The following is a 72089-nucleotide window of genomic DNA, read 5'->3' on the forward strand; positions in this document are numbered from 1 at the left end:
AAGTTCCCGCAGGGCTCCCTAGGCTGCGGTTAGCAGCCTGCCGCCTGGCGCGCGGGGCACCCTGAAGCAGAGCGCCCCTCGTGCCGGGCAGACATCTGCAGTGTGGGGAGCCTTGTGGGAACTCCCGCAGGGCTCCCCGCGCTGTGGATAGCAGCCTGCCGCACAGCGCACAGGGCGCCCTGAAGCAGAGCACCCCTCGCGCCGGGCAGACATCAGCCAGCCCCACAAGCTCGGGGGACAGCGGGGAGGCACAGCGCCGCCATCCTGCTGTTCCTCGACCTGGTTTTTTGGGGGAAATAAAGGGGGAAAAATTCCTTTATTTCCCCCCCAAAAAACTAGGTGCGTCCTATGGGGTGGAGCGTCCTATGGGACAAAAAATACGGTATAATTGGATACCTAAGCTCCTGAACTGCTCATAAATAGCTTATGGTCCCTTCAAGTTCACTTTCAATTGGATGTTTCAAATATGGACCTTACAACCCACCTATCTTATTCAAGTGTCCTCCTGAATCACCCTTAAGCTGGTTCTTCTCTGTCTTTTAACTGGCAAGCACTACCTAAGCCAGCAGTTATAATGGTGCAAATATAAGACCCTACCTAACAGCATTCTCTGAAATTTGTTTATTGAATTTATTGAATTTTTGTACCACCCTGTACCTGGGTGTCTCGGGGCGGTTCACAAAACTTATTGGATAGTTCATTGCTGAAGAGCAGAAAAGAGACAGAATCTCTGTACAAAAATGGAGGACTAAGAAACTATATTTTCAGAGAGGCTACACCATAATCGATGGCATGAATACATTCAGAGAGATTAAAAGTTCACACTCTCCCACCCCACTTTTGGTAAAGGTCATTCATCTCAGAGACCAATGGTGACTTTGTCCCATGCTCAGCCCTGAACCCAGATTGTTTCTAGATCGTGTTTTCATCCAAGAACACTTGCAACTGCCCCAGCAGAATAGTAAGTTACTAGGGTGTATTCCATTTATATAACACAGAGATACAAAAACAGACAAAGACATTAACATGCTCACTTTACATTTGATCTTGGAAGTTCCTGATCGCAACATGCTGGCTGAAAATGGTCTGCGATGCCCAGCCTGCTTCTCCAAAGGAGAAAGTGACAAAGTGAAAAAGTGTAAAAGTGAGAAGACCGTCAACTGCCTTGAGAATGAGACCCAATGTGTTGATTTTAAAGGAGCTTTTGCTAAAGGTAACATTGCTATTCAGTCAGGGGGAAAGGCCTAGATATGGGCTGGGTCACGCAGACTTTGTCCTGATCTCTTCTCTCCCTTCCTTCCTCTCTCTCTTTTTCCATTGCACATTGTTGGAAAAGTGATAGGGATCATATCTCTTACTGGCTGCACTCTGCACTCTTCCTTAGTGTTTTGCCTGCCCGGACTTTGCCTTTTAACTTTCATAATGCACTTGCTTGTCTAGAAGCAGGATTCAGATCGGGATGTTTATATTAAATACTCTTCTGAACCAAAGAGGAAAATGCATTCATTGCTCCACCCCAGTTGCATCTGGATCTTTCCACCACTGGGATGCAGTGCAGGACAAAATGTGTGCCTCTTTCTCAAAAAACGTATTTCCTTAAATTCTGTGACAATGAGCAGTATCTGGCTAACTCAGACCATTAGTGCAAGGATTTATAGTTGTGCAACAGAATTTCCACACTCTTCTGCCTGTAGGTGCTCTGTATCCTCTTAAAAGCTGCTCTAAAGATTTAGCTGTCATAATTTAACTAAATTTGTAAAACGATACCGTATTTTTTGCCCTATAGGACACACTTTTCCCCCTCCAAAAATGAAGGGGAAATGTGTGTGCATCCTATAGGGTGAATGCAGGCTTTCGCTGAAGCCTGGAGAGTGAGAGGGGTCGCTGTGCACCGCCGGGCTCCCATGGCTTGCGGAGAGCTGCCTGCACCCCGAAGCCCGGGCGCGCTAAGCAGTCGTGCCCGGGCTTCAGGTAGCTCTGCGCAAGCCGCGGGAGCCCTCTCAGGCTTGTGCAGAGCTGCCTGCACCCTGAAGCCCGGGCGCGCTGAGCAGTCACGCCCGGGCTTCAGGTAGCTCTCTGCATGCCGTGGGAGAGCTCCTACGGCTTGCGGAGAGCAGCTTGTTCTGGGGGCTGGGGTCGGGGGAAGCTTGGGCTTCCCCCGCCCCAGCCCCATGCCTGGGGGGGAAATAAAAATTCTTTTCTTTATGCCCCCCAAAAAACTAGGTGCGCCCTATGGGACGAAAAATACGGTAAATTGCTTTATATGCATTATAATACTGTGGTACCAGACAGCGATGTGACGTCCTATCTTTCTGTATTGGGATTTCACAACACATTGAACCGAATCATTTAACTGTATCACTGTATTCATGTGCCTGGATCCAGCCTTACATGCACCACCCCCCCCACCCCTTTCAACAACGTTTTTGAGAAACAATACTCTTTGGAGAGTATTGCTGAATCATTTGCTCCAAGTTCTTCAGGTCGGGCATTGTTTTCTTTATCGGAGAAGACTGAGGCAAAGAAGGCATTGAGGAGTTCGGCCCTTTCTGTATCCCCTGTTTGCATTTCACCATCTTCTCCTCTGAGTGACCCCACTGTTTCTTTGTTCTTCCTTTTGCTACGAACATACCCATAAAAGCCTTTTTTGTTGCTTTTAACCTCTCTAGCAAGCCTGAGTTCATTCTGTGCTTTAGCTTTTCTGACTTTGTGTCTACACGTGCTGGCTATTTGTTTGAATTCCTCTTTGGTGGTTTCCCCCCCTTTTCCATTTTTTGTACACATCCTTTTTTAATCTTAACTCAGTTAAAATTCTTTAGATAGCCACCCTGGCTTCTTTAGGCACCATCCATGTTTCCGTCTCATTGGTATTGCCTGAAGTTGTGCTTTTACTATTTCCCTCTTCACAAACTCCCAGCCATCATGAACTCCCTTTCCTTTTAGTATTACTGTCCATGGGATCTCACCCAGCACTTCCCTAAGTTTTATGAAGTCGGCTTTCTTAAAGTCAAGAAATTGAGTCCTAGTATGCTTGGCTGCTCCTTTCCGCTGTATAGTAAACTTCAGAAGAGCATCTTTCTATCTTTCTATCCTATCTTTCTGCATTGGGATTTCACAACACATTGAACCGAATCATTTAACTGTATCACTGTATTCATGTGCCTGCATCCAGCCTTACATGCACCCCCCACCCCTTTCAACAGCATTTTTGAGGAACAATACTCTTTGGAGAGGAACCAATTTTACCACACCCTTCCTTCCTGAAAAGAAGAGGGGATTGGAAATGAATAGGGGAGGGGTATATGGGCTGATTTGCCCCAGGAAGAGGCAGAGTCCAGGCCATTTGAGCTGCCTCTGCCCTACACCCCCCCATCCTTTGCCTGCCCTTTGCTAGTTTCACATTTGAGAGCTGATTAAGAATTCGGATAGGAGTTCCTGATTGGTTTTTGGGACCCCCTTTTCTCCCACTTCATGTTAGATGTGTTTAACATGAAAATAGATATGGCAAAATAAAAGGAGGATTTTCTGAATGGCTAGGTCACAGTTTTTGACAGTGCGGGAGCCTCAGTTGGCATCCAACCATCCTGAGAGACAATGGAGTGCAACTCCAGCTTCTTATGTGGCTGGATCACCTTGTTGACTTGTGTGGCCACAGCATGTGCCTTTTTAACAGGCCCAGGAGATACTGGGATTGAATTCCTGTCATTTTAATGCAAATCACCAGACCACAAGAATTTGATTTTGTTAACATGGTTAATTAGGGCAGTTTTCAGAACCTCTAATTTCATTATATTTTATAAATATAACCTGTTTATTAATAAACTTCATGTCTTGAGATTCCTTTGGGTGCCAATTTTGATTATATCTGAGTATTTTTTTTACCTGAATTCCTAATGCTGAAAATTTTGTACATTCATGTTATGATGAAATTATATTTTTCAGATTTCTTAAATATACCCTTTTTAAAACTAACGTGTTAAAATTCTCATTCACCATCACAGGCACCATCTCCTAATCCCTGGGAAAAGGACTAATAGTCAACACTTCTTTTTGTTTTCCAGATTTCTTCTTTGTCACCTTTTTCACATTCAAAGGTTGTGCAACAACAAAATTTTGTGCCGTCCGGAAAACTGAAGGAATTCCTATTGGAGCTGGGAGATTTCTTATTTCGGTTTACAAAGAAAGGTGTTATAATGCTTCACGAATCTCACACCAGCCTGAACAGGAAGGGTAAATCAGACAGTGTAGACCTCCTCCTTGTGTATTCTAAAATCCATGGCAATGAGGGGGTATTGGAGGCCTAGTGGTGAAATCCAGGACTCACGATCTCTGTTTTGTTCTTTCTTGCTTTTGGTGGAGATAAAGGGAAACAAGAGCAGAGAAAAAGGGGTCAGAATGTAGGGATTGTGGATTCTAATAGTCAAGCCTTCATTATGATCATTATAATGCAAAATAAATGGTTATTGAAAATAAAATGTCAGATGCTAGTGGTGGTTGCTCGTGAGTAACCAGGCAGGACTCCGGCCTGTCTTTATCAGGTTTTATTGTGCAAACTATTTACAGTGCAGATCTACAAAGTTCATGTCCGTCTTAGTCACTTGCACAATCTGAGAGTGGCCCCTTCTGGCTTCTCCACAAACATAAGAACTTCGGCACCCGAAGCCTCCTCCCCCCACACTTGCATTTCACCCCTCTGCGCAAGTTTGGGCGACGGAAGTGGCGTGTGTCCCTCCTGACAAGCCTGGCGAGGTGAGGCACTGGGGCTCTCAGCAGCATCCTCAAGCCCTTTCCTCGCTTTGCTGGCCCCTTCCCTCTCTTCTCCACTGGAGGTGTGACTCTCCCCCCCCCCCCCGCTGGAAGAGGAACTGCTCTTCAGAAGTTTCAGAGGTTCTCTGTATCCCAACAGCTCCCCTGCCTCCCTCCCCTGTTCCAATAGCAGTCCCCTGACATCCACTCCCTCTCACCCCCCCCCATTGGTGGGGTCCAGAGCTGCTTCCCACTCACTGGCATTGGCAGGAAGGGGGGGACCAATGAAGGAATTGTTCTCCTCCTCTGTGGAGTCAAAAAATGCTCCCCCACCCCTGACAATCCTTGCCTGGGTGGGAGGTCCCAGGAAATTTCCTCCTCATCAGAGACCTCGGCAACTTCGTCCCCTATTCCCTCCCCCTCCCCTGGCGGTGGGAATCCCTCAAAGTCACCCTCATCCACTGTGGGCCCAAACACTTCCCCCAAAAACAATGTCGGGGGTTTGGGCTTGTGCCAGAAGAGAGCATGGAACTCCTCTATGAGATACTCCTCAGTCACGCGCCCCACCAGAATCCATGTGTTTTCTGAACTGGGAATCCCCTCCCAGGCAAATAGGTACTCTAGTTGATGTCCGTTCCACCTGGAGTCAAGTATCTCCGTCACTTCATTACAGAGTTCCCTTTCTTCTACACTAGGTGGGGTGGGGCCCCCCTGTTCCCTCCCCCAGAAACTGTGCCCCTCCCTGTAAGGCAACAGAGACCTGTGAAACACCGCATGTATCCTCATGTTATCCGGCAACTTCAGCCTGAAAGCTAATGGGTTGACCTGCTGTGTCACCTCAAAGGGGCCCACCCTCCTAGGCTGCAGTTTCTTGCAACCCCCCCCCCCAGAGGCAGCCCCTGAGATGACAACCACACCTTGTCCCCCACTTGGATAACCTCCCCCGGTCTCCTATGTTTGTCCACCGCCTTCTTGTACGCCTCCTTGGCTCTTTCCAGAGTCATCTTGAGCTGTTGGTGTATGGCCTCCACCTCTTCTGTGAATTGTTCTGTGGCTGGTACACTCAATTCCTCCTCCTCACACTCTGGAAAGGCCCTGGGATGACATCCGTAATTGCCAGGAAAGGGACTCATCGTTGTGGTCATGTGTTCAGCATTATTGTATGCAAACTCTGCCTGCACTAGCTTCTCCACCCTATCATTCTGCCGCTGATTTACGTAGCAGCACAAGTACTGCTGCAAAATGGCATTTGCCCTCTCCGCCTGTCCATTTGTCTGCGGGTGCCTGGCTGTGGAAAAGCTCACCTCTACCTGCAACAAACTCATGATCACCAGAAACGCAAGGTGAGCTGTCTTCCATGGTCAGAAATCACCCTAGAAGGGACCCATGCAGCCAAAAGATGTGATTCAGGAACAATTTGGCAGTTTCCTCAGCTGACACAGCATGAGAGCATGTCACAAAGTGGCACATCTTGGTCAGTAGGTCCACCACCACCAGGACTGCCATCTTACTTCGGGCAGGTCCGTCATGAAATCTATGGACACCATCTCCCATGGTCTCCCCGGCGTTGATAATGGTTCCAGCAGCCCAGCCGGTGCCGCCCTTTCCCTCTTTCCTCTCTGACACATGTCACACCCTCAGACATATTCCCACACAGCCTCCCTTACCTTGGGCCACCAGAAATCCCACTTAACTGACAACATGGTATTGTGTTGCCCAAAGTGCCCAGCTGTAGGGTTGTCATGGAACTGCTCAAGGACTCTGACCCTCAAGGGCTCTCCCGGTACATACAGTGTCCCTTTGTAGAACAGCCCCCCTTTCTCCTCAAAGCCCCCCAGACCCTCCTTGAGCTCCCTAAATTTCCTTTGAGCAAAATCATCCTCTCTGGTGAGTCTAAGCAGTCCTGCCTCCCCTGCCAGTGTTCCCCCACAGGCCCATTTGTCCTCCTGGAACATTTGTCTGGCCACTGGGGGCCCTTCATCTTCCATGTACTCAGGTTTCCTGGAAAACGCATCTGCCCTCACATTCTGCTCTCCAGGAACGTATTGGATCTTAAAGTCAAAATGGGCAAAAAACACCGCCCATCGGATCTGCCTCTGACACAGCACACGTGCAGTGTGCCAATATTCCAAGTTCTTGTGGTCTGTCCACATCTGGATCTGCTGCTGCACCCCAAACAGAAACTCCTGCTGTGTGACATCCCCCTGAATTTCGCTGGTAAACATTGCATCCATCGCCTCATAAAATTTCCACATGTCCTGGAGGGCATGGTTTCCCACCGCTATCAGGGGTCTCACCCATTCCCAGGCTGCACTTTCTAAGTGGGAAACTACGAATGCCACCCTCTCCTCATCATTGGAAAATTCCTTCTTTTGTAAGTCCAGGGCGTATTTAATCTCAGTGCTAAAGGCAAGTTACTCTTGAGGGTTCCTGCCAAATTTGCTCACCAGTGCGGCATCTTTCGCCCCACCGGAGTTGCCATGATTTGCTGCTCCTGCAATCTGCGCTCCTCCAGCCTCGCTGCGAGGTCAGCAATGTGCACTTCCAGCTCCACGTTCCTCTGCACCGGAGCCGGTACGTTCCGTGCCGCATCTTCCTCAGCGCCTCTGCCTGCAGCTCTTTGCTCCTCCGGCCTCCCTTTATTCTCTTGACTCATCATGCCGCTCTTCACTGCTACACGCGAGCAACCGCAAAGACTCCTGGATTGCTGTCAGATGCTAATGGTGGTTGCTTGTGAGTAATCAGGCAGGACTCCAACCTGTCTTTTACAGGTTTTATTGTGCAAACTATTTACAGTGCAGATCTACAAAGTTCATGTCTGTCTTAGTCACTTGCAGATTCCGGGAATGCCCCCTTCCGGCTTCTCCCCCAACGTAAGAACTTCGGCACCTGAAGCCTCCTCCTCCCCTCCTTGCGTTTCACCCCTCTGCACAAGTTGGGCGATGGAAGTGGCATGTGTCCCTCCTAGCCTGCCTGGCGAGTTGAGGTGCTGGGGCTCTCAGCAGCATCCTCAAGCCCTTTCCTCTCTTGGCTGGCCCCTTCCCTCTCTTCTCCACTGGAGGTGTGGCTTTCCCCACCGCTGGAAGAGGAACTGCTCTTCAGAAGTTTTGGAGGTTCTCTGTATCCCTACGCCCCCCCCTGCCTCCCTCCCCTGTTCTGATGGCAGTCCCCTGACATCAAATGCTGGTTCTCAGATCTGTTTCTTTTGGATAAAAATGCAATTTTTAAAATCATTATTGTAATCAGACAATTTGTTAGATAAGAGGTTTCTCCTCTGAAGAATTTAACTTAAGGCATTTTTTTCTGCCAGAGTTCATGTGGGTTCTCATGTGGGTGCCATTGCAATTCTAAGAGAACAAGGAAAGAGAACATGATGATCTCCAACAGCTCCTTTTCTAGAAAAACCACTGATGGGCAAAAGATGTGGAACATAATATATAGATGATAGATTGGGAATGATAATGAAAAATGATATAAAATTTATGGCACTTAAGGAGAATTATATGAAAATGATGTACAGATGGTATTTAACTCCAGTCAAACTATCAAAAATGTACAAAACAAAAGAAAATAAGTGTTGGAAGTGTAAAAAAAGCAGGGGGTACGTTTTACCACATGTGGTGGCAATGTAAGGTTTTGGGAAATGATCTATAATGAATTCTTAAAAAGTTTAAAATAACATTTGTTTAAAAACCGCAAGCTTTCTTAATAGGTATAACTGGAATTGATACACCGAAAGAATACAAAAATCTGTTAGGTATACAACAACAGCCGCATGGAAATTGATGGCCCAACAATAGAAAGAAGAACAAGTCGCAACCAAAAAAGATTGGCAACTTATTTTCTTTTCTTTTCTTTTCTTTTTTATTGATACACCAAGAAAAAAGAAAAAAACCACAAATCTCAAATTACACATGGGAATAACCATAGATACACAATTTTCTTAACAAACAATAAAACATAAATTGGTCTTAACACTAAAGACCCAACCTCCTGTCTATTCGATATTTCGATTTCATATTACTTATTGCCAATACACACTTTTATAATAATTATGCTGGAATGGCTAAGTTAGCCAGAAAACTAAGAAATCAAGAAGAATATATATATAAAACGCACCACTTGTAATATTAAGGACAATGTTGAAAATTGGGAATAATTAAGGATAAGGAAATTATAGACATGTACAACATAAGATAATACAAAAGAACCAGGGGAGTGAATGGAGGGAAGTCAAAGGATCTGAGTTATCCCAAAATAAGGTGTGATTGATTATGCAGAGTGAGATTTTCCTGCCCCCCCACTCTATTTTATTCAAGTTACCAGTGCTGACAACTTCCAAAAGGAGAAGCTTTGCAAGCTCAAAGATGGTGCAAATGTATTTATTCTGTTACAAATTCAGCTTTTGAGGAGATCCCCATATTTGTGTACCATAAGAGATTTGTGGACTAACTTCTTTTAAACTGCTTTTTAGTTGTATTTGTTATATTTTAAAATTCTTTTTAACTGTTTTTATGTGGGGGTTTTTCTGCCATTGTGATTGGATAACCGGGTTGCTGGGGAAATTGTATGTTGCAAATTGGGTGGGTGGGACAATAGTCTTTAAATATTGGTGCACTCTGGTTTCTCTTTGCAGAGTGCATCGGATCACCCGCCCGCCCGCCCGCCCTCTTTTCCGGTTGACCTTGCTTTGCCTGTCACGGGGTCGTCTGCCTTGGCGCAGGGGCCTAGTAGGAATTTTGCCATTTGGTGATTGGCTGTGCCATTTGGTTTTTGCCTACTACTCAACAATTCGTCATAACTTGTAAGGTTGTGGTTAGGCATTGGTGATAAAATGCTGGTGGTGGAGGGGCCAGGATAGGCTATGCCTGCCCCTCCTATTGCGCTGAAGGTAATTCTGTTAAAGGAATCCTGGGGTTTGCCACAATTTCATCCAATCCCTGTCATGGGATCAGTGCCGTCCAATCCCTGTCATGGGACCAGGGCTGGCAAGCTTTTGGGGAGCTGCTGGGGTGAGCGGCGTGGGTCCGACGCTTAGCTCAAATGACCCCCAATTTGACTTTCCCTTCTACTGGCTACCGATCGGACCTCGGGATGTCAGTTCTGTCCCAGGCAGAAACGGACGCCTCGGACAGAGCGGTGGGGGCGGTCCTATTACAGCGAGACCCGCAAGGGGACTGGAGGCCGTGCACATTCTACTCCAGGAAACTTAGCAAGTCGGAACAGAACTACACCATCTGGGACAGGGAGTTGCTGGCCATTCATGCAGCCTTCAAGGCGTGGCGGCACTTCCTCATCGGAGCCAGACACACAGTGCAGGTCCGCACAGACCATAAGAACCTGGAGTACTGGTGCACGGCGCGGTTCCTGAACCAGAGACACATCTGCTGGGTGGAGTTCTTTGCGGATTTCGACTTCAGGATAGAATACATCCCGGGGGACAACAACGTCATGGCGGATGCACTATCCAGGAAGCCGCAGTATCTTGAGGAAGCGGCACCGGTGGCGGCCAAACACATTTTCGCACCGAAAGCGTGGGCGTGCGTTTCAGCCACCGTGGACCTGGACGCGGTTCATCGCGCGCTGCAGACGGATTCGTTCGCACAAGCCAAGATGGAGGAGGTGCAAAGAGGTACAGCGAAGGACGACGAGTTCCAGATACGCGACGGACTGCTCATCCGCAAAGGGGCTCTCTACATGCCGGGAGACGACCTCCGTGTGAAAGTCCTGCAGCAGTTACACGACGCGCCCAGCGCTGGGCACTTCGGCAAAGACAAGACAGCGGAATTAGTAGCCAGAGACTTTTGGTGGCCCAAGATGAGAGGAGAAGTCGAGGATTACGTCGCGCGGTGTGACACATGCCAAAGGGCCAAACCAGTACACAGGGCGCCGGCGGGACTGCTGGAACCGCTACCAACGCCACTTGAACCGTGGGAGAAAGTAGCCCTGGACTTTGTCACAGATCTGCCTAGCTCAAGAGGCAAAACAGCGGTACTTGTGGTCGTAGACCTGTTCACCAAGATGGCGCACTTCATTCCTTGCGCGAAGGTGGCTACAGCGGAACAGACCACCAAGCTGTTCATAGACCACGTGTTCAGAGTTCACGGCTTACCGAGGTCCATCCTGTCCGACCGCGGTCGCCAATTCGTCTCGAGCTTCAGGCAGAAGCTGCTGGGCATCCTGAACGTCAAGATCAACTTAGCGTCGGCCCGACACCCGCAGACCAACGGACAAGCAGAGAGGGTCAACGCCATCATGGAGCAGTAACTGCGATGCTACGCGAACCAACAACCCTCGACCTGGGTGGACTGCCTACCGCTGGCCGAGTTTGCCTACAACAACACGAAGCACACGTTGACAGGGGTGACGCCGTTCTTCGCCAACAATGGGCGGCATCCCAGAACCTTCCCGGGATTAGAGACGAAGGGGGAGGGGGAGCCACAGGGAGCAGAGCACTTGGCAGCCGAGTTGCAGGAAGTCCACGAGCAACTCCGAAGGAACTTGGAACTAGCAAAACACGCCTACAAAATGCAGGCAGACAGGCACAGGAGAGTCGGGGAAGACATCCAGGTGGGGGACTGGGTCTGCTTAGCAGCTCAGGCAGTGCCGGCCAGAACGTTAGCTAAGAAGAAGCTTAGACACAAGCAGTTAGGGCCTTACCAGGTCGAGGCACAAATCAATCCAGTGGCTTTCCGGTTGACACTCCCGGAGGGCTCCAGAATGCACCCGGTCTTTCATAGGTCAGTGCTCACACCCTACAAGGAACCCCACAGGTTTCAGGCACCAAGGGACGCACCAGACCCACTGAGCAAATCACCAACAGGGGAGGGGTCACCGAGGGCGACGCCACTCAACGAGGTCACAGAGATTTTAGACTCGAGATGGGGGGAAGAGGGCGTTGAAGATCTCCTCGCTGAGGAAGGTACCCCAGCCAGCGCCAACAGGTGGGTACCGGACTATGCCTTGGAGGAGCGCTACCTCAAAGACGAGTTCCATGCACTCTTCCCACACAGACCTATGCCGGTAGATTTTTTCGACGACTGGCTGTTCACACCCACACTTTCCGCCAGCACGTTCCAGGGGTTCTCATTAGCTGAGGAAACAGCGCCAGAATCGAGCTCCCCAAAGGGATCACTCTCGAGGTTTGGCACAGACCGCTCTTATTGGTGGGAAGATCAACCAGAGGTGGGGCGGAGCAGGGGACTCTTTCACGCAACCTCGCCCAAGGAGACAGGGGGAGGGAAGGACATGGACGTGTTGGGGGAGGATCCTGGGTTCGAGCACAGCTCCAGAGAGATGGAAGCAGAGGAGATCGACGTCGACGAGCCGATTACGGGCTGGCCGGATCCAGCTGGATGGCTGCATGCCAGGGGGACAGAACGGTATCCCGCGCCCACCCCCACAGTACTGGAGCACCCGAAACCCACTCCCGAAGAGGGGGAGGGGGAAGGGGGGGCTTCGAGGGGGGGATGGATGTCAGGGGCTCAGGAGCTGAGCCACAGGGGAGAGAGGAAATGGAGAGCGAAGGGGAGGAATCTGAGGGTAGCGGAGGAGAGAATGACAGTGACCCGAGAGATTCCATAAGCCTCTCCAGTGAATCAGAAGATTCCCAGAAGGGGGCGCCGACGGCCAGGGAAAGGGGGGTCCCAGGGGGGACGCACCAGAAGCAAGGGGCCAGCGGAGACTCCCAAAGTAGTAGCTGGAGTTCAGGACCAGTTTCCCCACCAGAGCGTAGTGGGGGGGAAGAGTCCCTTGGGTCAGAGCCAGCGTCCGCTCCAGCAGGGAAGGAAGAGGGGTCAGGGCTGGCCACGCCCCTGTCGGAGAGTGAGGGAATGGAGGGGAAGTCAGACCCAGTTAGCATCCCCGGAGGGGAAAGTAGCAACAGGAGCAGTGTTACGGTCAGGAGGAAGGTGTCAGGCTGGGCGCGCGCGCCAAGTTCAAATGTACAGCTAACGACCCGGAGTGGGAACCAGGTCCTAAAGCCCGCCGGAGGGAGGGGGAAGAATCAGGAGACTCAGCGTCAGAAGAGTCTAGGATGGGCAAGACCCCAGCGGACAGGCGGACCCAGAGGAGGAAAGAGCAAAGGAAGAGGTGGAGCAAGGCTAGAGTCTTAAACTGGTGTATGGGGGGAGGAGACTCAGACGCAGCTTCGGCGGTCTAGAGTTTGAGACGTAGAGCTGCGCGCCGCGGATGTAAAAGCGAAGCTGAGCTTAAATAAAGACTGTTTCATATAACAACGATCTGGCGTGCATAACGGACAACACTACTTTGTGACCCACAAAGAGGATGTGGTAACTATCAATGCATGTGTATCCCTTTATAGATCATATTTTCCGCTGGGATATGCAACAACAGATATTCAGAGGCTTACTAGTTCTCATACTGGAGGGAAAATAGCTATCATAGCTATATTAAAAACAAAATACCGTACTGATAAGTTACAAAACTGACAGTGTAAACTTGAAGGACCCCATGGATACAAGCAGGTTCCAGGTTCACCTGATTTCTGGGAAGAGCATGTGTGTGACATACTAATTGTTTATTACTTTGTGCCTCGTTAGGATTAGTTTGTTTCCAGCTCAGCTTTAACATAAAGCCTGAGGGAGGAACACATTTATTAAAAGTACCTGCTTACTGAGAGTGTAAATGTGGTTGAACTGGAAGAGGCACCTGGCTGACTCCCACAGAGTTGCATCCAATATGAAAAAAGAGATTTGTGTTACAATATAAAAATATAGGATGTACTCCCTATTTTCATAATTTCCTGCTCCTCACTGGACCAGTCCTTCCCAATTGGAATCCTTAGTCACCCTTCCTTGGCCCATGAATTCCTCCAAGTCAACTTCTTCCAGCGGTCAACTGTTGGTTCATTCCTCATTGGCTTCTAATCACTCAGGAATTATGAGGGTCTTCTTGAGTATATGCTTCTTCCTTGAAGAGTTGGTTTCGACTACTGCTTAGGCTAAACAATGCAGAGGTGTGGGAGCAGTGCAATGCTTGGGTAAGCCCCTTCTTCCGATCTGAAAGAATTAGCAAAAGGAGGTGCTTCTGGCAGGAGGTGTGAGGACTCTGACAGGATCCTGGAGTCAAACGGCCTTTCCCACAAAGCCTTTAAAGCACTAACTAGGCTTTGGAAAGCAGCCCTCCTGTCTCTTTCCCAATGCTGCTGCCACCCCAGGAGGTACTTCTGTGGCCCTTCTCTGCTGGCAGGGAGAAATCAGGACACCCTGGAATCAAGGCACAACCCAGGACAGCTTAAGGAATTCCGTAGCCATTCCGGCCAAATCAGGACTGCTGAGGCGTATGCATTTAAATCAGCTTTAAAATAAATTTGCCTCCAAGGTGAATGGACTCTTGAAGTATAAGGAGAATATGCGAACATTTACAAAGCAAAATGGTCAGAGCTGGAGGCCCATAGGATTGGCATAAACGTCCACTGCCTTTTGAATATGACTTTTTGTATGTTGTGTTTTAAAAAGGCTAAGGTACCTGGACATACAAACATTGTTAGGCCCAGCAAGTCTCTTTCACCACCTGTTCTAAATCTTTTATCATTTCACTTATTTGAGAGATGTTTCATCTTGTATTGAGCTTAGATGATATAACCATGCATTCAAAAACTGTCAAATCTCTGTTTGCCTGCAGTTTTACATTAAAAACAAAACTTTGATGCTTTATATCAGGAAATGCCATACTTCCCCATTCCAAACTATTGATTTGAAGGATACACATTTTAGAAACAACTTTTTATTTGCCACAATCATTTATATTTATCATAATAACCACAATGATAGACAGCACTCTTTTCTCTGTGTACTGCATCCCATTTCCCTCCATGAACAGCAAAAAAAGGGAGGGAGAGAGAGAGAGAGGAAGAGACAGGGATCCAAATGCCTGACTCTCACCACTAGGAATCACCCTCACATTGCGATGAATTATTGAATTCACAAAGAGGAGATTTATGCTGAACCATAATTACCCAACAATGTGAGGCTGGTGTTAGATATGTGAAGCATTATAATAGTTATTTCAACTGGAAAAGCGTTTGAGGCAGTGGAGATAAAGGGAAGTGCCAGAGAAATCAAAACTCCAAAGTATACTTTGAGGAAGTTGCAATACAAAACTATACAGACTTATCTGTGAGTAAGACCCATTGAAATCAGTGGCACTTACATCTAGATAGACAGGTATAGAATTGCACTGGAATCCCTTTGAAATAAATGGTTATTAGTTCAACCAAAAGTGCATAGGAGTGTGCTGAAATCCCTAGGAGTTTGCTCCAATCCTTCCAGCCAAATATATTTATTGGTGAGGGATGGGGTGGAAAATTGAGAAATATCTTTCGCTTTCAAGGAAGGAAGCAAACTTCCTTTGAAACTGGAGGTGGAACATAGATATTGTGGGTTATTTTGCCCTGCCTGAGGTTGTCTAATCCTCTTTTCAAGTAATCTAAGCTGGTGGCCATCACTGCCTCCTATGGAAGTGAGTTCCATGATTGAACTATGAACTGCATAAAATATTATACAGCACATAGCTTCTGAACTGCACTAAGCATGCTTTATCCCTCCTTTCAACTATCTCAGCTAAAATATTTGTGATATTATGGGGTTAATCATTAAATAGAATACTTTTCTTTTTTCTTTAACTTACTAAACACAAGCAAAATAATTAAGCAACATTAGGTTACCTTCTCCAGGACATCGGAAATTTTTGTTAGGTCTAATTGGAGATGAATCTATGTTTGCCACAACGGCCACAAGGATACTCCTGGCCCAGAAATGAAAATCACAGGAGATTCCAACATTGGAAGAATGGTGGAGTAAGATGGTGGAATACGTTGAGTTAGCAAAGCTGACGGAGAAGATCCGGAATCAGCGCGACAAACTGTATCAAAAGGACTGGAGCAAATTTGTATTATATATGAAAGAATATTGTAAATATCTGAAAACATTTGTAGCTGTGAGTTGAAATGTTTTGTAATGACAATATAAGGAACTGATTTACATTTCATAAAGGGAAATATAAAAATAAGAGAGAAGGTAAAAAAGTGGTTATAGAAATGCTAAGAATAAAGTAATTACGTACTGAAGTCAGAAAAAGGGGCGGGAGGAGGTCGATGCTCGGCTAGAGCAATGTTTGAGCATATGGATTAATGAGCTATAGATAACCCACATCAGCAGTGAAAGTCACAGTTGGATAGACCTAACAGTGGACTAGTCACATTTATGGAAGAGGCTATCAGTGGCAATTAATTGGATGGATATACCATTTCCATTTGCTCAGGGAGAACAGGGGGAGTGGGCAACTGCCTTCCTGTCATGATAGTCCTGTACCCATGGACATCTGATCAGCCACTCCAAGAAGGATGCTGCTAGACTGCAGGGTTCTTCTTGTCTTCTGAAAGTGGAGGGTGGGATTTGAATCGGGGATAAACAACTACGTAGCTGGATTCAGTTCAAGACAACGTGGCTAAGTCTAGTCATCACTAAATAAATCAGCTGGCTCAAAGTATCCTCTGCCTTTCACATCAATCTGACACAATTAGAACAAGGAGGGGCAAAGTTCAGTAAAATGATTTAATCAGCTCTCAGTAATAATCTTAGAGTCACTGTATTCTATTACGTGCCTACCAGTGTGTCCCTGGCACCTTTCAACAGCCCTGAGCTATGTCTAGCTTTGCCAGCTGAGCAGTCACCTGAGCAGTACCTTGAGGCTTTGATTGCACTTTGATTAGTAGCCTGGAAGAAGAGAAAAAGTATATTGTTCCTTCCAACTCAGTAAGCGAAGGCAAAAAAATGATGAACATAGTCACATGGCCTCAATTGACTTTGCAGCCTTCTTGGAACAAGTTGCTCATTTGGAGCTGTTTGTGGTCCTGCAGTAACATTACCTTACAGTCAAAATTAAAAAAAAAATCCTTCCAATAGCACCTTAAAGACCAACTAAGTTAGTTCTTGGTATGAGCTTTCGTGTGCATGCACACTTCTTCAGATACACAGTTTAATTTATTTTGACTATGGCAGACCAACACGGCTACCTATCTGTAACTGGAACTATGGAAATTACCTTACAGTGTTACCTCTGGTTAAGAACTTAATTCATTCTTATCCTTAGGCACACTTTCACTAATGGGACCTCCTGCTGCGCGCGATTTCCATTCACATCCTGGGGCAAAGTTTGCAACCATGAGCAGCTACTTCCAGGTTAGCGGAGTTCGTAACCCGAATCATTCGTAGTCAGAAGTGTTCGTATCCAGAGGTGAAGATGATGATGATGAAAATGTTTATTCGGCTTTACGCCCATCATAAAGCACAACACAACAAAATAAATCAAATGAAATAAAACAGTGGACTCGTACAAGCCACCAGTAATATAACACAATTCACAGCTCACAAGGACAGATATTATCAATTCAAAAGAAAAATTTAAGATTAAGATTTAGGCACTACACTAAAATCAATATCTGATGTCATTATAGAAAATTCTTATAACTATCAATAATCGGCTAACATTCCATTCCGTCTCTTATACGAGAGGACGGCTGTTAGGAATTTAGCAACCTGTAGGGTAATATAAGGATCCACATCTTGAAGAACCCAGGCAAGCTGTAGGTCTACTGGTTTGTCAGCCATAGGCTGAATTATGGAGTTTAGTATACTAGCACGAGCTGAACTGTACATAGGGCAGATAAACATGACATGCTGTAGAGATTCAGATGTTTTCATTTCACAAGCACACATTGAAGGGACTTGGCCCTTAGTGAATCTATGTCTCAGGACATTTGTTGGAAAAACATTGAACGTAGCTCTAATGAAGGCATATCGGTGAGACGCGGCCATAAGCGATGTTAAGTAGGACGGAGCATGGTAGATAGGGATTATGCCAAAATTTAACGGCGAGCAGACTCCACCACCAGCTAAGTAATTTTGGTATAGCTCCACATCATCCAGCCTTTGATTTATGCTCATTTAGATCCAGTTTGAGCAATTCAGTGGGCGAGATCTCATAGGACAGCAATTTGGCATGGATTTTTCCTGACCACAAATTTGTGAAGTCATCCCGCCACATGCATTGAATGAGATAGTGGTTCGGGAGTTTATGCCATAGGGATATCCAATAAATCAAAACTCTCCTCCATAGAACTAACTCCACTGAGGGGATCTTCATTTCTAAACGAATAGCCGCATTACTTACGCATGTTGGTAATTTTAGAAGTCGGCGTAAGAATTGGCTTTGAAGCGACTCTAAAGGTGAGAGGTTTGCAAAGGCAGCCCATAAAGGTGCAGCATAGGCCATCACATCCTGGGGCAAAGTTTGCAACCATGAGCAGCTACTTCCAGGTTAGCGGAGTTCGTAACCCGAATCATTCGTAGCCAGAAGTTTTCGTATCCAGAGGTATCACTCTGCTTTCTACCTCAGCCTTACTTGCCTGCCCCAGAAGTGATTGCTTTGCTGCCACTGAGTCACCCTCCTTTTTTCTGTGTGGATCAGTTTTACTGGTTGAAACCTCCATTGCAGCCACGTGAAATGAAGTCAACATTTTAACCACAGCTCATCCTATACTTTGCAGCCTTGCTGGGATGGATCTAGTATCCAGGCTTTTCTCTTCTTTAGAAGAGGAATCCTTAGATGGAGACTGCATTGAGGGGGTTTCTTGTAGGTGGCTTCCGGGCTTTGCCATTGCCTTTTTTGGTTCTCAGCTCCTTTATTGGGTACCGTCACAATTAAAATTTTATATTACCGTATTTTTTGCTCCATAGGGCGCACCTGACCATAGGGCCCACCTAGTTTTCAGAGGGGGAAATCAAGGAAAAAAATATGATTTCCCCACTCCCCCCAGCTCTGCGAGCAGCGGACAAGCTGCCGGCAGTCTGTGCGCTTCTCCCAGACCTTCTCCCTGCTTTTACAGGAGGGGGGAATTCCCCCACCACCCGCAAAAGGCCACAGTTTGGGGAGAAGCGAACAGAAGTGCACAGCCTATGCGCTTCTCCCAGACCTTCTCCCTGCTTTTGAGGGAGGTGGGGGAATTCCATCTCCCGCAAAAGCCCACAGGAGCCACGCACCCTTTAAGGAGCACACGGCTCCTGTCGGCTTTTCTACGAGGAGGGAGAAGGGACTGATGCGGCCAGTCAGTCCCTTGTCCCTCCTCGGGGAAAAGCCCCCAAGAGTGGCCCCGCAAAAGCCGTGTGCTCTTTAAAGGGGCTGCACGGCTTCTGCTGGCTTTTCACAAAACTGGCAGAAGCCGCACGCTCTTTAAAGGGTGTGTGGCTCCTGTGGGCTTTTCTACGAGGTGGGAGAAAGGACTGGTGTGGCCAGGCAGTCCCTTCTCCCTCCTGGGGAAAAGTCCCCAAGAGCGCACGGAGCTTGTGTGCAGCTCTTGGGGGCTTTTCCCGCCTGCCTCCCCTCTGCATTCGCTCCATAGGATGCACACACATTTCCCCTTGCTTTTTAGGAGGGAAAAAGTGTGTCCTATAGAACGAAAAATACGGTAACTGTATAGAAGAAAAAATTTGAAAAGTGCCTGTTGACAACTAATGAGATTGTGGTGAAATAATTCAGACAATGTCAACAGTGATATTTGAAGGTCATCATTTTCTCTATGTCGTTATGCCAAAGGGAAAAATAAACTCCTCTTCCCAGAGTTCACTGAACATTTGTCCCCAAGTGTTGTTTGCAGCGCAAACACGTAACCTATAAATCCCTCCAAGTAAGCCTCTATGTGCATCACTTCTCTTTCTAGAATGATGAAGGCACTCCTGAGCACATGCCTCCTCTTGGCCCTGCTTTCTCCAGGTAAGTAGGAACCAGTAGGATGGGGAACTTTTACAGAAGTAATATTTAGAAGCACAGAGGAATCCGGAGAGCTGAATTTAAGAGAGCTAGTATGTTGTAGTAATTAGAGGGTCAGACAAGGATCCAGGAGATCAGGGTTCAAATCCGCACTCAGCCACAAAGCTCACTGGGGGATCCTGGACCAGTCACTATACCTCAGGTTAACCTACCTCACAGGGTTCTTGTGAGGATAAAATGGAGAGCGGAGAACCATGTACACAGCCTTGAGCTGCTTGGAGGCAAGTGCAGAAAACAAACAAACAAAAAACACACACACACACACACAAAAAAAAATAGAAGCCAAGAGCAATGATGTTTGAAATATGCTAGTAACTGAAGGTACTATGTTTAGTAGCCACTGGTAGCCTAATTCTGCATCATTTCTCTAAACCTTTTTGTGAAGCTTTTGTGAAGCCATTCAAGTTGGTAGCATTGTCAGTCTTATGAGAGAGGGATCAAAATGTTTGTATTTCCACTTTGTCCATGTCATGCAGAACAGTATGTGCTTCCAGGAAGTCCCCTCTTTCTCCCCTCTTAACTGTCCTAACCCCCCCCCCAAAAAAACCAAGAACATCGTCAACATTTTTCATAGGTGAGTTGCCCTAGCATAGCTATTAGAACCCTTAAAGACCAACTCTCTTAACCTGGATCTAACCCTGTTCATTTAACTCTGCTTAAAACTGGTTGAAATGCAAAATCTGCTCCCCAACAGGTCTGGGTCAGTGATGGGACAGAGTATTCCTGCAGAGGGTACCCAGTTTCCACAATGCTTTTTTTCATACCTAAATGATGGGATAAGTCTTCCTCCTGCTCATCTGGCCATTGCTCCCTTATCTAAGCTCACATCTAAGATTGTAATTGAATAGTAGGGGGAAAAGGCATTGAAGTAATAGAGTGGATGGGAGGAAAAAATGGGCCGTCAGACAGGGAGGGTTTACCTCTTGGAAATAATTAAACCAGTGTTCTGGCCAATGGCTTTTATTGATTTTCTTTTACTGAAAGCTCTTATTAACTTGAACCCCATTTCATTTAAAAGATTTAATTCACTCTCACCTCCTTCTCTGTGTCAAACGAAGGAAACCACAAAACCAAATAATAATAATGATAATAACAATCCATGAACTAATCTTTTGCTCCTGTCCTCAGCATTGCCTCTGAAGTGCAGATACGGATTTAACAAGACTGCACTGACATTTGCTGGCAATGTAAGAGCCGATTGCACCTTTCGTCAAGATGTCTGTGTTGCCAGTGTTCTGCGTACAAATATATGTAAGATTTATCTGGTTTTTTGTCTTTTGTTTTTGGAATTACTAAATTAGTGGTAAGGAAGTGGTGGCACATAAGCTGTAGATGAATGAGAACTCCCATCTGCCTCATCTATCCTGGCCACCAGTCAGAGATGATGGGAGATGTAGTCCAGCAGCATATGGAGGATCACAGCTTCTCAATCCTGCAGTAAGGAATCACTAACATTTGAAAATGGGGAATCTAAAGTCACCTGATCACAAGCATCAGATTTCCATCTTGATGTACATATTCACCCACCATTTTTGTTTTGCCTCAGGTGCCAAAATACATTGGGGCTATTCTGGGTGGGATAGTGGTGCTCACTTGACCATCTGATCCTACATCATTGCTACATACTTAGAGGGAGAGGGGAAATGGGACAGTGAGGTTGGTGCAGTTGAAGTGCACTGCCAAGTCTTCTTCCTTGGCGATCACTTGTAGCTGAGTAAGTCTGTCTTCCATAAACACGGTTTTAACAATGAGTCCGTAAGTGACTGTGGAGGCCAATTCTGGATCCACACGTCCTTCCACAGTGGGGGCATTGGTTTCCAGACAGGAGTTGATCAAGGTGTGGATTTGCCAAGCGTGCCTTCCTGCTAGCATGTTTCTCCCTTGCGTCCTGAGTTCAAGTGACTTCAAAGCCTATGACACCTTTGGTAATGGCTGTTCTCCAACTGGAGTGCTCACAGGCCAGTGTTTCCCAGTTGTCAGTGTTGATACAACATTTTTTAGATTTGCTTGGAGACAGTCTTTAAACCTCTGCCAAGTATTTTGGGTTGGGCAACAGGAGCTCAGGGAAGTATTTTCCTGCCCTGTAAATGGTTATGATCGACTAGCAGAGAGAATGCAGTATATGGCACATGTATTGTCAGAAGTATGGAAGAAGCCATGATTCTTCATGCTGTAGATTGGACCTGAAATGAAGTTCTACATTCATTCCAAATTTAATGCCTTTTACTCTGGTCTATGATCGTAATAAAGCTTTGAAAGCTTTGGTTATAGTTTACAAACTACGGTTGCAATCAAAATTATTCACGCCCCATTGCACATTGGGTTGATTATCAAATTTTACAGACTTCTAGCTGTTTGCATTGAGCAAATCAAGCAAAAACCATTGAAATAGCTCTTAACAATGGCTGCTTGAAGTGGTTTCCGAAATTCAGCTGAAAATGCAACTGATACTGCCAAGAACAAGAACATTATTTATTTCGGTCGAAGACCCACAAAATCATTTTCAAAAGCAAAATAAAAGAGAAATACAGGGAAGATTAAAAGGTGGTCACATTGTTTTATCTGCAGTATCTAGGTTTATTTCTTATTACTTCTGAGAGGTAAGGGTAGTATCATCTGAGTTATATTGGCTTCTCTACACTCACTATTATTCAACCCATCCTTGGCAAGCATCTTTTACAGAAAATTGGAACCATTACAATGAATGTGTCTTAGCAGCAGTAAACCTTCATATCTAGATATTTCTTTCAAATTCTTTTTCATAGGGAAATCCCAACAGCAACTTTCGAATCAATGCTCGCCATCCAGAATGTGTTTATCAGGTGATTACAGCTTCACTGCAGCGGATGGTAAATTCTTTGAGATGAAGATGCAATGCTGCAAGACTGACTGGTGTAACAATGCATTTCTCAGCCGTACGTTTCTTCATCAATTTAGAATCATTAACATGTTAGGGTTTTGCACTGAATTTGGCCACGGCCTGGATCCTTAGTCAATCAGCAGTACTTAGAGAATCTGTGCCTCATTCAAATGGGGTGAGACAGCCCCAGGTGGCTACAGATTGTGTTGAGCAGCTCAGGACTATTAGGGGCTCTCAAGGGATGGCGAGTCAGGCAGGACGGGGAGACAGTCATGAGGAGAAACTGTGAAAAAGAGGGACCTAGCTAGAGACATGGGTGACACTGTAGGTTAAACCACAGAGACTAGGGCTTGCCAGTCAGAAGGTCAGCAGTTCGAATCCCCATGACAGGGTTAGCTCCCGTTGCTGGGTACCTGTTCCTGCCAACCTAGCAGTTCAAAAGCATGAAGTGCAAGTAGATAAAATAGGTACTGCTCCAACGGGAAGGTACACGGCATTTCAGTGAAGTGGCTTAGTCATGATGCCAGATGACCCGGAGGCTGGTTGAAGACAAACGGCGGTTCCCTAGGCCAATAAAGCGAGATACGCACCACAACCCCAGAATAGTTCCCGACTGGACCTAATGGTCAGGGGTCCCTTTATTTTTTACTTGACAGACATGTCAGCCAGAGAAGGGATGGGTTGCCTTTCCAACCAGGCCTCTCCTTCTTCCTGCCCCTCAAAGCAGCACCATGCAGAATCAGATCATCCTTCTGATAGGTGGAAGGATTTGATCTTGCACAGTGCTAGTCCCCCTTGTCCCAGCCATATTTTTACTGTATGTTACGATATGGTTACATATCGCCCCTATATCCAAGTGATGTGAGATTCCATGGGTACCAGGCATGCTGTAACCCAGGCTCTGTGTTTCCTGTGGGACCATAATGCACTGTGGTGTCTTTATCATATATGGTTATGCATCAATATATACAACCTGAGGCCTACAATGAAGACATCCACCAGAAGATGTCCTGTCCCTCTCATAGACACAGCAGCATCCTTGCCTTGGCAGTTTGTCTTTTCCTGAGAACGGTCACATCCCTCATTTTCTAATAAAACCCAATCCTGGTTTTATTACTACACAGGGAGCAGCCTCCATTCCTTTGATGTGCTGCTGTGCTAATCTGCTATTTTAATGACCCACCTCCCCAAAATGGTTACCTCAGAAGTAGATTGCTTCTGGCATAAGTCATGTTGATTTCCGAGGATTTAGAAGTGTCTAAAGAAGTGTCAGTTATGTCAATTGAGGAACTTTGCCTACGTTAATTAACCAAGTGGATAAGTAAAAAAAAGTCTAAAAAAAATCGGGGCCAAGAATACAATCTTCAAGATGCCTTTATAACATTCCCTATGCATAATTAGCCATCAAAGATCTATTTCAAGCAATATAATTGGATACTTAAGCGCATGAACAGCTCATAAATAGGTTATGGTCCCTTAAAGATAACGTTCAATTAGATGCTCCAAATATGGGCCTTACAACCCACCTATCTTATCCAGACACTTGAACTGCTTCTGGTCAGTCTTTTAATTGACAAAATAAGCACTGTCTAAGCTGGCAGTTATTTTATTATTGTTATTTATTTAATTTATATACTGCCCTGTACCTGGAGGTCTCAGGGAATTCACAGAAAGTGACAGTTAGTTCATTGCTAAAGTGCAGAAGACAGACAGAATCTCTGTACAAAGATAAGGGACAAAGAGCATCCATTTTCATACAGCCTACACCATAATCAATGGCAGGAAAACCTTCTGAGAGACTGAGAAGGGAAGAAAGTTCACACTCCCCCACTCCCCTTTATGTAAAGGTCATTCATCTCAGAGACCAATGGTGACTTTGTCCCATCCTCAGCCCTGAACCCAGATTGTGTCTAGATTATATTTTATCCAAGAGTACTTGCAGCTGCCCCACCAAAACTGGAAGGCCCTAGGGTGGATTCCATTAATACAACACAGAGATACAAAAAAAGAGAAAAACATCAACATGCTCACTATACTTTTGATTTTGGCAGTTCCTGATCGCAACATGTTGGCTGAAAATGGTTTGCAGTGCCCATCCTGCTTTTCCAAAGGAACAATAATGTGTAAAAGTGAGAAGACCATCAACTGCCTTGAGAATGAGACCCAGTGCATTCAATTTAAAGTTGATCTCAGTACAGGTAACATTGCTACCGTCTTGTTCAAAAGAAATATTTATTATGTAAACGAAATATATTTCATTTCCTTAAATTCTGTGACAATGAGCAGTATCTGGTTAACTCAGACCATTAGTGCAAGGATTTACAGTTGTGCAAGAGAATTTCCTCTCTCTTCTTCATGTATGTGCTCTGAATCCTCCCAAAATCTGCTCCACAGAATTGGGAAAACCCTCAGAATTCATTTAGGGGATACACAAAAGGAGGAAGAGAGAGAGAGGATATGTTCCTTTCTACAACCATACATTATTTTGTTGATGTCATGATTTAGCTACATTCATAAAGATAAAGCGCTTTATATGCATTATAACAATTTGACACCAGATGGCACTTGGGAGTCCCGTCTTTCATTAACAGGATTTCCTAGTACCTCTGGTTAAGAACTTAATTAATTCCGGAAGTCCGTTCTTAACCTGAAACCATCCTTTCAGCATATTTTTCAGGAATAATGCTACATTGGGAGGGAATTTGGAATGAATGGGGGAGGGGCATATGGCTGATTTGCCTCAGAAGGACAGAGGCAGATTCCAGGCCATTTGTGATGCTTCTACCCTACATTCTTTCTTCTCTTATTTCTGCTGCCCTTTACAGCCTTGGCTTTGCTATTTTCTCTTTTAAGGGTTGAGTAAGAATTCTGAGATGAGTACCTGATTGGCTCTTGGGATTCGCCTTTTTCATCTGCTTTATGTTTGATGCGTTTAACATGAAATTAGATATGGTAAAATAAAAGGAGGATTCTCTGGATACTTAGATCACAGTGGGGCAATGAGGGAGCCTCAGTTGGCACCCAACCATCCTGAGAGACAATGAAGTGCAACTCCAGCTTTTTTTCTGCTGGATCACCCTGTTGACTTATGGCAGGTTCACTCAAGGTTCAGACACCAAGGTGGGAGTGTTGTTCTCAGATCTTGCTGTGTGGCCGTAGCATGTGACTTTTAATATGCCCAGGAGATGGCAGGGATAGAATTCCTCGTATTTTATTGCAAATCACCTGCCCACAAGAATTTGATTTAGGCCTGTTTTCAAATTCTCTGATTTCATTATATCTTATACCATATTTTTCGCTCTATAACACGCACCCGACCATAACACGCAAATAGTTTTTAGAGGCGGAAAACAAGAAAAAATATATTCTAAACGAAACAGTGGATGTATGATTTTTGTGGTTCATGCTGTGGCCACAGACATGTGATCTGACGGTGAGTTTGGGGTAGCCCAATGCAAAAATCCTGAGGATCCATGTGGATCCATGCTTTGTAACCACATTTTTGCACCACTGCGGCCCCAGGCAATAGTGGGTGCGTGCTTTTTTTGGTGCAAGCTGTAGCCATGGACATGCTATGTGATCTGATGGTGAATTTGGGGTGACCCAGTGCAAGGAGACAAGGACAAGGAGCATGCGTGGGGTGTGTGGAGAAGGATGCTGCTAATAATGCAGAAGAGGGGTGTAAGAGGAGGAACACGCGTGGGGTGTGTGGAGAAAGATGCTGCTAATAATGCAGGCGAGGGGTTTAAGGGGAGAAGGAACATGTGTGGGGTGTGTGGAGAGGTATGCTGCTAAAAGGGGAGAAGGAACATGCATGGGGTGTGTGGAGAGGGATGCTGCTAATAATGCAGAAGAGGGGTATAAGAGGAGAAGGCTCCTCTCCTCTCCCACTTTGCTCCTTTGAAGCAAGCAGGCTCTGCTTCTCTCCCACCTCCCCGGCTTAGCGATCTGAAAAACCTCACTGCGATTTAGCGAGCTGAGTGGGGAGGAGAGAGGGACATGGTTGCTTTAAAGGAGCCAACCGGACAGGAGCCACTTACACTTGTGTAAGTGGCTCTTCTCCTCTCCCGCATTGCTACTTTGAAGCAAGCAGGCTCTGCTTCTCTCCCTCCTCCCCACTCAGTGGCTCTTCTACCGCTTTGCTGTTTCAAAGCGAGCCACGGAGGACAGAAGGAAGGGAAACCATGGATCCTCTGCTCATGACTGCAGCAGATCCCCCCGCTATCCGTAGGCATTCACTCCATAACACACACAGACATTTCCCCCTACTTTCTAGGAGGAAAAAAGTGAGTGTTATGGTGCGAAAAGTACGTAGGTATAACCTGTTTATAAATATTCTTTGTGTCTTGAGAGTCCTTTGGGTATGATAGCAATTTTAAATTATATCTGATCTATTTTTTTACCTGAAATTCTAATGCTGAAAATTTTGTATATTCATGTTCTGACGAAATTATGATATTTCTCAGATTTCTTAAATATACACTTTTAAAAACTAACTTATTAAAATTATCATTCACCATCACAGGAACCATCTCCTAGTCCCTGAGTAAAGGACTAATGCCAACATTTCTCTCCCCCCCCCCAGATTTTTTTCAGGTCTACAGTTTCACTTTCCAAGGTTGTGGAACAACAGATTTTTGTGCCATCAGGAAAAATAAAAGAAAGGTGTTCGGAGCTGGGAACTTTGTTCTTTATGTTACCCAAGAAGGTTGTTACAATGCTTCACGAATCTCACACCAGCCTGAACATGAAGAGTGAATGGGAAAGTGTAGACCTCCTCCTTATGTATTCCAAAATGAATTGCAAAAAGGGGGAATTGGAAGCCTAGTGTTAAAATTCAGGACTCAGGATCTCTGTTTCTTTCTTTTTTGCTTTTGGTTGAAGTAAAGGGAAGCAAGGGGCAGAGGAAAAGAGGTCAGAATATGGGAATTGTGGATTCTAACTTCAAAGAATCCTGTTGTGTATCATTAAAAAACAGTTAAGTTTTCATTATGACGATTACAATGCAAACTAAATGGTTATGGAGAATCAAATGCTGGTTCTCAGATCTGTTTCTTTCAGATACAAATGTAATTATCATTTATTGGTTTAGCCACGGCGATTACAAAAGACGCAATACATAAAACAGAATAAAAACAAAATAAACTACATTGCACAGCTAAAATCATTATTCAAATCAGATGATTCCTTAGATAAGAGGTTTCTCCTTTGAAAGATTTAAATTAGGGCATATTTTAAGCAGAGTTCAGTGGAATTCAGCTCCGGCACCTCTCAGGTTAGTGCCATTGCCATTCTAAGAGAACAAGGAACAACTTCGTGGTGAACGTGGTGAACTCTGGCACCTGCAAATCTAGAAAAATAGTGCTGATCCCTACAAACCTTTCTCCTTATAATCGTAACTGTAAAGGCAAAACAGATCAATTTTTCAGAGGGGTAAGCGGATTTGTCCCTTAATAAATAGTTAATCATATAACCAATCCATCTCTCAAGTGGGAGATTTAAATATTTTAACAAAGCTTCTCTTAAGTCCTCTTAGATGGAACAAACCAGTAAGTAGTTGGGTGAATATTCAGGCCCCTCACCTTTACGTAGGCAAACTACATGGGGGATCCAGAGAGAGCAGCCTTCAACTATGACAGAGTTGTAAAAGCTTTTCCCCGTTTGGTATTTGTGATGTGCTTACATAGTGAGGGGGCTGAATGGCTAGTTTGGCATAGCAAGTTGCAGGCAACGCGTAGTATTTTCTTATTCCAAGATGGAGTCTCTCTATTATTAAAAATCTGAATCTCCTTGCAGCCTCCATCCCCTTTTTAAATTTTAGCCAATACCTTAGAGAAAGGATATGCACGGTGACCTTCACTGAACAAACACCAGTTTACATTGGAGGCAACTCCAAGGTGGCAAGGAGTCTTCGCTCCCCACCCCCTAAAATGCCTGAGGGAGCCGGTCCCTCCCAAAGTAGATGGGCTTGGCAACTGGTCTATAGGTCTCTCCTAGTTACCTTCAGACAGGGTGCCATAGACACTGCCCCCCCCCCCCAATTCCTCTGATTGAGCAGCCTGGCAGGATACTTTGGTCATGCATACAACAGGCATCAGTAGTATTAGTAAACTACCTCCTGTCAGTTCATTATGCCCCACCCCTCTACATATCTCATATGACACTCTACCCAAAAAGTCCCATCTCAGATGTCCCAGCTCCAAGGGCTAGTATGAAATAACTTGGGGGGGGGGATCCACATAACTCATCTGTGATGATGGCACACCACTGCCTCCTTCAAGTAGACAGGGACCACCCCCTCTTTCAAGGAGGCATTAATCACCTCCCTGACCCAGTCAGCTGTCCCCTCCCTGCTACTTCAGACAAGAGGGGCAAGGGGCAATGTCCTTGAATCTTACCAATTGAAACTCAGTCAAGACATCAGGGCTAGACCGTGCTCTGGACACTCCTTGAGTTTCATCTGCTGTAACAGCTGAGTCAGGTTCCCAGTGGATTAAAGCAATTTCATCCTCAAAATGCTTTGCAAACAAGTCACAGCATTGACAAGTCACAAGCACATTCCCCGACTCCCAATGACAGGCACCCCCCATTTTCACCTTGGAGCTTTCCTTTTTCTCACCCAGCCTCTCACCCTGGGAGATGCCCACTTCTCCACCTCTCCACCTGGTTACTGGAACCAGGTTCAGATTTCCCACCACCACCACTTGCAGCACATTAAGCATTTTATTTTATTTTTAAAGCTCAGTCCAATGTTTCATATCATCATGTGGTTGAGATGTCTTAGCATTGCCTCATCTTTGTGTCCCCCCTTTTTTTAGTGTGAGAGGATTTCCTAATTAATGAAACATTGGAAATAAATGGAGAGGGAAAATGCCACATTTTCTTAGATGTGATTACACACATATGACTTTACTCCATCCTTTAGAAATTCTGTTAGTATAAATAAATGAGTAGAAGGAGGTGCATTTAAAATAAAATAAATAGCAATAATGATGGCAATGTTGATGCTGTTAGGATTTATAAAAGTGAGAACACAATAAAAGCAGGAAAGTGAGGAGAAAAGAAAGGGGAGAATTGAGAGAAAGTAAAAAGAGAAAGAAGGAAGGTGTGCTGGTCCCGGGGGAAAGTACCGTGGGTGTAAGCAGAGTCCACACGAAGAGGGGCGAGGTCCAAGACGGGGAGCCGGGCGGGGAACAGGTACGCTGGAACAGGAGGCCGAGCTGGGAACTGGAACACCGGATAGTCAGGAACAGGAGGCCGAGCAGGGATCAGGAACACCGGTTAGTCAGGAACAGGAGGCCAAGCAGGGATCAGGAACACAGGAAGGTCCAAAGCCAACAACGACGTTGCTCCCGCAACCTGGGGCCAGCCTGACTGGGCTTTTATCCTCTTCTAAGGCCGGGGGCGGTCCCGGCCCTCAGGAGCCCCGCCTCCTCTGGCCTTAAGGCGAGCACTCCTCCTGGGGGCAACCAGTTCCCTTCGCCTCTCTGCCCTAAGCCTCTGCAGATCAGGAGAGGCCGAAGGGTTACTGGGCCCTGGAGGAGGCTCACCTGTGGCCACTGAGTCGTCAAGCCCCTCTGGGGCCAGAAGGGCTTCACCTGGGGCCAGCTCCTGATGCTCTGTCACAGGTGCAGGCTCTTCAGCATCTAGGCCTTGCCCCAGTTCAGCCGGCCCTGGAGGCGGGGACTCCTGTGCAGGCTGGGATTCCTCTGGTTCATCCTCTGAATCAGAATCCCAGGCCATCACAGAAGGAAGGAGGGAGAAAGAAAAGGGAAAAATGGGGAAGAGAGGAGTGTGTATGTGTGTTAAAAATGGTGATGAAAGCTGTTCAGAAGTCAGATCACTGGAAATAGGTTACAAGAGGAGATGTTATCTACAACCCTTTCATTCCTGTAGCTCCACTAGTCCAACCTGTAGATCACAACTTACTGATTGTGGAAAGAATTCTGCTCGATCACTGTTACCGAGGCATCTGCCAGAGACAAACCCAAGCAGCCACCGCCTCATCCCAAGCTCCTCTCATGGGAGGGGATGTTCTGATGCTGCACAAGCCCACCCTGCTCCCACCCCTGTCCCATCGGGGAAGCAGCTGGTGAGCTCCTTCCACGAGAGGGTATTTTTGGAAACCCACCCCTGCCCCTTACTGGAGGAAACCTTGCTTGTTGGATGCAGCCCCTGCAAAGGATGTGCCTGCCCCACCCTGCGGGAGGACAAGTCCCCACCCCAGCAAGATGGGTGCTCGGGGGCCACAGCAAAAGCAAGTTTCTCTTTGGATGCCATGCTTGCGTTGCTTGCATCATCAGCATCATCATCATCATTGATCAACTAAATAAAATTACTTCCTATCTTGCCCAGGGCAGCTCAAAGTAACTTACAAACAACACCCCACAGAGAGGGAGGGGGGTATTGGTTTGTGAGAAGGGGTCGATCTGGTTTTCATTATGTACTTTGTGTTTTTTCTCTTGTAAACTGCCATGAGATCAATAGATAAAGGGCAATATTCAAATTTAATAAAAATAAACCAAAGTGTGGGTGGTGGTGGGAATTACATTAGAAACACCCCACCCACTCCCAGAATATTAGGGTGCCAATGCCCCATGGATGTGAGCAGGTTCCAGGTTTACCTGATGTGTTGGAAGAGCATGTGTGTGACATGCTAATTGTTGATTACTTTGTGCCTCATTAGGATTAGTTTGTTTCCAGCTCAGTTTTACCATAAAGCCCGAGGGAGGAACACATGTAGGTGTGGTTGGACTGGAAGAGGCACCTGGCTGCATCCAATATGAAAAAAGAGCTTTGTGTTACAATATTAAAATATAGGATTTCTGGGAAAGCATGCACTCTCTACTTCCATAATTTCCTGCTCCTCACTGGACCAGTCCTTCCCAGTTGGAATCCTTGGTTACCTTTCCTAGGCCCATAAATCCCTTCAAGTCAGCTTCTTCTTCCATAAGCCACCTGCTGGTTCGTTCCTCCTTGGCTTTTGATTGCTATGTTATTATGAGGGCCATCCTGAGTATATGTTTCTTCTTTGCACAGTTGGTTTGGATTGCACTTCAAGGCCCCCAAGCCCTTCCCCTGAAGATTACTTCACACTGACACATAATTTTAGTTTAAGTTACTGGGCAAAATTTAGGCCACAGCTTTATTGTATACAGCAAAGTGAGTGGTGTTGGCTTAGGCTTGGCAGCAGACTATAACTGACTTCTGCCTCTCTGGCTGGAAGTCTGAAAGGGTAAACACCAAATGAGGGAGCAACATCAATGAAGACCAGCGTAGCTCACCCCGGGGTTCCTGTGGTCCTGGCATGGCCCTAGCCCCTTAAGAGGACTTTGGATGAGATCCAGGACCCCCAGATTCCTTTACCGGAATACACTTATTCATGGAGGGGCAGGTGATGGCTGCACCTCCCCTACCACACACTCCAATAAGCCAATGCCTAACCCCCAAACCTTACAAAGTTGTGACGATTGCTAAGGGGGTAGGCGAAAACCAAGTGGCTACATCCAATCTGCCAAATGGAAAAATTTCCTACCCAGCCCCTGCTCCAAATCAGGCGACCCAATCCAAAGCAAGGCCAAAGCAGTACCACCTAAAATTAGGGAGGGAGGGCGGGTGTTCGGCAACGTGATGCAAGTACCCCCAGTTACGCCACACTGCCGCTTTTATAGGCCCCAGGAATTGCGCCAACTGCCTGATTGGCCCAAACAGCCTGGCACGATCCTGGGACCCAATGGTTAAGGCTTTGGCCATGCCCGGCAACAACTTTCCCAGCGGGGGGGGGGTGCCTTAGGGGCCCGCGTGCAACCAGGACCCTCATTAAGGAGGATCCCATCTACTTTCCAGGCTAAACAACACAGAGGTGTGGGAACAGTGCAATGGTTTGGTAAGCCCCTGATTTCTGGTCTGAAAGAGCAGCAAAATGTATGTACAGCAGGAGGCGTGAGGACTCTGACAGGGTACTAGAGTCCAACAGCATTCTTCCCAAAGCCTAGTAAGCAGTAACTTGGCTTTGTGAAGGAGCCCTCATGTCTCCTATGAACAAAATCTGGAAGGAAAAAAAAGAAATGTTCACATTAGTCTTTTACTAGGGTCTAGGAGTTTATGGTTCTGGGGGTCGATGAGAATCTTAATGACTTAATTTTATAAGTGTGTGTGTGTGTGTGTGTGTGTGAGAGAGAGAGAGAGAGAGAGAGAGAGAGAGAGAGAGAGAGAGAGAGAGTGTCTACTATTTTATAACTGATTTTTATATTGTCCAGATCAAGGGAACTAATAGTTCAGCTCTATTCTGACTTGGTCACACCACAGTTTTGGGCACTGCACTCTAGGAAGGATATTTACAAGCTAGACTGTGTGCAGAGGAGGGCAACCAAAACGATAAAGGGTCAAGAAACTAAGGCTTATGTGGAATGGATGAGGGAGTTGGGTATATTTAACCTGGAAAGGAGGCAACTGAAAGGACTCCTTTTCAAAGCCTTAGCCACTGGACTGGAAGCGATTATCATTTGTTAGTTTTCCTCAGGGATGCGGGTGGCACTGTGGTCTAAACCACTGAGCCTAGGGCTTGCCGATTGGAAGGTTGGCAGTTCAAATCCATGTGACGGGGTGAACTCCCATTGTTTGGTCCCTGCTCCTGCCTACCTAGAAATTCAAAAGCACATCAAAGTGCAAGTAGATAAATAGGTACTGCTCTGGCGGGAAGGTAAACAGCGTTTCCGTGCACTCCTCTGGTTCGCCAGAAGTGGCTTAGTCATGCTGGCCACATGACCTGGAAGCTGTCTGTGAACAAATGCCAGCTCCCTCGGCCTATAGAGAGAGATGAGCGCACAACCTCAGAGTCATTCGCAACTAGAACACAAGAATCAGGGGTACCTTTACCTTTTTACTTCCACCAACGGTGCATAGGAGTTTGCTGAAATCCCTATGCCACCTCTAATCCTTCCAACCACATATATTTATTGGTGAGGGATCGGGTGGAAACTTGAGAAGCACCTTTGGCTATCAAGGAAGGAGTTGCTTTGCTAAGTAGGGCTAACAAAAATAATGAAGCAAAGAGAAGGACACCCCAACATAGACAGCTTAGTGCAAAATGTCCTCTGTGCCTTCTGTACTATGTGGCTAAAAAATACCTTGGGTGGTGATATAAGTGGGAAATGAGGGTATTGTTCTGTGTCCAAAGCAATGAAAAGAGAGGAAGATAGGCCAAAAGCTGTCCCTCACCAGTATAAACATCAGTTGCAGATGCTGGATCAAGACAATCACCCATCTATTCCAGCATCCCAACAGATCCCTGTGGGAAGACTGAAAGGTGGACAAGACTGCGACAATATTCTGTCCATCAGCTATTCCCAGCACCACGTATTTAGAGGCAAACTTCCTTTGACTGTAGAGGTAGAACATGGCCATTGTGGGTAACATTGCCCTGCCTGAATTTCTCTAATCCTCTTTTTAAGTAATTTAAGTTGGTGGCCATCACTGCTTCCTTTTAGTGTTGCCATATCTTGAAGAGCAAAAGAGCACAGCATAAGGGCCCAGTGGGAGTGGGCCCTCCTGTCATGATAGTCCTGTACCCATGGACATCTGAATAGCCACTCCAAGGATGCTGCTGTATTTCAGGGCTCTTCTTATCTTTTGAAAATGGAGAATGGGATTTGAAGCAGGTATAAACAACTATCTGGGTTCAATTCAAGACAATGTGGCTAAGGACAGTCATCAGCAAACAGATCAGCTGAGTCAAAGTAACTCTCCCTGTCCCAACAATCTGACAGAATTAGAACAAGGAGGGGGGAAATGATTTAATTAGCTTTCATAATTAACTTGGAGTCATTCAGTGCATAGCAGTGTGTCCCTGGCACCTTTCAACAGTCGTGAGCTATGTTCAGCTTTGCCAGCTGAGCAGTCACCTGAGCGGTACCTTGAGGCTTTTATTGTACTTTGATCAGTATTTTGCTCCTTCCAACTCAGTAAGACCCTCACATCAAGTAAGAGCAAAGACCGAGGAACAGGCTCAGAATATGCCTTTATCCATCAAGGACCAAACAACTTCCCATCGACCTAGGATCTGATAGTACTAGCAGTTTGTGCACATCTCTGTAGCAAAGGAGGGCTGTAGTCAGGCACTGAAGAATATGGTTGGTCGTCTTAGCCATTGTGAGAAGAGATTTAGAAATATAATCACAAGCCCTTCAAGCACTGCTTGCAGCAGAACAACCAAAACACTAAATGAGTTTTTCTGCTTTAATGATGGGCATAGTCAGATGGTCTCAATTGACTTTGCAGCCTTCATGGAATACGTTGCTCACTTGGAGCAGTCGGTGGTCCTGCAGTATCTCCACTAGGGGGAAATGACACCTTCCTTCCACCAATATATGTGGCATCTGCCTCATTTGCTAATAGATAATTATCTGTATTCTCACTATCCAAAACCTTTTAGGATTCTTTAAGGAGTTTCTGGTTTAAAATTTCTATGTAGATACAGTCTTATAAAACTTATAAAACTGAATGGCAGCTATGCTTTTAAAATAATAATAATAATAATAATTCAAAAACCAAGATTACTAAAAGAAATTGAAGAGCTGTAGTAGCTGTAGGAGTCTGGCTGCATAAAACAACAAAGTTTCAGAGGAGCAAATTGTAGGACAGGAAAATAATTGTGGAAGGTTAGACAAATTCAAAAATATGGGCAGGTGAGGATTTTGTGTAACTCTTGTGTGGAAGCAGTACCCCCCCAAGACTGCCATGTGTATGCTGTAGCCTCCAACTGTGGGTTCCTGAGAAAGGGCAGTGAAAAATGGACTCACTTGTTAGGTGAGCTTTGGGTATCAGGTAAAGGTAAAGGACCCCTGGACGGTTAACTCCAGTTGAATTCGACTTTGGGATGTGGCACTCATCTCCACTCTCATGCCAAGGGTGCTGGTGTCTGCCCACAGATAGCTTTATGGGTCATGTGGCCAGCATGACTAAATTGCTTCTGGTCCATAGAGGAGCATGACAAGTGTCAGAGTGCATGGAAACACCATTTACCTTCCCACCACAGCGGTACCTATTAATCTACTTTCATTGGTATGCTTTCCAACTGCTAGGTTGGAGGATGTGGGACAGAGCAACAGAAACTTACCCCGTAGTGAGGATTCAAACTGCAGACCGTGTGATCGGCAAGTCCGAGAGGCTTGGTGGTTTAGGCCACAGCACCACCTGCATCCTTTGACTATCAATCCAACACACACACACCTAGGTCCCATTACTCTGTTTTTACTCATTTTGACCATGTTTGTGTAGCTGCCTAATGGAGGAAGTTCCATGGCCATTGCTGACTCCCATCGAGACCTTCCTCATACTTGTGTGAGTGGCTGATTCATACCTGGCACTCTCTCAGTCATTGGCACATTCGACTCCTGAGGTCTCACTTTATCCATTTTACCCTTTGGAAACCTTTGCCAAGACAGGCGGATCAGTTTTACTTGTTAAAGCCTACAGTGCATCCATGTGCACCCGGAGCACATTGCATATGGATCCAATATTCAGGATTTTTCTGAAGGAGCATCTCAACCCCCGTCATTCACCCCAGACACTGAGATCTAGTTCTGAGGGCCTTCTGGCAGTTCTCTCAATGTGAGAAGTGAGCCTAGAGGGAACCAGGCAGAGGGCCTTCATAGTTGTGGTGCCCACACTGTGGAATGACCTCCCATCAGATGTCAAAGAGACAAGAAACTTTCTTTTTTATTAAGAGGAAGAAAATTCCAACAGTGAGCTTTGAATTTCAAAATGTCTCTCTTTTTCTTTGTAGTGAACAAACAACTCTCATTCCCAGACCTCACAGAAGTATTTGTCCAGCTTTTTTTGCTGCTGCATCACCCTGTTGACTTATGGCAGGTTCACACACTCAAGGTTGAGACACCAAGGAGGGAGTGTTGTTTTCAAATCTTGCTGTGTGGCCACAGCATGCGTCTTTTCACATGCTCAGGAGATGGGGGGATAGAATTCCTCCCATTTTATTGCAGCTCACCCTCACCCTCAAGAATATGATTTGGTTAATCTTGTTAATTACGCCTGTTTTCAAAAGCTTTGATTTCATTATATCTTATAAATATAACTTGTTTATTAATATGCTTTGTGTCTTGAGAGTCCTTTGGGTATGATAGCAATTTTAAATTATATCTGAGTTAATTTTTACCTGAACTTCTAATGTTGAAAATTTTGTATATTCATGTTCTGATGAAATTATGATATTTCTCAGATTTCTTAAATATACACTTTTTAAAACTAACTTATTTAAATTCTCATTCACCATTACAGGCACCGTCTCCTAGCCCCTGGGTAAAGGAATAATGTCAACATTTGTTTTCTTTTCCCTCAGTTCTCTTAGTGCACCAGCATTTCACTTTCCAAGGTTGTGCAACAACAGATTTTTGTGCCATCCCGAAAAACAGAAGAATACTTGGAGCAGGGAGATTTCTGCTTTTTATTACCCAAAAAAGATGTTATTATGCTCCACGAATCTCACACCAGCCTGAGCATGAAGGATAAATGGGAGGGTGTAAACCTCCTCCTTGTGTATTCCAAAATCAATGGCAATGAGGGGGAATTGGAGGCTTGGTGGTCAAATTCAGGACTCAGGATCTGTGGTTCTTTCTTTTATGCTTTTGGTGGAGGTAAAGGGAAGCAAGGGGCAGAGAAGGACTAATGTCAACATTTGTTTTCTTTTCCCTCAGTTTTCTTAATACACCAGTATTTCGCTTTCCAAGGTTGTGCAACAACAGATTTTTGTGCCATCCCCCCAAAAAAACAGAAGAATACTTGGAGCTGGGAGATTTATGCTTTTTATTACCCAAAAAAGATGTTATAATGCTTCACGAATTTCACACCAGCCTGAACGTGAAGGGTAAACCTCCTCCTTGTGTATTCCAAAATCCACGGCAATGAGGGGGAATTGGAGGTTTAGTAGTGAAATTCAGGGCTCAGGATCTGTGGCTCTTTTTTATGCTTTTGGTGACGGTAAAGGAAAGCAAGGGGCAGAGAAAAAGTTCTAAATACAAAAAAAACTCTGTAGTGTATCATTAAAAAATAGTCAAGTTTTCATTATGATCATTACAATGAAAAATAAATGGTTATGAAAAATAAAATGCTGGTTCTCGGAATTGTTTCTTTCAGATACAAATGCAATTATTATTTATTGATTTAGCCAAGCACATTACTAAATATAAAATACATAAAACAGGATGAAAACAAAATAATATACATTGCACAGGAAAAAAATCATTATTAAAATCAGAGGTTTTGTTAGATAATAGGTTTCTCCTCTGAAGAATTTAACTCAGAGCATTGTTGCAGCCAGAGTTCACTGGAGCTCAGCTTTGACACCTTTTTTTTGGGGGGGGGAGGTGTTATTCTATTGCCATTCTCAGAGAACAAGGAAGTTCATGGTGAGCTCCGGCATTTGTAAATCTAGGAAAACAGCACTGATCCCTACAACCTCCTCTTCCCCCCTTATCATCGTCCTTTCTTTTTATAATTAAGTTTTAGTTTTTCTTGCATTACTAAGTCTTCTTTCAGATGAATATTTCAGAATGGGGAAGCATATATAGCAGACAGGAAGCCTGAAAGTTACAGGACCCTTGTGGCAGTCATGGTGGAGCGTCAGTATCAAGATTCAAGCTCAGTTTTGCAGTCCATGGTTTATCATTCCTGGACTCAGCCAGCTCATCTCTCTCCTGACACTGAATTACAGGCCACGGGTATGGCAGCTGGTCGGTCTGTCTCTCCTAGTTGCCTTCAGACAGGATGCCATAGATACTGCCCCCCATTCCACTGACTGAGCAGCCTTGCAAGATACATTGGTCATGCATACAACAGGCATCAGTAGTATTACAATACGACCTCCTGTCAATTAGTTATGCCCCACCCCTCTAGAGTTTGATTGAAGATGTCATATGACACTCCACCCCAAAAATCCCATCCCAGAAGTCCCACCTCCAAGGGCCACCATGAAATAACTTGGGGGGGTACACATAACCCATCTGTGTTGATGGCTCACCACTACTGCCTTCAGATAGGCAGGGACCACACCCTCTTGTAAGGAGGCATTAATCACATTTTGAGCCAGCCAGCTGTCCCCTCCCTGCTCCTTTTCCTAAGATAAGAGGGACAAGAGGCAATATCCTTGAATGTTACCAACTGAAACACTTCCAACACAACAGGGCTGGACTCTGGACACCCCTTGAGTTTCATCTGCTGGAACAGCTGAGTCAGGTTCCCAGTGGATGCAAGCAATTTCATCCTCAAAATGCTTTGCAAACAAGTCACAGCATTGACAAGTCACAACCACATTCCCCGGCTCCCAATGACAGGCCCTCCCCATTTTCACCTTGGACCTTCCTTTTTCTCACCCAACCTCTCACCCTGGGAGATGCCCACTTCTATACCACTCCACCTGGTAACTGGCACCAGATTTCCCACCCCCACCACTTGCAGCACATTAAGCATTTTATTTTATTTTATTTTATTTTATTTTTAAAGCCACGGTGGGTACAAGGGACATCTGGGTGATTCCAGAAAGCAAGAGCTTTTTTCAGATGTCTCCAGCAGAACATAACAGCCAGGATTCCCGAAAGGATCTGAGGTACTGGTTTGGATCAAGACTGCATCCAAATATCCACAAAAAGTACAGAATACATATTTATTTAAGAAAAATAAGACAACAGTGGAGTAAGAATCCAGTTACCAAATAGGAATAAAAAATGTCAGAAGAAGGTCACTTAAGATTTTGGGAACATTTGGGGAAATATGTAAACAGAAATTAGCAAATCTGACGTAGTCTAAACTAGTATATTTTCACACCACTTTCTAAACCTCAAAGAGATGTGGCAGCCATGTTAAAGTTTGTGGGTTGTAAATCCTTTGGCCCACGGAGTTTGATTTATTGTCACTCCGACAAACTTCAACGGCGCCCACACACTGCCACTCGAGTGCTGCCACTCTTCTCAGTTGCCGGATGTTAGCAGAGTTCACACGCAGTGTAAAAAGGCTTTGTCTGTGTCTGCGTGGTGTCCTCAATAACTCAGCTTGACACCAGTGCTTCTATTCTATCATTCTTTATTTAGAACCATACAAAATCAGAAAAGAAAAACCTACAGAATCTAGCTGCATGCTGGCAGCTTTCTGTCTCTAACAAAACGAAACTACCTTGCTCACATTCTCAGACAGACTGCTCTCAGCAGCCCCCAGAGAGCATAGATCAATGGAAAATGCCCGGGCCATGTGGGCAGTGCACCCAGCTGATAAAAACACTCCTGGAGTGTTAACTCTTAACTGTCCGACAACTGAGAAGAGTGGCAGCGCGGGAGTGGAAGTGTGTGGGCATCGTTGAAGTTTGTCGGAGTGGCAATAAAACAATTTTATTGCAGTGCTGTTGCAGCAGACTCCGTGGGTCAAAGGATTTATGACCCACAAACTTTAACAGGTTATGGGCGGCAGTAACACGCTAATGGCTGAGTGTCCTGAGGTGATTGATGGCCCTGGAATCAAGGCACAGCCCATGACAGCTTAATGAATTACGTGTCCATTCTGGCCAAATTGGGACTGTTGAGGGGTATACATTCAAATCAGCTTGAAAATAACTTTGCCTCCAGGGTGAATGTACTCTTCAACTGTAAGGAGAATATTAGAACATTTACAACTCAGAATGGTCAGAGTAGAAGGCCCATAGGATTGGCGTAAATGTCCATTGCCTTTTAAATATGACTTTTTGTATGCTGTGTTTTAAAAAGGTTAAGGTACCTGAACATACAAAGATTGTTAGGCCCAGCCAGTCTCTTCCACCACCTGTTCTAACTTTTTTCTCATTTCACTTAGTTGAGAGATGTGTCCTCTTGTATTGGGGTTAGATGACATAACCATGCATTCAAAAACTATCAAACCTCTGTTTGCCACAAAACTCTGATGCTTTATATCAGCATATACCATACTTCCCCATTCCAAACTAATGATTTGAAAGATGCACATTTTAGAACCAACTTTTTATTTCACACAACCCTCTATATTTATCATAATAAGTGTGATGACACACTATAATACAGCAAACTTTTATCTGTGTGCTGCATCCCATCTCCCTCCATCAACAGCAAAAAAGGAAGAGACACGGATCCTGGGGGCTGACTCTCACCACTAGGCTTCCAACTCCCCAACTGTGAATTCTTGAATTCACAAGGAGGAGATTTATGCTGAACCATAATTACCCATCAGTGTGAGGCTGGTATAGCGGGAAATGAGGATATTGCTCTGTGTCCAAGAGCAGTGGAAAGAGAAGAAGGAAACAGGCAAAAAGCTGTCCCTCACCCATTTAAACACAAGGTGAACACGCTGGATCAGGACAATCACCCATCTAGTCCAGCATCCCAACCGATCCCTGTCAAAAGCCTACAAGCTGGACAAGACTGTGACAATATTCTGTCCATCAAAAATCCCCAGCACCAATTATTCAAAGGCAAAACTTCTTTTGACAGTGGAAGTAGAACATAGGCACTGTGGGAAAACATGCTCTCTCTGAATTTATCTAATTCTCTTTTTAAGTCATCTGAGTTGGTGGACATCACTGCAGCCTAATAGAGTTGCCATATCTTGAAGAGCAAAACGAGCACAGCCAGAGCTGCTGTTAGCCTTCCAGACAGCGAAAGAGGCATAAGGGCCCAGGTTCATGGGGCCGCTACTGCCACCCGCACAGTGGGAGTGGCCTACCACCCTCCTGTCATGATAGTCCTGTACCCATGGACACCTGAACAGCCACTCCAAGAAGGATTCTTCTGTACTTCAGGGCTCTTCTTATCTTTTGGAAATGAAGAATGGGATTTGAAGCAGGTATAAGCAACTAGCTGGGTTCTATTCAAGACAATGTGACTAAGGACAGTCATCAGCAAACAGATGAGCTGAATCATAGTATTCCACCCCCCCCCCCCAATGATCTGACACAATTAGAACAAGGAGGGGCAAAGTTCCATAATATGATTTAATTAGTTCTCAGTAATTATCTTGGAGTCATTCAGTGCATAGCAGTGTGTCCCTGGCACCTTTCAACAGTCCTGAGCTATGCCAGCTATGCCAGCTGAGAGTCACCTGAGCTGTACCTTGAGGCTTTTATTGTACTTTGATCAGTATTTTGCTCCTTCCAACTCAGTAAGACCCCCACATCAAGTAAGAGCAAAGACTGAGGAACAGGCTCAGAATATACTTTTATTCATCAAGGACCCAGCAACTTCTCATAGACCTTGGATGTGATAGTATTAGCAGTTTGTGCACATGGCTGTAGCAAATAAGGGCTACAATCAGGCACTGAATAATATGGTTGGCGGTCAGAGCCATTGCGGGAAGATATTGAAAAATATTATCACAAGCACTTAGTGTTTGCAGCAGAACAACCAAAGAAACAAATTACAGTATTTGTTCTGCTTTAATGATGGACATAGTTATATGGCCTCAATGGACTTTTCAGCCTCCTTACAACACGTTGCTTGCTTGGAGCTGTCCATTGTCCTGCAGTATCCCTACCAGGGGGAATCAACACCTTCCCTGCTGCCCTGCACCAATACATATGGCAGCTGCCTCTTTTGCTAAGAGGCAATGGCCTGTATTCTCACTATCCAAAACCTTTTAGGATTCTTTAAGGAGTTTCTGCTTTAAAATTGCGATATAGATACAGGTTTCTAAAACTGAGTGGCATGCTGTTAAAATAATAATAATTTTAGAATCCAGATTACTAAAAAAAAACAAAAAACCCGAAGAGCTGTAGTTGCCTGACTGCATAAAACAACAATGTCTCAGAAGAGCAGATTATAGGACAGAGAAATAATTGTGTATGGTACAAGTGGATTTTATGAAGTCCAGAGGTGGATGTACTTCTACACCCATTGCGTTAGGAGACTGGACATAAAGAGAGGAGACAAAAACAAACTGTATCAGATGAAAAACTCTGAACAACACAGGTAGGAAAGACCACAGGTGCACAGTATGCAAATCATCTGTTAGGCTCCAATGCTTTTTGGGAAGCCTGTCCTGCAAGGAGGACAGGTAAGTTAATTCAGAAAATGTGGGCAGGTGAGGATTTTGTCTAACTCTTGTATGGAAGCAGCCTCCCCCCCCCCCCGACTGCCAGCCACCAAATGTGGCTTCCTGAGAAAGGATGGGGAGAAAAGGACTCACTTCTTGTTAGGTGAGCTTTGTGTATCAGGTAAAGGTAAAGGACCCATAAATGGTTAAGTGTAGTCTAATTTCCTTTGGGGTGTGGCACTCATCTAACTGGGTCACCCCAGTTACACTTTGCCTATTTGGCTCTCAGTTGCTTTCTTCAGTGCATTCACCATTTAAATTATAAATGATATCAAAAAAGTAATCAGAAGTGTCTATCAGCAACTAATGAGATCATAACTAATGAGCTTTGCATTTCAGTATTTCCCTCTTTATCTTTGTAGTGGGGAAAAACCTCCCATTCCCAGACCTCCCAGAACTATTTGTTCCCAAGTGTTCCCTGTGACACAAGTCCATGGCCTTTAAATTCCTCCAAGTAAGCCTCTACCTGCATCAATTCCCTTGTTGATCCATCCCTGCTCTGAGTCTCCTAATCTTTCTAGAATGATGAAGGCACTCCTGAGCGCATGCCTCCTCTTGGCCCCACTTTCTGCAGATAAGATGGGGAACATCTGATAATCTTTAGAGGACACTGAAGAGAACTTGCTTCTTGAGAGGAAAGGGAAATTAGGAGTGTAGATCAACACCATAAAGAGAAAGGACTGCTGGGTTACCAAGAGAAAGCAGGGGAGAGTCAAGTCAAGAGATTATTTCTTGTGGTGTCATACAGATAAACTATGTCATGTAGCAAAATAATGAAATATCCCACTCTAACATGGAAGCTGCATTTCAGCAATACACACAAAATGTGGAGAGATCTCTCTCTCTCTCTTTCCCTCTCTCTCTGTGGGTGTGGGTGGGTGAGGGTAGGGAAACCGAGGGGGGGATTTGCAAAGGCAAGAGATTGCCAGATGCAAATGTTGGGCATGATTTCAAAGTGCAGGGAAAGTGCTAAGAAGGTGAATAAGGTTTTCTTTAGTGGGAGAGGTGGAGAAAATATGGCTTAAAAATAGGATAGAATAATAATTCCATTGGAATGGAGAGTAAAAGTTGCTTAGGAAAGGAAGGGGAAGAAAACATAGAATGGCCATTGCAGGAAGAAATTAAATACATTTTACTAAGAAAGACACCTTCAAGTCTACTCCTTGGAACAGATCACATCAACCCACTGGTGATGATTCAGATTCACTACTACTCGTTCATTGTGGAAATTTGGGGAGCTGAATGTGATTTGAGTGTCAGACAAGGATGCAGGAGGCTAGGCTTTGAATCTTCACTCAGCCACGAAGCTCACTGGGGATCCCTCAGCTTAACCTACCTCACAGAAATCTTCTGAGGATAAAATGGGGAGGAGAAAACCATGTACACTACCTTGAGCTTCTTAGAGGAAGTGGCTGCAGATAAATAAATGAATTAGAAAAATAAGAAATTGACAGCAAGTGAAATTGATAGATAGGTTCATCCCTAAATTATGCCAAGACCAAAATAATGGTCTTGATGCTCGACTGAAACCTAATTTATGGTCAATTAATGGTATTCCTTTAGAGCAGGTTAGTTGCTTCAAATACCTGGGTCAGGTTGTAAGATCAAATAGGTCCTTCTTGGCGCACAGAGAATACATAGCCTCGAAAACATCCAAAGCAGCCTTGGTGATTAGAACCCTGTACTCCAAGAAACAGGCACAAACTGTCAAAGTTGCCTTGCGACTCTTTAAAATGAAAGTCCTCCCTCTTCTGCTGGTGGGCATTGCCTTGGGCTCACGTAGGGACTTTGTAAAATTGGAATCTATCCAAACCCAATTCCTCAGGGCCATACTCAGGATCCCCCCCCTCCGTGGCAGGTGCGATCATGAGATTGGAAACCGGTTGTCAAGCCTTTAGGTATGTGGCCCTGAAAGCGAAGTTATGGCTATGGCTCAAACTCTGTTTCAGACCGGTGGGTTTGGCCCCCTTGATTCTGAGGGATAACTTTAAATCTCCATGGGAAGGGGAGATAGTGGAGGAAGTGCAGAAGTGCGGGTTGTCCTCCCTTTATATAGAGTCCATGACGTATAGCCACGCAAAGGCGGTGATCGCTCAAAGATTAAGGGATATTGCCAGACAGGAGGACATAGCCAGTGTGAAACCTGGGTTGTTTCTGGGGGAGCAGTTGTATTGGGCTGCTCCAGCTCGCTACCTGGCGGATATCCACTACCTGGAATACCGCAGACTATTTACTGCGGCTAGGCTGAATGTTCTTGACTCGGCGGTTCTGAAGGGAAGATATGGAGGAGTCCCATATGACCAGAGATTATGCCACTGTGCGTTGGGTGAGGTAGAATCCACAGAGCACATTTTACTGAGCTGTCCCTTCTACAACGATTTAAGACAGTATCTTATAACTCCATACTTACCCCAGCTCAGTTCCCGACAAAGAGAAAAGCAGACAGCATATCTGCTAAATAAGTCTTCTGGGAAAACAACTTTTTCAGTGGTTAAATTCCTTTTCCTGGCACTCAAGTGTCGGAAATGTATAACTGAATGCCTTGATGTGGGTTATCTGTGAGAGGTCTAGTACTGTGGCTCTAGTTTTTATGTACCCCTATGATGTTTTACTTTATAATTCTGTATTGTGTAATGTTTTATTTCTGACCATTGGTCGAATAAAGGAAATTGACTGATTGATAGGTTCATCCCTAGTCCACGATCCTGTCCTAACACTGGCCAACCCAGTGACTAAGGGAAGTACACAATAAGGACCATACCACAGCAACACTCTGGCTTACTATGGCTTCCAGCAACTGTTATTTGAAATATGCTACTTTTGATATTGGAGGTAATACATAGCTGTCATACTTAGTAGCCTTAGTAGTCTTATTCTCCATCAATTTATCTAATCCTCTTTAAAAGTCATTGAAATTGGGGGCATTCAGTGCCTCTTATAGAAAATGCCATAGTTTAATTGGGCTCAGATCTACGCTTGTGACCAAACAGTGGGAAGAAAATGTATTTAAGTGAGAGTCTGGATGGGAGGAAAAGTTGGCTGTGAGAAAGGGAGGGTACACCTCCCCACTTCTTGGAAATAATTAAACCAGTGTTCTGAACAATGGCGACAAGAGTTTTAATTAATGAGTGTTTTACTCATTTTATTTCATCCTCTTCTATTAAAATGCTTATTAAATTGAACACTTTTTAATTTAAAAGTTTAATTCACGAACACCTCCTCCACTGTACCTCATTAAGCAAACAGCAAAACAAAATGATGATGATGATGATGATGATAATTCATGAATCTTTTCCTCCTGTCCTCAGCGGTACGTCTGGAGTGCAAACATAAGTTTAACAAGACTGGAATGACATCTAAAAGCAATGCAGATACAGCTTGTAATAATAATGTTACGTATACCTGTTCTGCCAGTGTTCTGCGTACAAATATAGATAAGATTTGCCGGTCTTTTTGTCTTTTGCTGTTGGATTTGACCCAGGTTAAGATATAGGTGAACTTTTAGGGTTCTGCTAGCATATAGAAGTCTATGCTGGAACAGCTCACCTATGAAAAAAGTGAGGTGACGAAGCTGTGACACTTCAGCTGTAGATGAATTAGAACTCCCATCAGCCTCAGCTAGCCACCCACCAGTCAGGGATGATGGGAGATGCAGTCCAACAACATCTGAAATAAGGAATGAATGGCTTGCATATGAAAATGGGGAATCTAACATCACCTGATCACAAGCAGTGGCTGAATTTGGTGCTGATCGCCAAGCTTGGAGAACTTGATTTGCATCAACCAGAAATCCCTATTGAGCCAAACCAATGAACTCCAGTTTGGTTTTGGTTATCAAACTAGGACAATAAGCCTGGAATATAAGCTGAATATCCCCTTTGCCGTAAATGACATTAAAATTGACAATCCTTTCACAGATGTATAAAAACTATTCAAAAGCTGAGCAACCAGAATGGGAGATGATGGTGCTACACACTTTTATGGCTCCTTGAGGGGGGCCTCAAGTTATTTTGAAATAATTCTCAGTGATGAAATGATGAGGAAGCAACCAACATGAAGGAAGTATTCCTGTAGTTCACCTCTTAAAAAGGGTTTCAGTTACACAGCTTGATTCAGAGTGGGTCCCTCCTGTTGGGATACTGCCAGGGAAACACAGTCCATCATGGCCCCCAAGCCGCCTCTGGATGTCCATCGATCTCCCGTAGACACACAGTATCAGCAATTAGCGACATGAGCTCCTGTGAACATAAACTTCCTGTGAACAGGAAATGTGCAGACTCTGTGACTCACAAAGCCTGATCCCTTTTAAGGTGGAACGGAAATATCCTAACACCTCCACCTTGATGGTTTTTGGTTCCTACTTCAACCATTGGTTAAGGTTGATTTGATCCCTTTGCTTGTTCCTGGTTAACCCACCACTCCTTTTACCCAGGAGGGAGTGGGTACCATTTGGCACTTCAGTGCCAAAATGCCTTGGGGCGATCCTGCGTGGGATGGTGCTTGCTTGACCATCTGTTCCAACATCACTGCTACATTCTTGGAGGGAGAGGCGTAAGGGGGTAGTAAGGTTGGGGCAATGCAAGTGTCTTGCTAAGTGTCTTGTGTTCAACAACAGGAGTTCAGGGAAGCATGCCCTGAACCTGCAAGCTGTTAGGATCTACTAGAAGAGAAAGTGCAGTGTATGGCAGATGTATTGTCAGATGTATACAAAAGGCATGATCCTTCATGCAACAAATTTGACCTAAAATGAAGTTCTGCAGAAATTCCAAATTTAATGTATTTTGCAAATTAATTGTGAACATAAAAAGAATGTCTGGTTCTATGGATTAAGGAGGAAAGAGACTACTGCTTGTGATTGAGAGGTGAACTCTTAAATGCCTACAGAAAACCTTTCTTTTCCACCAGGCCTGTGCAGACCATCAAGAATACACTGGTTTATTGAAATCTATTTACTTTTAATATGGTTCTTATTGTATATTTTATGTATTATAACTGAAAAACATTTTGATATTTCTTTCCTTTTACTATATAGCAGTGTGCACACATTTAAATAAATAAACAGCACCACGCTTTAGATTGCCAAATTGAATAATACCTTCCATATTGTATTTTTCAAAAGGTCCTGATTCGGGTAACACAGAGAATTGGAAGCATTATAATGAATGTGCTTTAGTAGCAATAGACCACATTTCCACCCAGATCCTGATAGTTCTTTCAAATTCTTTCTCATAGATAAACCGGAAGTGCAAATTGAGAATACATGTTTGCCATCCAGTGATTGTTTCTTAGGCGATTACAGCTTTACTGCAGGGGATGGTAAATTCTTTGAGATGAAGACACAATGCTGCAACACTGACTATTGTAACAATGAAACTCTCAGCCCTAAGTTTCTGCATCATTCTGGAATCATTAAAATGTTAGGGCTGTGCACTGGATTTGGCCACGGCTTGGATCCTTAGTCAATCAGCAGTACCTAGAGAATCTGTGCCTCGTTCAGATGGGGTGAGACAGCCCCAGATGTCTGTAGGTTGGGTTGAGCAGCTCAGGACTTATTAGGAGCTCTCAACGGGTGGGAATTCAGATTGGACAGAAAGTCAGGCATGACGAGATACTGTGAAAAAGAGGGACCTAATAGGCAGCAGGGAGGGACCTACTAGGGATGGATTGCCTTTCCAGCCAGTCCCCTCTTTCTTCCTGTCCCTTGAAGTAGCACCAAGAAGGATCAGATATACCATATTTTTGCCCTATAGGACACACTTTTTCCCCTCCAAAAATGAAGGGGAAATCTGTGTGCGTCCTATGGGGCGAATACAGGCTTTCGCTGAAGCTTGGAGAGCGAGAGGGATGTCGGTGCCGCCATCCCGCTGTTCCTCAAACTGGTTTGGAGGCTGGAACTGGGGAGAAGCGTACTTCTCCCCAGCGCCAGCCCCACAAGCTCGGGGGACAGCGGGGAGGTGGAGCGCCGCCATACCGCTGTTCCCCGACCTGGTATGGGGGGGGGATAAAGGAAAAAAATTTCCCTTTATTTCCCCCCCAAAAAACTAGGTGCGTCCTATGGGGCGGAGCGTCCTATGGGATGAAAAATACAATATAATTGGATACCTAAGCTCCTGAACTGCTCATAAATAGCTTGTGGTACCTTCAAGTTCACTTTCAATTGGATGTTTCAAATATGGACCTTACAACCCACCTATCTTATTCAAGTGTCCTCCTGAATTACCCTTAAGCTGGTTCTTCTCTGTCTTTTAATTGTCAAGCACTACCTAAGCCAGCAGTTATAATGGTGCAAATATAAGACCCTACCTAACAGCATTCTCTGAAATTTGTTTATTGAATTTATTGAATTTTTGTACCACCCTGTACCTGGGTGTTTCGGGGTGGTTCACAAAAATTATTGGATAGCTCATTGCTGAAGAGCAGAAGAGAGACAGAATCTCTGTACAAAAATGGAAGACTAAGAAACTATATTTTCAGAGAGGCTCCACCATAATCGATGGCATGAATACATTCAGAGAGATTAAAAGTTCACACTCTCCCACCCCACTTTGAGTAAAGGTCATTCATCTCAGAGACCAATGGTGACTTTGTCCCATGCTCAGCCCTGAACCCAGATTGTTTCTAGATCGTGTTTTCATCCAAGAACACTTGGAGCTGCCCCAGCAGAACAGTAAGTTACTAGGGTGTATTCCATTTATATAACACAGAGATACAAAAACAGACAAAGACATTAACATGCTCACTTTACATTTGATCTTGGAAGTTCCTGATCGCAACATGCTGGCTGAAAATGGTCTGCGATGCCCAGCCTGCTTCTCCAAAGGAGAAAGTGACAAAGTGAAAAAGTGTAAAAGTGAGAAGACCGTCAACTGCCTTGAGAATGAGACCCAATGTATTGATTTTAGAGGAGCTTTTGCTAAAGGTAACATTGCTATTCAGTCAGGGGGAAAGGCCTAGACATCGGCTGGGTCACGCAGACTCTGTCCTGATCTCCTTCTCTCCCTTCCTTCCTCTCTTTTTCCATTGCACATTGTTGGAAAAGTGATAGGGATCATATCTCTTACTGGCTGCACTCTGCACTCTTCCTTAGTGTTTTGCCTGCCTGGACTTTGCCCTTTAACTTTCATAATGCACTTGCTTGTCTAGAAGCAGGATTCAGATCGGGATGTTTATATTAAATAATCTTCTGAACCAAAGAGGAAAATGCATTCATTGCTCCACCCCAGTTGCATCTGGATCTTTCCACCACTGGGATGCCGTGCAGGACAAAATGTGTGCCTCTTTCTCAAAAAGCATATTTCTTATGTAAAAGAAATGTAATTAAATTTCCTTAAATTCTGTGACAATGAGCAGTATCTGGCTAACTCAGACCATTAGTGCAAGGATTTATAGTTGTGCAACAGAATTTCCACCCTCTTCTGCCTGTAGGTGCTCTGTATCCTCCTAAAAGCTGCTCCAAAGATTTTGCTGTCATAATTTAACTAAATTTGTAAAAAGATACCGTATTTTTTGCCCTATAGGACACACTTTTCCCCCTCCAAAAATGAAGTGGAAATGTGTGCGTCCTATGGGGCGAATGCAGGCTTTCTCTGAAGCCTGGAGAGCGAGAGGGGTCGGTGTGCACCGCCGGGCTCCCACGGCTTGCAGAGAGCTGCCTGCACCCCGAAGCCCGGGTGCGCTGAGCAGTCGCGCCCGGGCTTCGGGTAGCTCTGTGCAAGCCGCAGGAGCCCTCCCACAGCTTGTGCAGAGCTGCCTGTACCTTAAAGCCCAGGCGTGCTGAGCAGTCGCGCCCGGGCTTCGGGTAGCTCTGCGCAAGCCGCGGGAGCCCTCTCAGGCTTGTGCAGAGCTGCCTGTACCCTGAAGTCTGGGCGTGCTGAGCAGTCACGCGCTGGCTTCGGGCAGCTCTGCGCAAGCCGCGGGAGCCCTCTCACGGCTTGTGCAGAGCTGCCTGTACCCTGAAGCCCGTGCGCGCTGAGGGCTCTCACGGCTTGCGGAGAGCAGCCTGTTCTGGGGGCTGGGGTCGGGGGAAGCTCGGGCTTCCCCCGCCCCAACCCCACGCCTGGGGGGGGGAACTAAAAATTGTTTTCTTTATGCCCCCCCCAAAAAACTAGGTGTGCCCTATAAGCTGGGGCGCCCTATGGGGCGAAAAATACGGTAAATTGCTTTATATGCGTTATAATACTGTGGTACCAGACAGCGATGTGGAGTCCTATCTTTCTGCATTGGGATTTCACAACACATTGAACCGAATCATTTAACTGTATCACTGTATTCATGTGCCTGGATCCAGCCTTACATGCACCCCCCACCCCTTTCAACAGCGTTTTTGAGGAACAATACTCTTTGGAGAGGGACCAATTTTACCACACCCTTCCTTCCTGAAAAGAAGAGGGGATTGGAAATGAATAGGGGAGGGGTATATGGGCTGATTTGCCCCAGGAAGGAAGAGGCAGAGTCCAGGCCATTTGAGCTGCCTCTGCCCTACACCCCCCCCCATCCTTTGCCTGCCCTTTGCTAGTTTCACTTTTGAGAGCTGATTAAGAATTCAGATAGGAGTTCCTGATTGGTTTTTGGGACCCCCTTTTCTCCCACTTCATGTTAGATGTGTTTAACATGAAAATAGATATGGCAAAATAAAAGGAGGATTTTCTGGATGGCTAGGTCACAGTTTTTGACAGTGTGGGAGCCTCAGTTGGCATCCAACCATCCTGAGAGACAATGGAGTGCAACTCCAGCTTCTTCTTTTTTTATAATTTTTTATTAAGGTTTTTTTCATACAAGTACATATTTAACAAACAAAATAAATTTTATAACATCTTTTCATTCTACTATGGACTCCCTCACGCCTCCTGCTTCCACTTGCATCATTAAAAAAAAATTTTTCCAAGCAAATTATCGTTTTGTTTATAGTCTTAAATCCAATCATTTAGGTTAAACTCAAATATAATTTGATGGTAGACAGTTGTTTCTACTCTGACATCTTTGTTAGCATTCAGCCAAATTACAGTACTTTTGTAAATAAATCTTGAATTTCTTCCAGTCTTCTTCAACCCTCTCCTCTCCCAGGTCTCGGATTCTGCCAGTCATCTCGGCTAGATGCATATAGTCCATCAGCTGCATCTGCCATTCTTCCAGTGTGGGTAGATCTTGAGTTTTCCAGTTCTTAGCAATGAGTATCCTTGCTGCCGTTGTAGCATACATAAAAAATGTTCTGTCCTTCTTTAACACATTCTGGCCGACAATGCCCAGAAGGAAGGCCTCTGGTTTCTTAGTAAAGGTATACTTAAACACCTTTTTTAGCTCATTGTATATCATTTCCCAGAAGGCCTTCACTCTAGGGCAGGTCCACCAGAGGTGAAAGAATGTTCCTTCATTTTCCTTACATTTCCAACATTTATTATCAGACGAATGGTATATTTTAGCCAATTTCACTGGGGTCATGTACCATCTATATATCATTTTCATTACATTTTCCTTCAGAGCATTACATGCGGTGAAGTTCAGCCCAGTGGTCCACAACCTTTCCCAATCCTCAAACATAATGTTATGCCCAATATCCTGAGCCCACTTTATCATAGCCGATTTAACCATTTCGTCTTGTGTGTTCCATTTCAACAGCAAGTTATACATTTTTGAAAGTACCTTGGTCTTAGGTTCTAACAATTCTGTTTCCAATTTCGATTTCTCCACCTGGAATCCTAACTTTTTATCATTCTTAAACACTTCTTTAATCTGAGCATAGTGTAACCAGTCTCGCACTTTATCTTTCATTTTCTCTAAACTCTGCAATTTCCAATTGTCTCCATCTCTTTCTAATATTTCCCAATATTTTGGCCAATTGGCCTCCATATTAGGTCTTTTTCGGGCCTTAGCCTCCAAGGGTGACAGCCACCTCGGGGTTTTGTTCTCCAATAAGTCTTTGTATTTTGTCCAGACATTAAATATTGCTTTTCTGACAATATGGTTCTTAAAGGCCTTGTTAATCTTAACCTTATCATACCATAAGTATGCATGCCATTCAAATGCGTTGTTAAAACCTTCCAGATCCAGCACATCCGTGTCCTCAAGAAGTAGCCAATCTTTTAGCCAGCAAAAAGCTGCGGCTTCATAATACAACTTTAAGTCTGGCAGGGCAAAGCCCCCTCTTTCTTTCGCATCCGTTAATATCTTAAACTTAATTCTGGGCTTTTTGCCCTGCCAGACAAATTTAGAGATGTCTTTCTGCCACTTCCGGAAGCACTCCGTTTTGTCTACAATCTGCAATGTCTGAAACAAAAACAACATTTTTGGCAATACATTCATCTTAATAGCAGCTATTCGGCCTAACAATGAAAGTTTTAATTTTGACCAACTATCCAAGTCTCTCTTAATTTCAGACCAACATTTTTCATAGTTATCTTTGAATAGACTCAGATTTTTTGCTGTTATGTTTACCCCTAGGTATTTCACTTTCTTAACCACAGTTAACTCTGTCTCTCTCTGAAACCGTTCCGACTCAATATCTGTCAAGTTTTTCCCCAACACCTTAGTTTTTTGTTTATTTAGTTTAAATCCCGCCACCCGACCAAAGTCTTGAATCAGTTGTAATACTCTTTTCGTACTAGATTCTGGCTCCTGTAATGTCAAAACTAAGTCATCTGCAAACGCTTTAAGTTTATATTGTTTCGCTCCGACCTGTATCCCTTCCACCAGCCGGTCCCCTCTAATCATGTTCAGGAGCACTTCCAGGACCGAAATAAATAGTAACGGGGAAATCGGGCAGCCTTGTCGTGTTCCTTTTTCAATTTTAAACTCTTCTGTAACCACATTGTTAACTATCAATTTAGCCTTTTGTTCTGAATATATTGCATCAATCCCGTTCTCAAACCCCCGACCCACTCCCATTTCTTTTAAATTCCCCTTCATGAACTTCCAGGATATGTTGTCAAAGGCCTTCTCCGCATCTATAAAAATTAAAACTGCTTTAGTGTTTATATCTGTATGTAAAAGTTCCAATATATCTATAATGTTCCTTGTATTGGCAGACATATGTCTACCTGGGAGAAAGCCTGCCTGGTCTTTATGAATTACTTTGTTTAAAACCCTCTTGAATCTACTTGCCAAAACATCTGCAAATATTTTGTAATCCACATTTAAAAGGGAGATGGGACGGTAGTTCTTAAGTTGTGTCTTTTCACTTTCCGATTTTGGTATCAATGTGATGAAAGCTTCCTTCCACGATTCCGACGCCTTCTTTCCCTCCATAATTTCATTGCTGACCTCCATCAATGGTTGTATCAGATAGTCTTTCAGTGTCTTATAATACTTGGAGGTCAACCCGTCTGGTCCTGGCGATTTGCCCTGTTTCATGTTCTGGATGGCCTGCTCAATCTCTTGTCGTGTTATTTTGCCATTTAGGATTGTTCTGTTTTCTTCTGACAGCTTTGCTAGTCCATTTATCTCCAAAAATTGTTTAATCTCAGTTTCATCTTGTGGCCCTTGTGTATAAAATTTTTTTTAAAATATCTCTGGAAACACTTTCTAATCTCTCCGGGGTTCTGGATACTTCTTCCTTCAATCTCTAAATTTGTCACTGTATTTAACTTTTGTCTCCTCTTCAACTGCCAGGCTAGCAGTTTTCCACATTTATTAGCCGATTCAAAAGTTTTTTGTTTCATTAATTTAATTTTCCATTCTATTTCCTGGTTTATCAGTTTAGAATATTGTGCTTGGTGAAGTTTAATTTCTCTCAGAATCGGCTGAGACTTCGGGTTGGATCTTAGCTTCTTCTCTAGCTCCTTAATTTTTTCCAGAATTTTATTTTTCCTTTCATTTTGTTTCCTTTTCTTTACAGTATTCTGTTGTATCAAGAACCCCCTCATCACGGCCTTGCTTGCGTCCCAGATAGTTCTTTTTTCCACTGTAGTGTTCATGTTGATCTCAAAGTAATCCTTTAGAGCTTTTTGGGCCTTCTTGGTAATCTCCTGATCTCTAAACAGGCCATCATTCATCTTCCATCTGAAGGAACCGGTTGGGATCAATGTCATGTCCATTCTCAGTGCGTTATGGTCGGAGCATGTCTTTGGGCAGATTTCCACCTTTCTAATCTTAGGTGCCAGACCTCTAGTTATCCATATTTGGTCGATTCTTGTCCAAGTCAGTTGGGCTTCAGAGAAAAATGTTCCTTCCCTTCCCAAGGGGTTTCTCACTCTCCAAATATCAATCCAATCCATATTGTCTGTCATTTCAAAGAAGGTCTTTGGTAGTCTCCCATCTTTGGTAACATTTTGGTTCTGTGACTTATCCATGTTAGTTGATACAACTCCATTCATATCTCCCATCATAATGATGTTGTTGTAGTCCAGATAATCCAGCATAGTCTCATGCAATTTCTTATAAAATTCCGATTTCCCTTCATTTGGAGCATAAATTCCTAATATCAAAATTTTTTCTCCTTGGTATTGTATTTCTATTGCCAAAATTCTTCCATGTTCGTCTTTAAACAGAAATTTAGGTGAAAGGCTCTCTTTTGCATAAATCACCACACCTCTCTTTTTTACTGTGTCCGAAGATATAAATTCCTGACCAAGTCTTTTATTTATTAACACTTTTCTGTGGAGCCTAATCACGTGTGTTTCTTGTAAACAGATAATGTCCAATTGTTCCTTTTTTAATATGTGAAAGATTTTTTCTCCTTTTTTCTGGAATGTTGCAGCCATTTATGTTCCAACTCAAAAGTTGCAGAGACATCCTGAATAAATCTGGTTATTCTTGCTGTGGTGGTACCTTATTCTCCAGTTCTTGAGGATCCGGGGGTGCAGGCTCCCCTGGAAGTTCAGGCCCTGGAGGTAATCCGAGTCCTTTGTGAAGATCTTCTCCGTGTGCCGCCAAAAACTTATCTCTGTCCTCCGGCGTTCTAATTTTGATCTTCCTCCCTCTGAAAGTAAACGATAATCCTTGAGGGAACTCCCACCTGAAGATAATTGAGTTGCTCCTTAGCAATTTTACTAGTTCCGAATAGTCAGATCTAAGATCCAACAGTTGTTTAGGAATGTCCTTGTAAATTTCAATTCTTTTATCCAAAATGTCCAGTGACTTTCCGTAGTGCAGGCCCAAAATCTTGTCCCTTTCCTCCTTTGATCTCAGTATTATCAAGCAATCTCTGGGCTTCTCTTTCCTTATACGTCTTCCAAGCCTGAAAGCAGATACTATTTTGAAGTCTTTTTCTTCTAGGTTCCAGAACTTGGAAAATTCTTTAGTTAGAAACTCAGTTAAGTTGCCTTCTTCCACTTCTGGTATTGACCGTATCCTTAAGTTGGCCTCCCTGTTCCGAAGTTCTGTCATAGAGAAATAGATCTGATGTTCTCCTACTTGTTTACTGAGTGGTCTTACTTCTTTTTCAAGCTGTCCCAGTCTTTGGCTAGTATCCTCAGCCAGTTTCCGATTTTCACCTACAGCCTCCTTCAATTCTCCAATAGATTGAACATTCTGTGCAACTTGTCCAGTTAATCTATTCAAACTTTCTGTGTTTTGATCAATTTTAGCTGTTTGCTGGTCGACCTTTCTGTCCAGAGCCTCCAATTTTTCAAAAATTTTCTCCAAGATTTTTTTTTTTTATAAATATTTATTGGGGTTTTTAGTAAAAGAAATACAAAAATAATAAACAGCATTGCTTTGTTTTTACAGGATTTCATGACATCTTTAGACTTCCTCGCGTTTCCCGCTCCCACTTACATCATTAATAAATTTTTCCAAGCAAATTATCATCTTATTTGCGATTTTATAACCTCTCATTTAAATACAATATAATAGTTCTCCAACAAATTTTGTTTCTCTTAATCTCACTTATCATCAAATTCTGATCCATTTTAGTGATGGCCAATTATTTATAACCAAGCATCCTTCTTAACATTCCACTAAATCACAATATTTCTGTAGGTAAATCTTGAATTTCTTCCAATTTTCTTCAATTCTTTCTTCTCCCAGGTCTCGAATTCTGCCCGTCATCTCCGCCAGTTGCATATAGTCCATCAGTTGCATCTGCCATTCTTCCAGTGTGGGTAAATCTTGAGTTTTCCAGTTCTTAGCGAGAAGTATCCTTGCTGCTGTTGTTGCATACATAAAGAGTGTTCTATCCTTCTTTAACACCTTCTGGTCGACAATACCCAGAAGAAAGGCCTCTGGTTTCTTAGTGAAGGTATACTTAAATACCTTTTTCAACTCATTATATATCATTTCCCAGAAGACCTTCACTTTAGGGCAGGTCCACCAGAGGTGAAAGAATGTTCCTTCATTTTCTTTACATTTCCAGCATTTATTATCAGACAAATGGTATATTTTGGCAAGTTTAACTGGGGTCATGTACCATCTGTATATCATTTTCATTACATTTTCCTTCAAAGCATTGCATGCAGTAAAGTTCAGCCCAGTGGTCCACAACCTTTCCCAGTCTTCAAACATAATGTTATGCCCAATATCCTGTGCCCATTTTATCATAGCCGACTTAACCATTTCATCTTGTGTATTCCATTTCAACAGCAAGTTATACATTCTTGAAAGTACCTTAGTCTTAGGTTCTAACAATTCTATTTCCAACTTCGATTTCTCCACCTGGAACCCTAACTTTTTATCACTTTTAAAAACTTCTTTAATCTGAGCGTAATGTAACCAGTCTCGCACTTTATCCTTCATTTTCTCCATACTCTGCAATTTCCAATTATCTCCGTCTTTTTCTAACAGTTCCCAATATTTTGGCCAATAGGCTTCCATATTGGGTCTTTTTCGGGCCTTAGCTTCCAAAGGTGAAAGCCACCTTGGAGTTTTATTTTCCAATAAGTCTTTGTATTTTGTCCAGACATTGAACACTGATTTTCTGACAATATGGTTCTTAAAGGCCTTATTGATCTTAACTTTATCATACCATAAATATGCATGCCAACCAAAAGCGTTGTTAAAACCTTCCAAGTCCAACACATCAGTGTCTTCGAGAAGTAGCCAGTCTTTTAGCCAGCAGAAAGCTGCGGCTTCATAGTACAACCTTAAGTCTGGCAGGGCAAAGCCCCCTCTTTCTTTCGCATCTGTTAATATCTTAAACTTAATTCTGGGCTTTTTGCCCTGCCAGACAAATTTGGAAATATCTCTCTGCCACCTCCGGAAGCACTCCGTTTTGTCCACAATTTGCAATGTTTGAAACAAAAACAAAATTTTCTCCAAGATAGAGCCACTTGCTCCTGAGGCCATATCTTCCAGTTGTAGTTCCTCAGTTTCTCCCTCCCCTGCCCGTGACAGGGAAGCCGCTTCTACCTCAGGAGGCAAAGTAGAAGGCAAAGCAGGCACAGATGATCTACGCTGTGAGGCTGCAGATAAAGTTAAAGTTGTTTGTCTGGTTCTTCCCCTTTTTCTTGTTCCACTCATTCCAAAGTTATCTAAAGACCAAGGTCAAACTGAGTTGTTCCCATGAGAAAGCAACGGCCCAGATAGTAACAGTCAAGCAGGAGGCCGGGAAAGAGAAAGTAAAACAATGTCACTGCTGTAGGTCCAAAATCCTCTAGGGGGAGCTTAAAATGTCTTTAGGGAGGAAGTCAAATCCAATTCAAATTGGTAAATCTAGTTCAGTGTCCAAAGACCTCCACAAAGATAAATTTTAGCAGAGTTGATACTTAAAACAAAACAATGTTTCCAATAGTGCTTAGACAGCAAATGTTTCAAAGTAGCAAGTTCAAACTCAGAGTGTTTCAAAGTTCAGATTCAAAGTATCCAAGTTTGCAGACTGACTGCTCAGTTGCTCAGGCACCTCCAGCACCTGGGTTTCTTACTTTAATTTGTAATCCAATAGCTCAACAGAAGAAAGGTATCCTTGTCTCAATAGAAATCCAAAAGTCAGCCACTTAAAGTCCTTAATCCACCCAGTAAAACAGTTTAAATAGGTGCCAGGTCGGTTAGTTAAAACGTTACTCTTTGTCTCCACTCCTCCTGCTCTTTACTTTTCAAGTTCAGTGTCAGCGGAAGACGGACTTCCTGTTTATCGTCACTCCGGGGTCCCTTCAACGTTTTGGGGGCTGCTTCTGGCACCCGCCGGGTCTCAAGACCACAGGCTTCTGCCGCCTGTGGTTTTCCTGAGTGGGTCTCCGCTTCGCCGCAGCGGGTGACCCGTTTCAACGGAGCTTCCCTCTCCCTGTCAGGAGCGGGCAGCCATTACCGTTCGCGCCGCCTCCGGAAGTCTGAAACTCCAGCTTCTTATGCGGCTGGATCACCTTGTTGACTTGTTTGGCCACAGCATGTGCCTTTTTAACAGGCCCAGGAGGTACTAGGATTGAATTCCTGTCATTTTAATGCAAATCACCAGACCACAAGAATTTGATTTTGTTAACATGCCATCTCCTATTCCCTGGGGAAAGGACTAAAGTCAAAACTTCTTTTTGTTTTCCAGATTTCTTCTTTATCACCTTTTTCACATTCAAAGGTTGTGCAACAACAAAATTTTGTGCCGTCCGGAAAAAAGAAGAAATTACTATGGGAGCTGGGAGATTTCTTATTTCGGTTTACGAAGAAAGGTGTTATAATGCTTCACGAATCTCACACCAGCCTGAACAGGAAGGGTAAATCAGACAGTGTAGACCTCCTCCTTGTGTATTCCAAAATCCATGGCAATGAGGGGGTATTGGAGGCCTAGTGGTGAAATCCAGGACTCGCGATCTCTGTTTTGTTCTTTCTTGCTTTTGGTGGAGGTAAAGGGAAACAAGAGCAGAGAAAAAGGGGTCAGAATGTAGGGATTGTGGATTCTAATAGTCAAGCCTTCATTATGATCATTATAATGCAAAATAAATGGTTATTGAAAATAAAATGTCAGAAGCTAGTGGTTGTTGCTTGTGAGTAACCAGGCAGGACTCCGGCCTGTCTTTTACAGGTTTTATTGTGCTAACTATTTACAGTGCAGATCTACAAAGTTCATGTCCGTCTTAGTCACTTGCACAATCTGAGAGTGGCCCCTTCTGGCTTCTCCACAAACATAAGAACTTCGGCACCCGAAGCCTCCTTCCCCCCCCCACTTGCATTTCACCCCTCTGCGCAAGTTTGGGTGATGGAAGTGGCGTGTATCCCTCCTGACAAGCCTGGTGAGGTGAGGCACTGGGTCTCTCAGCAGCATCCTCAAGCCCTTTCCTCGCTTTGCTGGCCCCTTCCCTCTCTTCTCTACTGGAGGTGTGGCTCCGCCCCCCCCCCCGCTGGAAGAGGAACTGCTCTTCAGGAGTTTCGGAGGCTCTCTGTGTCCCAACAGCTCCCCTGCCTCCCTCCCCTGTTCCAATATCAGTCCCCTGACATCCACTCACCCTCACCCCCCCCCATCGGTGGGGTCCAGAGCTGCTTCCCCCTCACTGGCGTTGGCCGGAGGGGGGGAAACAATGAAGGAATTGTCCTCCTCCTCTGTGGAATCAAAAAATGCTTCCCCCCGACAATCCTTGCCCTGGTGGGAGGTCCCAGGAAATTTCCTCCTCATCAGAGACCTCTGCAACTTCGTCCCCTATTCCCTCCCCCTCCCCTGAGGGCGGGAATCCCTCAAAGTCACCCTCGTCCACTGTGGGTCCAAACACTTCCCCAAAAAACAACTTCGGGGGTTTGGGCTTGTGCCAGAAGAGAGTGTGGAACTCCTCTATGAGATACTCCTCAGTCATGCGCCCCACCAGAATCCATGTGTTTGCTGAACTGGGAACCCCCTCCCAGGCAAATAGGTACTCTAGTTGATGTCCGTTCCACCTGGAGTCAAGTATCTCCATCACCTCATTACAGAGTTCCCTTTCTTCTACGCTAGGTGGGGTGGGGCCCCCCTGTTCCCTCCCCCAGAAACTGTGCCCCTCCCTGTAAGGCAACAGCAGAGACCTGTGAAACACCGCATGTATCCTCATGTTATCCGGCAACTTCAGCCTGAAAGCTAATGCGTTGACCTGCTATGTCACCTCAAAGGGGCCCATCCACCTAGGCTGCAGTTTCTTGCAACCCCCCCCCCCGAGGCAGCCCCTGAGATGACAACCACACCTTGTCCCCCACTTGGATAACCTCCCCCAGTCTCCTATGTTTGTCCACCGCCTTCTTGTACACCTCCTTGGCTCTTTCCAGAGTCATCTTGAGCTGTTGGTGTATGGCCTCCACCTCTTCTGTGAATTGTTCTGTGGCTGGTACACTCAATTCCTCCTCCTCACACTCTGGAAAGGCCCTGGGATGACATCCGTAATTGGCAGGAAAGGGACTCATCGCTGTGGTCATGTGTTCAGCATTATTGTATGCAAACTCTGTCTGCGCTAGCTTCTCCACCCTATTGTTCTGCCACTGATTTACGTAGCAGCACAAGTACTGCTGCAAAATGGCATTTGCCCTCACCGCCTGTCCATTTGTCTGCGGGTGCCTGGCTGTGGAAAAGCTCACCTCTACCTGCAACAAACTCATGATCTTGCACCAGAAATGCAAGGTGAGCTGTCTTCCACACTCAGAAATCATCCTAGAAGGGACCCCATGCAGCCAAAAGATGTGATTCAGGAACAATTTGGCACTTTCCTCAGATGACACAGCATGAGAGCATGTCACAAAGTGGCACATCTTGGTCAGTAGGTCCACCACCACCAGGACTGCCATCTTACCTCGGGCAGGTCCGTCATGAAATCTATGGACACCATCTCCCATGGTCTCCCCAGTGTTATTAAGGGTTCCAGCAGCCCAGCCAGGGCCGCCCTTTCCCTCTTTGCTCTTTGACACATGTCACACCCTCGGACATATTCCTGCACAGCCTCCCTTACCTTGGGCCACCAGAAATCCCACTTAACTAACAACATGGTCTTGTGTTGCCCAAAGTGCCCAACTGTAGGGTTGTCATGGAACTGCTCAAGGACTCTGACCCTCAAGGGCTCTCCCGGTACATACAGTGTCCCTTTGTAGAACAGCCCCCCTTTCTCCTCAAAGCCCCCAGACCCTCCTTGAGCTCCCTAAATTTCCTTTGAGCAAAATCATCGTCTCTGGTGAGTCTAACCAGTCCTGCCTCCCCTGCCAGTGTTCCCCCACAGGCCCATTTGTCCTCCTGGAACATTTGTCTGGCCACTGGGGGCCCTTCATCTTCCATGTACTCAGGCTTCGTGGAAAATGTGTCTGACCTCACATTCTGCTCTCCAGGAACGTATTGGATCTTAAAGTCAAAATGGGCAAAAAACACCGTCCATCGGATCTGCCTCTGACACAGCACACGTGCAGTGTGCCAATATTCCAAGTTCTTGTGGTCTCTCCACATCTGGATCTGCTGCTGCACCCCAAACAGAAAGTGCCTCCTGCTGCGTGACATCCCCCTGAATTTTGCTGGTAAACATTGCATCCATCGCCTCATAAAATTTCCACATGTCCTGGAGGGCATTGTTTCCCACCGCTATCAGAGGTCTCACCCATTCCCAGGCTGCACTTTCTAAGTGGGAAACTACGAATGCACCCTCTCCTCATCATTGGTGTCAGGGGCTCAGGAGCAGAGGCACAGGGGAGAGAGGAAATGGAGAGCGAAGGGGAAGAATCTGAGGGCAGCGTAGGGGAGTATGACAGTGACCCGAGAGATTCCAGGAGCTTCTCCAGCGAATCAGAAGATTCCCAGAAGGGGGCGCCGACGGCCAGGGAAAGGGGGGTCCCAGGGGGGACGCACCAGAAACAAGGGGCCAGCGGGGACTCCCAAAGCAGCAGCGGGAGATCAGGACCAGCTTCCCCACCAGAGCGTAGTGGGGGGGAAGAGTCCCATGTGTCAGGGCCAGCGTCTCCTCCAGCAGGGAGAGAAGATGAGTCAGGGCTGACCACGCCCCTATCGGAGAGTGGGGGAACGGAGGGGAGGTCAGGTCCAGCTAGCCTCCCCGAAGGGGGAAGCAGTGACAGGAGCAGTGTAACGGTCAGGAGGAAGGTTGCCGGCTGGGTGCACGCGCCAAGTTCGAATGTACAGGCGCGCAGGACAGCAGAAAATTGGATTGGGAACCAGGTCCTAAAGCCCGCCGGAGGCAGGGGGAAGACTCAGGGGACTCAGCGTCAGAAGAGTCTAGGAAGGGCAAGACCCCAGCGGACAGGCGGAACCAGAGGAGGAAAGAGCAAAGGAAGAGGTGGAGCAAGGCTAGAGTCTTAAACTGGTGTCTGGGGGGAGGAGATTCAGACGGAGCTTCAGCGGTCTAGAGTTTGAGACGTAGAGCTGCGCGCTGCGGCTGTGAAAGCGAAACTAAACTTCAATAAAGACTTTCGTACATAACAACGAACTGGCGTTGGTCCTTTATGAGCTGGGACCTCGGGCAGCTCTGACAATTGGAAAATTCCTTCTTTTGTAAGTCCAGGGCGTATTTAATCTCAGTCCTAAAGGCAAGGTACTCTTGAGGGTTCCTGCCAAATTTGCTCACCAGTGCGGCATTTTTCGCCCCACCGGAGTTGCCATGATTTGCTGCTCCTGCAATCTGCGCTCCTCCAGCCTCGCTGCGAGGTCAGCAATGTGCACTTCCAGCTCCACGTTCCTCTGCACCGGAGCTGGTACGTTCTGCGCCTCATCTTCCTCAGCGCCTCTGCCTGCAGCTCTTTGCTCCTCCGGCCTCCCTTTATTCTCTTGACTCATCATGCCGCTCTTCACTGCTACACGCGAGCAACCGCAAAGACTCCTGGATTGCTGTCAGATGCTAATGGTGGTTGCTTCTGAGTAATCAGGCAGGACTCCGACCTGTCTTTTACAGGTTTTATTGTGCAAACTATTTACAGTGCAGATCTACAAAGTTCATGTCTGTCTTAGTCACTTGCAGATTCCGGGAATGCCCCCTTCTGGCTTCTCCCCCAATGTAAGAACTTCGGCACCTGAAGCCTCCTCCTCCCCTCCTTGCGTTTCACCCCTCTGCACAAGTTGGGCGATGGAAGTGGCATGTGTCCCTCCTAGCCTGCCTGGCGAGGTGAGGTGCTGGGGCTCTCAGCAGCATCCTCAAGCCCTTTCCTCTCTTGGCTGGCCCCTTTCCTCTCTTCTCCACTGGAGGTGTGGCTTTCCCCACCGCTGGAAGAGGAACTGCTCTTCAGAAGTTTTGGAGGTTCTCTGTATCCCTACGGCCCCCCCCCCTGCCTCCCTCCCCTGTTCTGATGGCAGTCCCCTGACATCAAATGCTGGTTCTCAGATCTGTTTCTTTTGGATAAAAATGCAATTATTATTGATTGCTTTAGCTGAAGAAATTACAAAAATAAAATACATAAAATTGGATAAAAACAAAATAATATACACTGCACAGCTAAAATCATTATTGTAATCAGACAATTTGTTAGATAAGAGGTTTCTCCTCTGAAGAATTTAACTTAAGGCATTTTTTTCTGCCAGAGTTCATGTGGGTTCTCATGTGGGTGCCATTGCAATTCTAAGAGAACAAGGAAAGAGAACATGATGATCTCCAACAGCTCCTTTTCTAGAAAAACCACTGATGGGCAAAAGATGTGGAACATAATATATAGATGATAGATTGGGAATGATAATGAAAAATGATATAAAATTTATGGCACTTAAGGAGAATTATATGAAAATGATGTACAGATGGTATTTAACTCCAGTCAAACTATCAAAAATGTACAAAACAAAAGAAAATAAGTGTTGGAAGTGTAAAAAAAGCAGGGGGTACGTTTTACCACATGTGGTGGCAATGTAAGGTTATAAAAAGTTTTGGGAAATGATCTATAATGAATTCTTAAAAAGTTTAAAATAACATTTGTTTAAAAACCGCAAGCTTTCTTAATAGGTATAACTGGAATTGATACACCGAAAGAATACAAAAATCTGTTAGGTATACAACAACAGCCGCATGGAAATTGATGGCCCAACAATAGAAAGAAGAACAAGTCGCAACCAAAAAAGATTGGCAACTTATTTTCTTTTCTTTTCTTTTCTTTTTTATTGATACACCAAGAAAAAAGAAAAAAAACCACAAATCTCAAATTACACATAGGAATAACCATAGACACACAATTTTCTTAACAAACAATAAAACATAAATTGGTCTTAACACTAAAGACCCAACCTCCTATCTATTCGATATTTCAATTTCATATTACTTATTGCCAATACACACTTTTATAATAATTATGCTGGAATGGCTAAATTAGCCAGAAAACTAAGAAATCAAGAAGAATATATATATATATATATATATATATATATATATATATATATATATATATATGAATAGAAAATATTTATTGCATATTTACAAAAGAACTGTAAGGAAATTAACGCAATAACAGGTTCTACAAAAAAAACCGCACCACTTGTAATATTAAGGACAATGTTGAAAATTGGGAATAATTAAGGATAAGGAAATTATAGACATGTACAACATAAGATAATACAAAAGAACCAGGGGAGTGAATGGAGGGAAGTCAAAGGATCTGAGTTATCCCAAAATAAGGTGTGATTGATTATGCAGAGTGAGACTTTCCTGCCCCCCCACTCTATTTTATTCAAGTTACCAGTGCTGACAACTTCCAAAAGGAGAAGCTTTGCAAGCTCAAAGATGGTGCAAATGTATTTATTTTGTTACAAATTCAGCTTTTGAGGAGATCCCCATATTTGTGTACCATAAGAGATTTGTGGACTGACTTCTTTTAAACTGCTTTTTAATTGTATTTGTTATATTTTAAAATTCTTTTTAACTGTTTTTATGTGGGGGTTTTCTGCCATTGTGATTGGATAACCGGGTTGCTGGGGAAATTGTATGTTGCAAATTGGGTGGGTGGGACAATAGTCTTTAAATATTGGTGCACTCTGGTTTCTCTTTGCAGAGTGCATCGGATCACCCGCCCGCCCGCCCGCCCGCCCTCTTTTCCGGTTGACCTTGCTTTGCCTGTCATGGGGTCGTCTGCCTTGGCGCAGGGGCCTAGTAGGAATTTTGCCATTTGGTGATTGGCTGTGCCATTTGGTTTTTGCCTACTACTCAACAATTCGTCATAACTTGTAAGGTTGTGGTTAGGCATTGGTTATAAAATGCTGGTGGTGGAGGGGCCAGGATAGGCTGTGCCTGCCCCTCCTATTGCGCTGAAGGTAATTCTGTTAAAGGAATCCTGGGGTTTGCCACAATTTCATCCAATCCCTGTCATGGGATCAGTGCCGTCCAATCCCTGTCATGGGACCAGGGCCGGCAAGCTTTCGGGGAGCTGCTGGGGTGAGCGGCGTGGGTCCGACGCTTAGCTCAAATGACCCCCAGTTTGACTTTCCCTTCTACTGGCTACCGATCGGACCTCGGGATGTCAGTTCTGTCCCAGGCAGAAACGGACGCCTCGGACAGAGCGGTGGGGGCGGTCCTATTACAGCGAGACCCGCAAGGGGACTGGAGGCCGTGCGCATTCTACTCCAGGAAACTTAGCAAGTCGGAACAGAACTACACCATCTGGGACAGGGAGTTGCTGGCCATTCATGCAGCCTTCAAGGCATGGCGGCACTTCCTCATCGGAGCCAGACACACAGTGCAGGTCCGCACGGACCATAAGAACCTGGAGTACTGGCGCACGGCGCGGTTCCTGAACCAGAGACACATCCGCTGGGCGGAGTTCTTTGCGGATTTCGACTTCAGGATAGAATACATCCTGGGGGACAACAACGTCATGGCGGATGCACTATCCAGGAAGCCGCAGTATCTTGAGGAAGCGGCACCGGTGGCGGCCAAACACATTTTCGCACCGAAAGCGTGGGCGTGCGCTTCAGCCACCGTGGACCTGGACGCGGTTCGTCGCACGCTGCAGACGGATTCGTTCGCACAAGCCAAGATGGAGGAGGTGCAAAGAGGTACAGCGAAGGACGACGAGTTCCAGATACGCGACGGACTGCTCATCCGCAAAGGGGCTCTCTACGTGCCGGGAGACGACCTCCGTGCGAAAGTCCTGCAGCAGTTACACGACGCGCCCAGCGCTGGGCACTTCGGCAAAGACAAGACAGCGGAATTAGTAGCCAGAGACTTTTGATGGCCCAAGATGAGAGGAGAAGTCAAGGATTACGTCGCGCGGTGTGACACATGCCAAAGGGCCAAACCAGTACACAGGGCGCCGGCGGGACTGCTGGAACCGCTACCAACGCCGCTTGAACCGTGGGAGAAAGTAGCCCTGGACTTTGTCACAGATCTGCCCAGCTCAAGAGGCAAAACAGCGGTACTCGTGGTCGTATACCTGTTCACCAAGATGGCGCACTTCATTCCTTGCGCGAAGGTGGCTACAGCGGAACAGACCACCAAGCTGTTCATAGACCACGTGTTCAGAGTTCATGGCTTACCGAGGTCCATCCTGTCCGACCGCGGTCGCCAATTCGTCTCGAGCTTCTGGCAGAAGCTGCTGGGCATCCTGAACGTCAAGATCAACTTAGCGTCGGCCCGACACCCGCAGACCAACGGACAAGCAGAGAGGGTCAACGTCATCATGGAGCAGTAACTGCGATGCTACGCGAACCAACAACCCTCGACCTGGGTGGACTACCTACCGCTGGCCGAGTTTGCCTACAACAACACGAAGCACACGTTGACAGGGGTGACGCCGTTCTTCTCCAACAATGGGCGGCATCCCAGAACCTTCCCGGGATTAGAGACGAAGGGGGAGGGGGAGCCACAGGGAGCAGAGCACTTGGCAGCCGAGTTGCAGGAAGTCCACGAGCAACTCCGAAGGAACTTGGAACTAGCAAAACACGCCTACAAAATGCAGGCAGACAGGCACAGGAGAGTCGGGGAAGACATCCAGGTGGGGGACTGGGTCTGCTTAGCAGCTCAGGCAGTGCCGGCCAGAACGTTAGCTAAGAAGAAGCTTAGACACAAGCAGTTAGGGCCTTACCAGGTCGAGGCACAAATCAATCCAGTGGCTTTCCGGTTGACACTCCCGGAGGGCTCCAGAATGCACCCGGTCTTTCATAGGTCAGTGCTCACACCCTACAAGGAACCCCACAGGTTTCAGGCACCAAGGGACGCACCAGACCCACTGAGCAAATCACCAACAGGGGAGAGGTCACCGAGGGCGACGCCACTCAACGAGGTCACGGAGATTTTAGACTCGAGATGGGGGGAAGAGGGCGTTGAAGATCTCCTCGCTGAGGAAGGTACCCCAGCCAGCGCCAACAGGTGGGTACCGGACTATGCCTTGGAGGAGCGCTACCTCAAAGACGAGTTTCATGCACTCTTCCCACACAGACCTATGCCGACAGATTTTTTCGACGACTGGCTGTTCACACCCACACTTTCCGCCAGCACGTTCCAGGGGTTCTCATTAGCTGAGGAAACAGCGCCAGAATCGAGCTCCCCAAAGGGATCACTCTCGAGGTTTGGCACAGACCGCTCTTATTGGTGGGAAGATCAACCGGAGGTGGGGCGGAGCAGGGGACTCTTTCACGCAACCTCGCCCAAGGAGACAGGGGGAGGGAAGGACATGGACGTGTTGGGGGAGGATCCTGGGTTCGAGCACAGCTCCAGAGAGATGGAAGCAGAGGAGATCGACGTCGACGAGCCGATTACGGGCTGGCCGGATCCAGCTGGATGGCTGCATGCCAGGGGGACAGAACGGTATCCCGCGCTCACCCCCACAGTACTGGAGCACCCGAAACCCACTCCTGAAGAGGGGGAGGGGGAAGGGGGGCTTCGAGGGGGGGATGGATGTCAGGGGCTCAGGAGCTGAGCCACAGGGGAGAGAGGAAATGGAGAGCGAAGGGGAGGAATCTGAGGGTAGCGGAGGAGAGAATGACAGTGACCCGAGAGATTCCATAAGCCTCTCCAGTGAATCAGAAGATTCCCAGAAGGGGGCGCCGACGGCCAGGGAAAGGGGGGTCCCAGGGGGGACGCACCAGAAGCAAGGGGCCAGCGGAGACTCCCAAAGTAGTAGCTGGAGTTCAGGACCAGTTTCCCCACCAGAGCGTAGTGGGGGGAAGAGTCCCTTGGGTCAGAGCCAGCGTCCGCTCCAGCAGGGAGGGAAGAGGAGTCAGGGCTGGCCACGCCCCTGTCGGAGAGTGAGGGAATGGAGGGGAAGTCAGACCCAGTTAGCATCCCCGGAGGGGAAAGTAGCGACAGGAGCAGTGTTACGGTCAGGAGGAAGGTGTCAGGCTGGGCGCGTGCGCCAAGTTCAAATATACAGCTGACGACCCGGAGTGGGAACTAGGTCCTAAAGCCCGCCGGAGGGAGGGGGAAGAATTAGGAGACTCAGCGTCAGAAGAGTCTAGGATGGGCAAGACCCCAGCGGACAGGCGGACCCAGAGGAGGAAAGAGCAAAGGAAGAGGTGGAGCAAGGCTAGAGTCTTAAACTGGTGTATGGGGGGAGGAGACTCAGACGCAGCTTCGGCGGACTAGAGTTTGAGACGTAGAGCTGCGCGCCGCGGATGTAAATGCGAAGCTGAGCTTAAATAAAGACTGTTTCATATAACAACGATCTGGCATTGGTCCTTTGTGACCTGGGACCTAGGGCAGCTCTGACAGTATGCATAACGGACAACACTACTTTGTGACCCACAAAGAGGATGTGGTAACTATCAATGCATGTGTATCCCTTTATAGATCACATTTTCCGCTGGGATATGCAACGATATTCAGAGGCTTACTAGTTCTCATACTGGAGGGAAAATAGCTATCATAACTATATTAAAAACAAAATACCGTACTGATAAGTTACAAAACTGACAGTGTAAACTTGAAGGACCCCATGGATACAAGCAGGTTCCAGGTTCACCTGATTTCTGGGAAGAGCATGTGTGTGACATGCTAATTGTTTATTACTTTGTGCCTCGTTAGCATTAGTTTGTTTCCAGCTCAGCTTTAACATAAAGCCTGAGGGAGGAACACATTTATTAAAAGTACCTGCTTACTGAGAGTGTAAATGTGGTTGAACTGGAAGAGGCACCTGGCTGACTCCCACAGAGTTGCATCCAATATGAAAAAAGAGATTTGTGTTACAATATAAAAATATAGGATGTACTCCCTATTTTCATAATTTCCTGCTCCTCACTGGACCAGTCCTTCCCAATTGGAATCCTTAGTCACCCTTCCTTGGCCCATGAATTCCTCCAAGTCAACTTCTTCTTCCAGCGGTCAACTGTTGGTTCATTCCTCATTGGCTTCTAATCACTCAGGAATTATGAGGGTCTTCTTGAGTATATGCTTCTTCCTTGAAGAGTTGGTTTCGACTACTGCTTAGGCTAAACAATGCAGAGGTGTGGGAGCAGTGCAATGCTTGGGTAAGCCCCTTCTTCCAATCTGAAAGAATTAGCAAAAGGAGGTGCTTCTGGCAGGAGGGGTGAGGACTCTGACAGGATCCTGGAGTCAAACGGCCTTTCCCACAAAGCCTTTAAAGCACTAACTAGGCTTTGGAAAGCAGCCCTCCTGTCTCTTTCCCAATGCTGCTGCCACCCCAGGAGCTACTTCCGTGGCCCTTCTCTGCTGGCAGGGAGAAATCAGGACACCCTGGAATAAAGGCACAACCCAGGACAGCTTAAGGAATTCCGTAGCCATTCCGGCCAAATCAGGACTGCTGAGGCGTATGCATTTAAATCAGCTTTAAAATAAATTTGCCTCCAAGGTGAATGGACTCTTGAAGTATAAGGAGAATATGAGAACATTTACAAAGCAAAATGGTCAGAGCTGGAGGCCCATAGGATTGGCGTAAACGTCCACTGCCTTTTGAATATGACTTTTTGTATGTTGTGTTTTAAAAAGGCTAAGGTACCTGGACATACAAACATTGTTAGGCCCAGCAAGTCTCTTTCACCACCTGTTCTAAATCTTTTATCATTTCACTTATTTGAGAGATGTTTCATCTTGTATTGAGCTTAGATGATATAACCATGCATTCAAAAACTGTCAAATCTCTGCTTGCCTGCAGTTTTACATTAAAAACAAAACTTTGATGCTTTATATCAGGAAATGCCATACTTCCCCATTCCAAACTATTGATTTGAAGGATACACATTTTAGAAACAGCTTTTTATTTGCCACAATCATTTATATTTATCATAATAACCACAATGATAGACAGCACTCTTTTCTCTGTGTACTGCATCCCATTTCCTTCCATGAACAGCAAAAAAAGGGGGGGAGAGAGAGAGAGAGAGGAAGAGACAGGGATCCAAATGCCTGACTCTCACCACTAGGAATCACCCTCACATTGCTATGAATTATTGAATTCACAAAGAGGAGATTTATGCTGAACCATAATTACCCAACAATGTGAGGCTGGTGTTAGATATGTGAAGCATTATAATAGTTATTTCAACTGGAAAAGCGTTTGAGGCAGTGGAGAGAAAGGGAAGTGCCAGAGAAACCAAAACTCCAAAGTATACTTTGAGGAAGTTGCAATACAAAACTATACAGACTTATCTGTGAGTAAGACCCATTGAAATCAGTGGCACTTACATCTAGATAGACAGGTATAGAATTGCACTGGAATCCCTTTGAAATAAATGGTTATTAGTTCAACCAAAAGTGCATAGGAGTGTGCTGAAATCCCTAGGAGTTTGCTCCAGTCCATCCAGCCAAATATATTTATTGGTGAGTGATGGGGTGGAAAATTGAGAAATATCTTTCGCTTTCAAGGAAGAAGCAAACTTCCTTTGAAACTGGAGGTGGAACATAGATATTGTGGGTTATTTTGCCCTGCCTGAGGTTGTCTAATCCTCTTTTCAAGTAATCTAAGCTGGTGGCCATCACTGCCTCCTATGGAAGTGAGTTCCATGATTGAACTATGAACTGCATAAAATATTATACAGCATATAGCTTCTGAACTGCACTAGCCATGCTTTACCCCTCCTTTCAACTATCTCAGCTAAAATATTTGTGATATTATGGGGTTAATCATTAAATAGAATACTTTTCTTTTTTCTTTAACTTACTAAACACAAGCAAAATAATTAAGCAACATTAGGTTACCTTCTCCAGGACATCGGAAATTTTTGTTAGGTCTAATTGGAGATGAATCTATGTTTGCCACAATGGCCACAAGGATACTCCTGGCCCAGAAATGAAAATCACAGGAGATTCCAACATTGGAAGAATGGTGGAGTAAGATGGTGGAATACGTTGAGTTAGCAAAGCTGACGGAGAAGATCCGGAATCAGCGCGACAAACTGTATCAAAAGGACTGGAGCAAATTTGTATTATATATGAAAGAATATTGTAAATATCTGAAAACATTTGTAGCTGTGAGTTGAAATGTTTTGTAATGACAATATAAGGAACTGATTTACATTTCATAAAGCAAAATATAAAAATAAGAGAGAAGCTAAAAAAGTGGTTATAGAAATGCTAAGAATAAAGTAATTACGTACTGAAGTCAGAAAAAGGGGCGGGAGGAGGTCGATGCTCGGCTAGAGCAATGTTTGAGCATATGGATTAATGAGTTATAGATAACCCACATCAGCAGTGAAAGTCACAGTTGGATAGACCTAACAGTGGACTAGTCACATTTATGGAAGAGGCTATCAGTGGCAATTAATTTGATGGATATACCATTTCCATTTGCTCGGGGAGAACAGGGGGAATGGGCGACTGCCCTCCTGTCATGATTGTCCTGTACCCATGGACATCTGATCAGCCACTCC

This window comes from Podarcis melisellensis, assembly GCF_964234715.1.
Source record: "Podarcis melisellensis genome assembly, chromosome: 8".
In the NCBI taxonomy this organism is placed as follows: Eukaryota; Metazoa; Chordata; class Lepidosauria; order Squamata; family Lacertidae; genus Podarcis; species Podarcis melisellensis.